This window comes from Daucus carota, chromosome 8 (genome assembly GCF_001625215.2).
Source record: "Daucus carota subsp. sativus chromosome 8, DH1 v3.0, whole genome shotgun sequence".
Taxonomy (NCBI): Eukaryota; Viridiplantae; Streptophyta; class Magnoliopsida; order Apiales; family Apiaceae; genus Daucus; species Daucus carota.
The window spans coordinates 3,424,485-3,496,573 of NC_030388.2; the positions used below are offsets into that span (position 1 = coordinate 3,424,485).

General features: G+C 34.6%; 3 protein-coding genes across 5 annotated transcripts; 2 read left to right on the top strand and 1 right to left on the bottom strand.

Moving 5' to 3' along the window:
- The first annotated feature begins 21,469 nt into the window (after positions 1-21,469).
- On the top strand, positions 21,470-23,291 carry LOC108197878 (protein DETOXIFICATION 51). The gene has a single exon (XM_017365612.2). It carries the CDS (start codon positions 21,631-21,633, stop codon positions 23,149-23,151), a length of 1,521 nt encoding a protein of 506 aa, XP_017221101.1. The 5' UTR covers positions 21,470-21,630; the 3' UTR covers positions 23,152-23,291.
- An 8,317-nt stretch (positions 23,292-31,608) lies between these two features.
- On the top strand, positions 31,609-33,777 carry LOC108197859 (protein IQ-domain 26). Of its 2 annotated transcripts, none has more exons than XM_017365585.2 (3): positions 31,609-32,404; positions 32,519-32,728; positions 32,818-33,777. In XM_017365585.2, exons 1-3 carry the CDS (start codon positions 31,997-31,999, stop codon positions 33,463-33,465), a joined length of 1,266 nt encoding a protein of 421 aa, XP_017221074.1. In that variant the 5' UTR covers positions 31,609-31,996; the 3' UTR covers positions 33,466-33,777. The 2 variants fall into 2 exon arrangements, with proteins under 2 accessions (XP_017221074.1, XP_017221073.1); XM_017365584.2 differs by having other exon boundaries at positions 31,610-32,404; positions 32,815-33,775.
- Positions 33,778-35,062: 1,285 nt separating this feature from the next.
- On the bottom strand, positions 35,063-45,179 carry LOC108199496 (serine/threonine-protein kinase VPS15). Of its 2 annotated transcripts, XM_017367319.2 has the most exons (11): positions 44,664-45,179; positions 43,723-43,845; positions 43,583-43,628; positions 43,339-43,499; positions 42,608-42,687; positions 41,552-41,657; positions 39,972-40,148; positions 36,728-39,886; positions 36,233-36,480; positions 36,050-36,149; positions 35,063-35,364 (listed from the first exon to the last, which is right to left on the bottom strand). In XM_017367319.2, exons 1-11 carry the CDS (start codon positions 44,934-44,936, stop codon positions 35,188-35,190), a joined length of 4,650 nt encoding a protein of 1,549 aa, XP_017222808.1. In that variant the 5' UTR covers positions 44,937-45,179; the 3' UTR covers positions 35,063-35,187. The 2 variants fall into 2 exon arrangements, with proteins under 2 accessions (XP_017222808.1, XP_063939417.1); XM_064083347.1 differs by lacking the exons at positions 43,583-43,628; positions 44,664-45,179 and having other exon boundaries at positions 43,723-43,848.
- Positions 45,180-72,089: the final 26,910 nt, after the last annotated feature.

Here is a 72,089-nt window from a genome sequence, read left to right on the forward strand (position 1 = left end):
GACCCTAATTCGTATTTTTTCGAGTCAGTTTCGAGTCGTGTTTCAGGTCGTGTCGGATTTTGCCAGCCCTAGTGAGAGGAAGAGAGATATTGCTGTTGTTGTTTTGAGAAATCAATAATTTTGATGATAACATAAGACAATGTAACATGTTCAATTTAGATGTTTTATCATTTTATCAGTTGAAATTAATGTTATTATTTTGTTAAGATCCATCAACAGATAGGTAGAATAGGATGGCTGATTGTAAATATCCAATGCCATGTAACTTTATCTAAGTGAAGGATGATCAACGGATGAATCACCAATATGTCAGCGGATGAATGCTGTAAGCTTCTCAAAGGATGAGTCTTCACGAATTCAACGGATGAGTTATGCACACCAGTCAACGGATGAATCTTGTAGATCAATCAACGGATGAGGTATATTTCAACGGATAAGTTCAACCATTGAAAGTGACATGTGCTTAAATCTGACACATCACATGGGTTGATTACACTAAATTGGACATGGTAACCAATTTGGGACAATAAAGAAGAAACATAAACACACTTGTTTTATGCAACGCAACCTAGATTATTTCAAGAATACCAGTGAAAGATTAAGACAATCCAAAAGACTAGCATAAGACAAATGTGAAGTACCAAAGTTTAGAATATAGTGCATCTTTTGTATTCTAGTCAACTTTATAAAGTTAGTAGCAATATTAGATATGTTCGAAACATTAGCTAAGCTAGAGTGTTCATCTGGGATCTAGTGTTGAAAACCAGCAGCTGAGAATTTGTAAAAGTTTTCATATTCTTCTTTATATATATTCATGGGTGGATCAATCAATCCACCCATATTTTTAAATACCTGGTGTTATTGTTCAACTGCTAATTTCTTGTATGTTTGCTTGTGAATCTTTTAATTTTTAAAAGATTGTATTCAACCCCCTCTTCCACAATCTTTATGTTAGTCTTTTGTAAAATAACAATTGGTATCAGAGCCAGGTTTTCAACAAACAGGGAAAAAGATCAACACAGCTAGAGAAGATGGCAAAGAAAGATGCTGGAGAGAAGAAAACTGTCCTTGACAAAGACAATTACTTTTATTAAAAAATAAAAATGCATCTACATTTGTTGTCTCTTGATGAAAGCTATGTCAACTGCATTGAGAAAGGGCCTCATGTTCCCATAAAAGTTTGCACAGGCATAGGAGCTGATGGTGAACAATTGTTAGACAAAATGATTCCCAACCTATTAGTGAGTATTCCCCTGAAGACACTGAGGAAGTGCACAGAGATAAAGACCATGAACATATTGTCTAATGGTCTAAATCAAGAAATGTTTGACAATGTGATTAGCTGCTCATCTTCCAAACAAGTGTGGGATACCATCAAAACAAAATTTGTGAAGTAAATGAGAAAGTAATAGAAAACAGATGCAGTTGTTGATTCAACAATATGAGTCATCTCATTTCAAAGCTGGTGAGAGTTTAAATGACATAATTAACAGATTTCAAAAACTGTTAAATGGCTTTAAAATCTATGGAAGAATCTATCAAGTTAAAGATTCAAATCTGAAGTTTTTACGGGGTTTTTTCTAAGGAATGGAAACCAATGACTGTCTCTCTGAGAAACACTCAAGAATTCCAAGGACTACACCCTAGAGAGATTGTATGGAAGCTTGAAAACTTATAAGTTTGAAATGGAACAAGATTTGGAGACTGAAAGAGGTCAAAAGAAAGAAAACTTGTATGTGGCTCTTGTTGCATCAAATGAAGAGGATGTCAAGGATAAGGGAAAAGCTCATGTTGAAGATTCAAGCAAGTTGGTGAATGATGATAGTTCATAATCAAGGAAAGATAAAGGAAAGAAAACTGAAGAAGATGATTATGATGATGATATGGATGAGATTGATGAGCATTTGGCCTTCTTACCTAGGAAATTCTTATAGCTGAAATTCAAGAAGAATTTCAGTAGAACGAAGCCATTTAAAAGCAATCCCAAACCCGACAGAAGCACATTCTATCGAGTAATAGCAGGATGAGAGTTTCAAAAATTACATGGAGAGGTTTATCATGTTGGCAAGATTTAAAGGACTATTGTAGGGATTATAGCACAACAGATAGAAAAATTTTAATGATGTTCGAAATCGTCTTTCAGGATGTCTGTAATATCTTCTAGATTTCAGAATGTAACATCAATAACTGATGCAGTCAAGAATGTTGAGAAAGAGTGCACAGATTTTTTGACCAATAGATCTGAGAGTTGTCGTAAGAGGGGGACAAATGACTAGTAAATTATTATTCATCAAATATAATTATTATTTTTATTAACTCAACTTACTAATTCTTTCTCTAATCAAATTATTAAATTAATATTATTTGTTTTATTTTAATTCAGATCTATACTATTATTGTTATTGTTGTTGTTATTTTTAAGTGGAGTCAAAAATAAAACTTTAAAATTTTAATATATTAAATTTTGAAAATTTTAAAATTTTAATAGGGTCAATTGCACCGTCTGAACATATATTGCCTACGCCCTTCAGCCGAATCATGTCAAATTGACGTGGTACACTTTATATCTCGATTGAATTCAAAAAGAAAAGGGAAATTATCGAAAATACTATCTTTTTAAAAGTAGTATTAAAATTAATGTCCCTTCGAAATTTATTTTCAAAATTAATACTTTATAAGTTTTATTTTTAAAAATACAGTTTACAACTTTTGCAACCATATTTGCAATTTAAATTTAAAAGTTGTCCAATATATCTCTCTCTCCTCTCTGCTCATCTCATTTCTCCGCTCCACAATCTATGCCCCACGATCACTGTTCATCATCACAACATATTAACGGCAAAGCAAAACAAAGCAACGATGCATTAGGCATTTCACAACTCAGAATTTGAATTTAGCAATCCAAACAAATGTTCTTATCTACAATCAGGGGTGTAATTCGGGCCGAGCGAGCCGTGTTTCGAGCCGGGCGTAATTCGAGCCGAAGTTAATCGAGCCGACTCGTTTAAGTAATCGAGCCTAAATCCCTGTCCGAACTCGGCTCGTTTAATTTCACGAGTCGAGTCGAGACGGCTCGTTTAGCTAAACGAGCCGGTTTTAGCGAGTCGGGCGAGCCGGCTCGTTTAATTCTACACTTTATCGAGCCTAAACCTCTACCCCAACTCGGCTTGTTTAATTTCACGAGTCAAGTCGATCCGGCTCGTTTAATTAAACGAGCTGGAATGTTTCCTCGAGCTCGACTTGTTTAGTTAAACGAGTCGAGTCGAGTCTAGTTAAATGAGTTCGAGCCGTGCGAGCTCGCGAGCCGTCCGACTCGAATAACAGCTCTATCTGCAATGGATGAGAGGCTTATACAAATATTGGAATCTACGATGGAGTGGTCGAAATTGCTCTCAAGTGGCAGTGGCGACTGTAAAGATGCAGCGACGACGGGGAAAGAGGATCCGATGAAAGGGGATAAGAGGATGTTGATAACTCCTAAAATCAAGGAGAACGTCGGGAAGATTGCGGAGGAGGTGGGGGAAGGGTTTGTATATGAAGCTTGTTGTTGGCTTTGCTTGGAGGAAACAGATGTCGTAGAAATTATTTGAGCAAGGGAAGAATGGAAAGGTTGGGTTTGATAATGCCGTACAAGAATGAGAAGGTTGCGATGATAATAATGGATTTTTAATGGCGCACAAAGGCAACTTGTTATGCGACATAATATTTGTGGTTGATATGGTTCAAATAGTTGAAATCATATTAAATTTTTGAAGTTGCGTTTGTGGTTGATTTCAGTTGATCAATTGTAAATATCATTAGTAATGATTGTAACTGTATTTTGATTTTGGTTTATCAGTTGCAAATATGGTTACAACAGTTTCAAACCGTATCTTTGAAAATATCTTTTAAAAATCGGTATTTTTGAAAATATTTTATATAGCTTTGGTATTTTCGAAGAAAAGCCCAAAACAACTACTTTAAACGGAGTCCACATGTTTTCAAAAAACACAATCGTACATTAAATTAATATTTATAAAACAATTTTTTCAATTTGAGAAAAATTAAATTTACAAAACCACTTTCTCAATATATCTTAAAATACTTAAAATTTTGATTAAAAAACCGAGATGGCACATTTAATTCCCGGAAGAAGTGGCATTTCCACTTGTCAGCAGCTTGAATTGCCAACTAGACTTCCATTAGCTCTTACTATATTACTTGCATCCCACAATATGACTGGACACACAGTGGATGAAGCACAAACATTACTATGACCTAGCTAATTGATTCCCACTAATAATAATAATAATCTCTCACACTAAGACTCACTTTTCCAAATTAATTTAGTTTCTTTTCTTCACATGTAAGTGTTTACGTGTCAATAAAGAAGCTGAGCTGGGCCCACGTTGGCCATGTCGAATCCAGTCAGCAAACACTTGGGAATTGAGCATAAGAGGAAGGTAGGCTGGAAGAGGTGTGTTGGCCATACCTAAACGGGAAATGTGTGGAATCAAAAGCATGTGATCTAAATGCTCCTAACATGGGTTGTGTTGTATGGGAGTTGTGGGTCTTAGACAACATGACTATACAGCTTTCCTTCTAATTTTCTCCTCTGTTTTTTAGAACAAACAAAATTTTGGGGGAAAAGAGGAGTTTAGCAATTTTTACTGAAAATGGCGAATTCTTTTTTTTTTTTTAAGGAATGTCAAATACATTTTATAAAAAATGCCAACATAATAATAATGGAACTTCTGGCATGCATGTCAACCACCCAACTAAAACTAACAAACTATCTATTCCGTTATTTAAAAAAATATCTATGAACAAAAATTTGAGATACGTAGAACTACTCGTTAATCATTTCAATTTGAGAAAGACTTTCTATATAAGTTGAGTCGCTGACAAAATCTTAACGACATTTCGATATAATTAAGGAGCCAGCAAAATAATGATAATCATTACCAAAACATTTCACATTAATAAAAATTGTAATTATGTAACTTTTACAACCAGCAAGATATAAATTATTGAAATTTATCAGGTCACGGAGCACTTATTAACTTTACAAATATATTATGATGTAGTCTAATTGAAACTCAATTTAAAATTTTATTGAATCCAAACTTTAATTTAACACGAATATAATAATAATAATTATTACCAAAACATTTCACATTAATAAAAATTGTAATTATGTAACTTTCACCACCAACAAGATATAAAATATCGAAATTTGTCGGGTCACAGAGCACTTATTAACTATACTAGGGCTGAGCAAACGGTCGGTTCGGTCAAAAACCGAACCGAACCGAAATAACCGAAAACCGAAGTTTCGTTTTTCTCAAAACCGAACCGAACCGAAGTTTACCTTTAAACCGAACCGAACCGAACCGAAATACTTCGGTTTTTTCGGTTCGGTTAAGAAAAAACCGAACTTTAAAAGAAGAAAAAGCTGCAGCATGAGAGTGGAGCACATGATCAAGATAATGCTTGCCTCGGATCCCAAACAAAAGCTCCAATTACTCCTCTTACTGACCTTGTGGCTATTCATCCACCAAAAGAGGAAGAAGAACATTGTTAACCTATTGCTACTGTGGTGCTGTTGCTGGCCGTCTGGTGCTGCCGGGCTGGTGTTCGCAGCTCGCAAGCGGCTGGTGGCTTGCTTGATAAATTAGTTAGGTTTAGTCGTTCAGGACTTTAGGCTACTGATCTTGTGACAATAGTAATTAGTAATGTATATGTTTTAATGTATTATTATTATATATAATATAAATATAATTTAAAAATTATTTATATATATATATAATTTCGGTTATTTCGGTTAAACCGAACTTTTGTTTTCAAAAACCGAACCGAACCGAACTTTTAGTTCGGTTATAACCGAAAACCGAACTAACCGGAGTTTTAAAAAATTCCAAACCGAACCGGACCGAATTTGTACGGTTCGGTTCGGTTATTTCGGTTCGGTTCGGTTTTGCTCACCCCTAAACTATACAGATAATATCGCTATGACTTATTAATTAACTATACAAATATATTATGTTAAGTCTAATTTAAACTCAGTTTGAAATTTTATTGAATCGAAACTTTAATTTCACACGAATATATTTATATCAGTTTTGAGTCGAACTCAGTGTTGTATAACTGGCCTTAATCAGTGAAAACAAGACAAAAATTAATCTGAGATTAATTAGATTGATCGAAATTTAATCGGATAACAAATTCAATAACGAAAGATTTAATCAGTTTGATTAGCTGCGGAACATGTGTTAATTTGTAATTAATCACAATTAATCACCGAATTAAATCCATGTTTCTAAGTGAAAATTATTAAGCTCCTCTAACAAAAATTCTTATACTAAGAATATCTCTAATAAGGTTACCTGTAATGATCGGCTAAATTAGATCGATAATCATTATGTAAAATTTGTCAGTGAAACATTTTGTTTCAATGATAATGAATATATATTGATTGACTGTATTTTAAATATAATATTTTATTATTTATTTTAAGTTTTTATAAATAAAATATATTAATTGATGACGTGACATTCGCTACATGTGCGATAAATATAATCATACATAGGAGTTTGACTAAAATAATTATAGATAAGGAGGAGAATCGATTGAAGTGTGATATTCTCACTACATAATTTGTATTTTTTATTTTTGATATTGCCAAATCAATTTTTAGTTAAAGGATTTTTCATGTTTGGAGCTTTTAAAAATAATAATAATTATTCATATAAATATCACTCGTCAAATACTCATATATGATACATTTGAAATTCCAATACAGCTATAATATGTGTCCTGAGAGAGAAAGTGTAACGTAATGTCCCAAAGTTGACGGAAAACACATATAAATTAAACCAGTGCAACCTATATATATTCTTTCCGTGTTAATCTCGAGTTCAAAATTGCAGAGGTTAAGGCTTTGCTTTTTGTCAAAAGAAAACCCCATGTTTGTAAAGAACACATTATATATTTAGTTGCTAGCAGATTAATGCATTTTTAAACAGCTAGTCGGTTCTTTAGTGACCGCACAATGTTGTTCCTTATTTGCCTTTTGATTTTAGATGCAACACATTAAATTAAAGTAGAAAGTTTGAGAGAGGGAAGTAATTTTATTTTATTCTTTCTCACTTTCGATGATAAAGTTCGGAAAGTAGCTGCCTTCTCGAATTACTGAAGGCTGTTAAGTGATTGGGGTAAAATATAACGGAAAATGCTAGGGACCCCAAATATTTATCCCAAAAATTTTTCCCAAATGACGTGGCAAAATCTCATTGGTTGCATTCATTCCCATAATAATGAGGCTCCCCTTCAGATTCATCAATCACCCAATCAAATTTCGCCACTTGTTAGCCACGTCATTTGGTAACAAATTTTGGGGAAAAAATTTGGGGTCTCTAGCATTGCCCATAACGGAAAATGCTAGGGACCCCAAATATTTATCAAATAAATATTTGATAAAAATTACAAATATAACAGTAACTTATCTTGGAATCAAATAAAAATTACTCCCCGTGTCCCCGACATTTCTTTACCATCTCATTTCTGAATATTTCGTTTAATTCTTTACATTTCAAAACTTATCGAACACATTCAATAGGTTCCGTCATTTTCCCATTTTTTCCCCTCATTTTTACACTTTTACATATATTTCTTAAGCTCCGTGCTCAAATCATATGTAAACAAATAGATGGGACAAGAGAGTAATTAATTTTTTCGCAAAATAGTTTTATAGTCTTCCAGTTAATTTCTTATAAAACTTTCACCAGTTAAACTCTCATTTGACTAAAAATCTTTGATTTGTACAAAAAATTTCGATAAATTCTATATAAATCTTGAATCGGTTGGTCTACCGATTAGTTTCAAATCCTGATTTCTACAACCATACATTAAAATCTTAAACCATACTTCCTCCTGTCCCCTTTTGCACATCTTTTTTGAGAAAAAAAATTTGTATCAAAATACTTGTCTATTACTCTTTTCAAAATAACTTTTTCAAATCTCATTTTGAATTATACTCTTAAAAATAATTTTTAATATTTGACTAACATACATATACGTATAATATATAAATAAATTTAAATGATCGTATTTATTAGGAATAAGCAAGAAATCAAGACATTTAATTGACATTTCTCTCTTTTTATTTTTTTTCTCATATTTATTTGAATAAAGATTAAGTATAAATTGGAGCATTGAAATTTTCATCTTTTCAATATCTTAACTAACTAATAATCATGTATTCCAATTCTAAAAAAAATATATATTATATTATATTTTAAAAAGTAATTTAAAAATCCGGTTGTAGATGTTGAAGGAGAACGAAGTAGATCCTTTAATAACCAGTGACAGGACATCAATATAACTAGAAAGTTTAGTACGATTCACTTTACTACTTGAGCAAAACTTAAAACTTAGGACATCAATATAAGTAGAAACTTAAGTCTGGCATGCCCAATCTGGCATGCTCGTGCCACTGTGACATGAACCATACTTAAGAGGGTAGATCTATGCATCAGATGTCATTGCCCGTAAACCCGTCGGGATGACAGTTTTACCGATCCGTTTTAATCCGATTGGATCTATCTGAATCTATTTTTTTTATTTCGATCTTGTTTTTACACCGAAAAAATTTGGATCTGGGTCTCAGGTGTTCCGAACCGAGACCCGACCCGAAACCCGAAACTCGATTTAAACCCAATAAAACCCTCAAACAAAATATTATATATACATGTGTGTGTTATATGTTAAATGTAAAGTATATAATTGAAATATTATGAATTATTATGTATGAATATTAAAATTTTATTTAATTTTATATGCGCAATATACAAAATTTATATTCATTTTCATCAATATTTTATTTTTCTCAATTATTGTGCATTTAAAAATATCTAAATATAATAAAAATAATTAAATATAAATGATAAGTTGAATGATTGTATACAAATATGTTAACATGTTTCACGTGTTTATTGTACTTAATGAAACCTGTAAAACCCCTTTTTATATTTCTAAATTTAAAAAAAAAAAATAAAGCATCACATTTTTCATAGATATATAATTCTTATTTAATATATTTTTTAAGTAAGCAAATTAGATACGAACCCGAACCGAAATCCGAAAAAACCCAACGGATCGGATTTGGATTTTCATTTTCCAGACTCGGACCCGAACCGAATCAAAATATAATGAATTGGGTCTGGATCTCAAGAAACCCGACCCGTTGCCATCCCTACCTTGGATATATGTCCATGCATGTTTACTTTAAAGAAACAAATCGACTTCTTATTTCCTGTTAAGTATATCATGCATATAAAAAAATTTAGGCTGAGGAAGCTTTAACAAGATATATTTACAAGTTAGGAGTATATTTGGCCGAATTTATGATTTATACATAACTCATGTGATTATTTTGGAATTTAAAATGTCTGTTTGAGTAATTTGACTTATTAATAACTTTTAAGTTATTAAAATATAATAACAAAAATGAAAGCGATTTGTTATGATTATTTTTTATCAAAAAAAATTATAAAAATTAATTAACTGAAAAAAGTATCTCAAACTAACTTCTATGGCTGTAAGTCAGTTCCCGACTTATATATAATTTTAAACTGACTTCTCGTTTATTACACGATTGACATTTTTCAGCTGAAAGTCGGAAATGACCTAAAATCGTGATTTTATGTCCTCACAAAAAAACTCTAGGTTGCATTTTTAAATTAACTAGCTAGCATGCATATTGTCATACGGGACTCGGGAGCTGGTTGGAGCGATTAATATAGGAGAGCCGGACCTAAACTGTAATAGCACACGAGCTAACTTGACAAGAGCTGATGAAAGCACCTAAACAAGAGATCCAAGTAGAGAGTGACGTGGGTAAAGCAGTTACACACATACACACACTCGAAGAACCATCCCAGTCCATATAAAATTGTAGCAAAGTTGGTGAAGTGTTAATTTATCTCTGTTGTAATAACTAGCTAGTTTGAGGGGGAGTTGGGGAGTGGAGAGATGAGCTGTGCCTGCGAGGGACGTAGCTGGAATTTACAACACAACTACACCAACAACATCTCATAATTCACGTGCTCATACTCCCTTCGTTCCATTTTAGTTGTCACATTTGGTTTTGTCCGGTCAAATTGACCAAAGTTTGACTGAAATTTATTAATTAACTATACAAATATATTATGTTAAGTCTAATTTAAACTCAGTTTGAAATTTTATTGAATCGAAACTTTAATTTCACACGAATATATTTATATCAGTTTTGAGTCGAACTCAGTGTTGTATAACTGGCCTTAATCAGTGAAAACAAGACAAAAATTAATCTGAGATTAATTAGATTGATCGAAATTTAATCGGATAACAAATTCAATAACGAAAGATTTAATCAGTTTGATTAGCTGCGGAACATGTGTTAATTTGTAATTAATCACAATTAATCACCGAATTAAATCCATGTTTCTAAGTGAAAATTATTAAGCTCCTCTAACAAAAATTCTTATACTAAGAATATCTCTAATAAGGTTACCTGTAATGATCGGCTAAATTAGATCGATAATCATTATGTAAAATTTGTCAGTGAAACATTTTGTTTCAATGATAATGAATATATATTGATTGACTGTATTTTAAATATAATATTTTATTATTTATTTTAAGTTTTTATAAATAAAATATATTAATTGATGACGTGACATTCGCTACATGTGCGATAAATATAATCATACATAGGAGTTTGACTAAAATAATTATAGATAAGGAGGAGAATCGATTGAAGTGTGATATTCTCACTACATAATTTGTATTTTTTATTTTTGATATTGCCAAATCAATTTTTAGTTAAAGGATTTTTCATGTTTGGAGCTTTTAAAAATAATAATAATTATTCATATAAATATCACTCGTCAAATACTCATATATGATACATTTGAAATTCCAATACAGCTATAATATGTGTCCTGAGAGAGAAAGTGTAACGTAATGTCCCAAAGTTGACGGAAAACACATATAAATTAAACCAGTGCAACCTATATATATTCTTTCCGTGTTAATCTCGAGTTCAAAATTGCAGAGGTTAAGGCTTTGCTTTTTGTCAAAAGAAAACCCCATGTTTGTAAAGAACACATTATATATTTAGTTGCTAGCAGATTAATGCATTTTTAAACAGCTAGTCGGTTCTTTAGTGACCGCACAATGTTGTTCCTTATTTGCCTTTTGATTTTAGATGCAACACATTAAATTAAAGTAGAAAGTTTGAGAGAGGGAAGTAATTTTATTTTATTCTTTCTCACTTTCGATGATAAAGTTCGGAAAGTAGCTGCCTTCTCGAATTACTGAAGGCTGTTAAGTGATTGGGGTAAAATATAACGGAAAATGCTAGGGACCCCAAATATTTATCCCAAAAATTTTTCCCAAATGACGTGGCAAAATCTCATTGGTTGCATTCATTCCCATAATAATGAGGCTCCCCTTCAGATTCATCAATCACCCAATCAAATTTCGCCACTTGTTAGCCACGTCATTTGGTAACAAATTTTGGGGAAAAAATTTGGGGTCTCTAGCATTGCCCATAACGGAAAATGCTAGGGACCCCAAATATTTATCAAATAAATATTTGATAAAAATTACAAATATAACAGTAACTTATCTTGGAATCAAATAAAAATTACTCCCCGTGTCCCCGACATTTCTTTACCATCTCATTTCTGAATATTTCGTTTAATTCTTTACATTTCAAAACTTATCGAACACATTCAATAGGTTCCGTCATTTTCCCATTTTTTCCCCTCATTTTTACACTTTTACATATATTTCTTAAGCTCCGTGCTCAAATCATATGTAAACAAATAGATGGGACAAGAGAGTAATTAATTTTTTCGCAAAATAGTTTTATAGTCTTCCAGTTAATTTCTTATAAAACTTTCACCAGTTAAACTCTCATTTGACTAAAAATCTTTGATTTGTACAAAAAATTTCGATAAATTCTATATAAATCTTGAATCGGTTGGTCTACCGATTAGTTTCAAATCCTGATTTCTACAACCATACATTAAAATCTTAAACCATACTTCCTCCTGTCCCCTTTTGCACATCTTTTTTGAGAAAAAAAATTTGTATCAAAATACTTGTCTATTACTCTTTTCAAAATAACTTTTTCAAATCTCATTTTGAATTATACTCTTAAAAATAATTTTTAATATTTGACTAACATACATATACGTATAATATATAAATAAATTTAAATGATCGTATTTATTAGGAATAAGCAAGAAATCAAGACATTTAATTGACATTTCTCTCTTTTTATTTTTTTTCTCATATTTATTTGAATAAAGATTAAGTATAAATTGGAGCATTGAAATTTTCATCTTTTCAATATCTTAACTAACTAATAATCATGTATTCCAATTCTAAAAAAAATATATATTATATTATATTTTAAAAAGTAATTTAAAAATCCGGTTGTAGATGTTGAAGGAGAACGAAGTAGATCCTTTAATAACCAGTGACAGGACATCAATATAACTAGAAAGTTTAGTACGATTCACTTTACTACTTGAGCAAAACTTAAAACTTAGGACATCAATATAAGTAGAAACTTAAGTCTGGCATGCCCAATCTGGCATGCTCGTGCCACTGTGACATGAACCATACTTAAGAGGGTAGATCTATGCATCAGATGTCATTGCCCGTAAACCCGTCGGGATGACAGTTTTACCGATCCGTTTTAATCCGATTGGATCTATCTGAATCTATTTTTTTTATTTCGATCTTGTTTTTACACCGAAAAAATTTGGATCTGGGTCTCAGGTGTTCCGAACCGAGACCCGACCCGAAACCCGAAACTCGATTTAAACCCAATAAAACCCTCAAACAAAATATTATATATACATGTGTGTGTTATATGTTAAATGTAAAGTATATAATTGAAATATTATGAATTATTATGTATGAATATTAAAATTTTATTTAATTTTATATGCGCAATATACAAAATTTATATTCATTTTCATCAATATTTTATTTTTCTCAATTATTGTGCATTTAAAAATATCTAAATATAATAAAAATAATTAAATATAAATGATAAGTTGAATGATTGTATACAAATATGTTAACATGTTTCACGTGTTTATTGTACTTAATGAAACCTGTAAAACCCCTTTTTATATTTCTAAATTTAAAAAAAAAAAATAAAGCATCACATTTTTCATAGATATATAATTCTTATTTAATATATTTTTTAAGTAAGCAAATTAGATACGAACCCGAACCGAAATCCGAAAAAACCCAACGGATCGGATTTGGATTTTCATTTTCCAGACTCGGACCCGAACCGAATCAAAATATAATGAATTGGGTCTGGATCTCAAGAAACCCGACCCGTTGCCATCCCTACCTTGGATATATGTCCATGCATGTTTACTTTAAAGAAACAAATCGACTTCTTATTTCCTGTTAAGTATATCATGCATATAAAAAAATTTAGGCTGAGGAAGCTTTAACAAGATATATTTACAAGTTAGGAGTATATTTGGCCGAATTTATGATTTATACATAACTCATGTGATTATTTTGGAATTTAAAATGTCTGTTTGAGTAATTTGACTTATTAATAACTTTTAAGTTATTAAAATATAATAACAAAAATGAAAGCGATTTGTTATGATTATTTTTTATCAAAAAAAATTATAAAAATTAATTAACTGAAAAAAGTATCTCAAACTAACTTCTATGGCTGTAAGTCAGTTCCCGACTTATATATAATTTTAAACTGACTTCTCGTTTATTACACGATTGACATTTTTCAGCTGAAAGTCGGAAATGACCTAAAATCGTGATTTTATGTCCTCACAAAAAAACTCTAGGTTGCATTTTTAAATTAACTAGCTAGCATGCATATTGTCATACGGGACTCGGGAGCTGGTTGGAGCGATTAATATAGGAGAGCCGGACCTAAACTGTAATAGCACACGAGCTAACTTGACAAGAGCTGATGAAAGCACCTAAACAAGAGATCCAAGTAGAGAGTGACGTGGGTAAAGCAGTTACACACATACACACACTCGAAGAACCATCCCAGTCCATATAAAATTGTAGCAAAGTTGGTGAAGTGTTAATTTATCTCTGTTGTAATAACTAGCTAGTTTGAGGGGGAGTTGGGGAGTGGAGAGATGAGCTGTGCCTGCGAGGGACGTAGCTGGAATTTACAACACAACTACACCACCATCATCTCATAATTCACGTGCTTAGTACTTCCTCATTTGCTCCCAGACTTTCCTTATTTATTCAAAGTGACTAGATTCTGATATATATGGCCAGACAGCCACTTCTTTACTTTATTTCAAACATATGCATGCATATACAAGGCAAACAGTTTTGGTAATGTGTGTGTGTGTGATGATACCACAAAAGGAAATGTCTGAGGTTCCTTGGTAGCTTCATCTTCACACATGCATGCACACATGCTTTCACTCAACCTGAATCTATACTTGCATGTATGTATTAATTAGTAGACCCTCCATCTCAAAATCTTAAAATATACTCCCTCCGTCGTCCGAGTAAACTTTGACTAGGATTTACGTATATAAATTAATTGGAAAAAATTATGAAAAATATATTACTAGAATGTGCATCTATTCTATTTTAAAATGTATTTTTTTCAATTTTCAAGATCATATAAGAATAATTACTAATTATCACTCAAAGTTTGGTCAATTTGACCATAAAAAGTCAAACAAGACAGATAAATTGGGCAGAGGGAGTAATTAGTAGATGACGGACTAAAAAACCGAGATATACATTTACGATATATGCTCTCATATCATGTTAAGTAATACGTTTACGACATATGCTCTCATATCATGTTAAGTAATACGTTTACGACATATGCTCTCATATCATGTTAAGTAATTGGTCTATATCTAAAATCTCCAAAATTTAGAAAAATATATAACAAGATCTTATATAATTCAGCCGTACATGAGTCCATGATTAAAGTTAGGGTAGAAATTATATATGCCTAGTTGCTCACAAAGCAGGTTTTTGCATTCTGTGCAGCACTTTGTTGTTCTCTTTAAATTATGATTCCTCACCAAGTATGCTATAAAAGATGGAGATTCGTACTTGACAGAAGAAGAAAAAAAGTAGCAACAACGATTAGTGTATTAAAAATGCAATGAATATATTCTTCACAATGTATTAGGGTGGCCCCTCTTGCTGCACCTCAGGACTCGAAATTTTGGAATCATATATGTATAAAATCCTGAAATATAGAGCACTAGTACATGAATCAGGGTTGAGGGCTCTGTGAAGTAAAGGGAATACATATGAATCATGGTTAAGGGTTCGATGGAGTGAACTGAGCGTTGGGTGTTGGCTACACGTTAATGTTCCGCCCGATCTGAAAGATGGTCGTCAATATCACTTTATTAACGTTATATCATGTAGCATTTTCAATTATATTCAAACGCCGCTTCATGTGTAGTGTTTATTGGCATTAAAAAAACAGAAAGCAACTTTGTGTAGCGTTTTTGTTGGAGTTAAAAGAATAAAACGTTACATATTATGCTCGGTTAAAAAAACTGATCGAACGCTATATCGTGTAGCTTTTTGTTAGGATTAAAAGAACAAACAGTACAAGGTTAGCATACTTTTTTTTTTTCAAAATTGAAAACGCTAGCTAGATTATCCGCCTATAAATGATATTTAAAGTCACTTTTTTCAATCATGTTATTTGGGGCATTACCTCTGCCTTTTGCAACATTCTGAATTCCCAAGCGAACTATGATGTGTGTTTGATTAATCCTTTCTTCAGAAATAAAGACTTATTTTTGTGAAAAATGAAATTAATATGTATTTTGTCTTGAAAAACTTAATTAATTTTATCAAATAAAGAATATGAACTATTTTCTTAATATTTATTTCTAAAAAAAGTATAAAAATAAATACTTTATTAATAATAAACCCTTATTTTCATAAGAATTATTGCGTCTCATTATATTTCAAACTATTTTTAATAAATCGGCAAATGGGATGTATAACAAATCGGAACGACTTGAGATAAGTATTGTATATGTTCTTTACTTATAACTGTAGTATATAACTTGGTTAAATCAACTCATTCTAGAAAAATTTAACAATCTATGCAAGTGTTGAAATTCAAAATCCTATCCTTGTAAGTTGTAATGCCAATTCTTGGACGATTGCTCGTTTATCAAATTTTATTCACAAGTTGCGGCCTGGTTTTTAAACTGAAGAAGGTTTATTATCGATGGGACGCCGTTGATTCGTTGTAATAATATAATAATGAGTTTAGTCCAAGGTCGATGTTTGTTGGCAGAGGTATTGAAGTCCATTTCAGCGATTCAAGTATAGAGCCTACCACATAAATGTTAGTACCAGCTGTCTTTTCACGATATAGGAGCCGTTTGAGTAATTTTAAAAGAAGTGATTTCTTACTTAAACTTGGGAAGTAGAATAGAAATGAGAAGTAAATAAGTGAATAAAATGTTTGGAAAAGAAGCAGAAGCTGTGAGAGAGAAGGCAGGATTCTCAGCTTCATAAAATTACTTTTGCTTCTTTACACAAATAGGTCAAGAAAAACAGAAGGCAGAAGCAGCTTCTGCTTAGAGTAAACAAACAGGCCATACATTTCTTTCGAAGAGAAAGTCAAATATATATATAATTAAAAAATAATAAAAACGCATTGTTTATGTTATCATAGTAATTATTACTTATGTATTACATGGATGATGGATCCCATTAAAACATGCAAAGCTGTTGGAAGACGATGCTTACATTGAGTTCCATCCTCATGTGTGCATATATGTGTGTCTGTTTATAGACATAATCTTCATTTTGGTATGTCCAAAAAAGGACATTGTGGAATCAATTTACAATCAATCACAACCATCACCATGTGTATATTTTACTAATACACATGCAATATGTTTAGTATTCATACTAACGAGTGGATTAACCGACCAAATCGAATTTATAAGTTTGTTATCAAGTTCGAGTTTGTATTCGTTTGATTACATTTGATTTGCTTTTTAGATTATATATATCATCCGGCTTTCCGGTTTATTTTTTTCTATGATTCAACAGTAGCATATCGGATTTGAGAGTTAATCACCTATCTCGTAATTTAAAATATCAAATCTCAATTTTTAATTTTCATTTATTTTCAGTTTATTTTTATTTCCGTTATTAGCTTAAATTTTCAGGTTGTTTTCTCTCGCTCATTGATGAGATGTTTGTTTACGCTTGTTGATTGTAATAGGGTCTTGATTTGATGATGAAAGTTTTTATGAAATCACAATTCTGATCGATCTTAGACGATAGCTATATCGAAACATGATGAGGAAGATAACAGTAATTCAACGACAATGTATACTGAGTATTTGTATCTGTATATACATTATCATAAAAAATCATTTAACTTTCTCTTAATGAGAACATGTTTGTTAAATTTTTATATTAATTGTAAAATCCTTGATTAGAATTCACAATACTACATACTAGGTACATCCATATATCAAAGGAAGGGAACAAGTGTAGTTTGTCAAAAGATATGTGAAGTGTAAAAGTTAGGCACTGAAATGGGGAGCAAATGAGAAATGAAGATGCATCATGTATGTGTGGATGAAGAGACAGACACACTTATCGACAGACAGGTCTCAGTTTCACCAACTCATGCATGCACACAGACATATGCAGGGAGATTGATCGATCATGTGATCCTAGCTATATCCCTGAGCTTCAAGAATGCTCCACAGATCCTCGATCACAATATATTTTACTTCTGCCCACTGTACCAATAATAAAAAAAGGATAAGATACTTGCTGCATGCAGCGAGATTTATAGTGGGTCCCCATCCACTAGCTTGCAAAGCCAGTACTTATAAGTATGAATTAAGTCTGAAGATATTCCCTAGGGGAACACTGTGCAGTTGTTTCAATTCTCCAGCAAAGAAATATACCTAGAAACTAGTAATGTACATTATCACTTCCACCTTTCTTTCCCAAATGGCAGTAATTATTTTAACTTATTTTTCCTTCTTTCGGTTTGCACTGTGAGAGCTATTCGGGTATATTTAAAAAAAATGTTTCTTATTTAAATTGAAAAGTTGACAGAGAAATGAAAGTAAATTAAAATTTATAAGTGATGAAACACTACCTGAAAAAAGGTGTTAGACATCGACTAAAATCCGATGTCTGTCTAAAATTCGATCGATGTCTTCATGTTAAAGGTACCCGTGCAAAGACATCGACTTTATCGGTGTTTCTTTGACTTTTTATAAAAACGAGTCAAAAGAAAAGTAAAGACGGGCTTCTTGCTAAAAAAATACTCCCTCTATCCCAGTTAATTCTATACGTTTTTAAATTATTTTTTTTCTGAATAAAAATATAACATTTGAACTTTTATACAAGAAAAAAAAAATCTTAAGAGTAAGTTATAGAACTATACTTTAGAGAAACATTAAAGTTCGTGCCGCGTTCTTGTCCCTGTCCCTGCCCCCGGTATATAGTTAGGCGTTGCCAAACGGGCACTCGAGGACTGCACGTAAGTAATCGGTGGTGCTACTCCCTCCGTCCCAATCAATTCTATACAGTTTCTTTTTTGGGATGTCCCATCATTTCTATACATTCCCAAAATAGCAATTTTTAATAATATAAAACACTACTACACCCACTACATTCTCTCCTATCTCCATTTTATAATAATAAAAACACTATTACACCACTTTACTCACTTTCCATTTAATTTTACTCATTTCTTACATTTTTTCTTGGTCTCTGTGTCCAATCCCAACGTATATAACTCACTGGGACGGAGGGAGTACATTTTTTAAAAAATTTAAAGAAAGAGAGACCACAGTGCTAATAAATACTCTACCACGTACAATTAGTTGATGAAAAAGTTGCACATGTGTTAATAGTAAGAAATAGTGATGGTCGGTTCTCATTCATACACACACTGACCCTCCTCTTTCAATTGCTCAAACAGATCCACCAATATTACAGCCGAATCCAGCAATTTAAATGGACGGGTTATAGGTTGGGGCACAAAGGCTCCCTTGGATAGATATGTTAGCTTAAATCTTCCGTTTCAAATTAGTGATTTGTTTTGATTTTATGTGCACCATGTAATCGAGCAAATACAAATTATATAGTTACAATTTATAATTTATTCAGATATTCGGAATTATAGATTTTTTAAAATAAGACTATAATTTGATAAGAAAAAAGTGTACACTAAATTTAAAATAATTAAATGATTTATTAATATTCTTGATATTAAATCAGGATATTTTAATATTATATTACAATGGACATGTAGGGATTGTTCATTAATAATAATGGAATTATTAAAGTAAGCAGGTATCACATAATTGTAATTAGGTGTCACATTAAGTCATCTCCTTCAAAGGAAAATATGCATAAACAAAATAATAGTGACAAAATATAATGATTTAGATCACATGATAATTAAACATTATTTTATCAATTATTCTCAAACTTTGAGACTCTTTAAAGTTTTTCGGGGATATTATAATTTATATATGAAAACGTTTCTACCAAATCCATATTTTTGAAATATATATCATCAAATTACATGTACGTAGTTGTTGAATTACAATTACAATATATATGTCTGGATATCTACTCCATTCCACCACTAATTTACCAATTTATTTATATTATAAGCTTAAAAGTGTATTGAAAATGATTGTTTTATTCTAATTTGATAAAAACATGAATATTAGTATATATTTTTTTCCTTAATACACTTCTAAATTAACTTATAACTATTTGATATTATATTAACATACATAATGTAATGTAAAGACATTTAAATGCCTAATATGAGAATTTGAATTTTAAATTATCAAACTAAATATTCATTAACATACATGGGACATATATTTCAAAAATATATTCAAAACATAATATTACCTTGATTTCAAACTTTTTTGTTTTGTAACGTAATAATTTGAAGTCACGTACGTTGTTCTGTTCTGGTCAGCTCCGTCTCAAATTTAGATAGACACAAACTGTAGTTACAAAATTTAACTGAATATAGCAAAAGATATCATCATATGAATCAGCTAAGGCGGTGATATATAATTGATTTGGTGTGTCCTTTCGATTTATAGACAGCCGTAGTTGTGCTTTATTTTCTAGATTTATACGTTACAATGCATAAATGCAGGGGTGATACGTGGTCGTTTGTTGTAAAGAAAAATAAATTATTATAGTGCTAATCAAAAATATAATTCAATAAAATTTGAATTATTTTGTTGTAAAATATGGTTTTATAACGATTTTTCTTAAGTTTTTTTTTAATAAAAAATTAAACTTCAAATTTTAATTCAGAGAAAAAGAAATTTAAAATATAATATTAAAATATATTTTATATGAGTGTCAAAATACGTGTCAAAATGTAACGTAAACTGATAAGGCACAAGGGGCATGTACCTTTCTTAACAAGTTCTATAATTTTTATGATAATTCTATCATGACAAATGCCTGTTATGTTATTTGTCTAAAATAAAGTGTACATGTTGAAATTTCAAAACTAAATTTTGTCAATTACACTACATTGTTTTGTTCAAATTCTTGGTATAATCACTACAAAATAGCCATGCTAAGGCATGTTTTCCACTTTCCAATTTGAATGTCAAGACTCTCTTATCATACTGCAAATAATAACTTTGGTAACTGTAAATGAGTGTTTGGACCATGAGAAGTGCTCCCACAGACTGCTGGAAACTGTACAATAACAACTCCTAGGACCCAAAACTCATTTAATTACAGGACACAACTAATCAAATTACTAACACAAGTATGCAATTCCTAAATACTCCCGTTATTAAATATTTCTTTGAAGTGACTATGCATATAGTAGTATGATACACGTATATAACACCGCACATCTTTATCTGTGTGTAATAACTAGACCAAAGAGGTGCGTGTCGGAGTCAAAGAAGAAACTCAAGACTCTTGTAATTAATCTTTATTGTCGGAAATTGAATTGAATTCTAACATAAAATCAATCTCTCTCATCTCTCTCCAAACATTTTTGACGTCTCCTTATTTGAACCACACAAAGTCATCAGTTTCATACGCTGCTTTTTCTAAAGAAACGCCTCCATGCAAAGTAATTCGAAATTCAAAACACCGTGACAATAAATAAATAAATAAATAAAGAACGGCGTATGCTAAATGATATACCAGCTTATTTTGACTAGGAGAGCTTTTGTATATGCAGAGGGATCCACCATAATCAATTAATGTAATAGTTAATCAAAATGAGCTAAATATATATAATTTAGTGCTTAATGTGTATCGTAAAAAATCCGATAAATAAATAATAGTGTGTTATAAAAAGTAGACAAAAGAGATAGGAATAAAATAAATAAACAACCCACCTCCATCTCCACCTCCTATTTATAAGCTAGAAGCTATCTTAGTTCTGTTACGCTTGAGGAGTCAATCTACATCTCTCTATCTTCATTTACACACATATTGAGTGCTCTTCATTAGAGTATCTCCCACCACTCCTTTAGACTCATCAAAAATATCTCAATCTTCTCAAAACCTCTTCATTTCTTACCAGATATGTGTAATCCAAACAAAACCCGCGCAATCACTGTCAGCGATCGCTACTATCTCAATCTCTTAGCCTCTAAACCCTTCGAGCCAACCCCCAAAGACGAAACCCCGTCGCATATATTCTCCGAGGCGAAAGCGTTGATCAAGCTTTCGTTTCCTATAGCCCTCACCGCGCTGATACTCTATGCTCGCTCGATAATATCCATGATCTTTCTGGGCCATCTTGGTGACACTGAGCTGGCCGCGGGCTCGCTGGCTATGGCGTTCGCGAATATTACGGGCTATTCGGTGCTCTCGGGCTTGGCGCTCGGCATGGAGCCGATATGTACCCAGGCTTTCGGGGCTCAGCGGCCGAAATTATTGTCATTGACGTTACAGCGAACGGTTTTATTTCTGATGGTTTTTTCAATACCGATAACATATTTGTGGATCAATATTTCACATGTGCTGATATTTCTGCACCAAGAGCCGAATATCACGGCCTTGGCGCGGACTTATCTGATTTTCGCGATTCCGGATTTGGTGACCAACTCGTTTATTCATCCGATTCGGATTTACCTTCGGGCTCAAGGCATCACGCACCCGCTCACGCTGGCTTCATTAGTGGGAACAGTTTTACATTTGCCCATAAATATTTTGCTCGTGTCACACTTCCGGCTCGGCGTGGCTGGCGTGGCGGCTGCATCAGCCGCGTCCAACTTGGTGGTTCTCGTGACAGTGGTTTGTTACGTGTGGGCCTCGGGTATCCACGTGCCAACTTGGGCTGCCCCGACCCGGGAATGTCTAACCGGGTGGATGCCACTCATCCGACTAGCCGCGCCTAGTTGTGTGTCTGTTTGTCTCGAGTGGTGGTGGTATGAGATTATGATTGTTTTGTGTGGCCTTCTTGTGGACCCCAAGGCCACCGTGGCATCGATGGGGGTTTTGATCCAAACGACGTCGTTGATTTATGTTTTTCCTTCGTCGCTCAGCTTCGCGGTCTCGACTCGGGTCGGTAACGAGCTCGGGGCGAACCGGCCGGATAAGGCTCGGGTTTCGGCTTTGGTTTCGATTTTTTTGGCAGGCTTGATGGGCTTCTGTGCTATGTCATTTGCTGTACTAGTGAGAGATGTATGGGCTCATATGTTCACTAGTGATGTTAATATTTTACATTTGACATCCACTGTTTTACCGATTCTTGGCTTGTGTGAGCTCGGAAACTGTCCGCAAACCATCGGTTGCGGAGTGGTGCGGGGCACGGCCCGTCCATCCACCGCGGCTAATGTCAATCTCGGGGCGTTTTATCTCGTGGGCATGCCCGTCGCAATTGGGCTCGGGTTCTGGTTCGAGTTGGGTTTCTCGGGGCTCTGGCTAGGCATGCTTGCGGCCCAATTTTGTTGTGCTGGGCTAATGTTGTGTGTTGTGGGGTCCACGGACTGGGAGGACCAAGCTAGTAAAGCACAAGCTCTAACATGTCCCCAAAGCAAAGAGACAAAGCTGCCTAGTGGAGAGGGGAAGGAGACAGTGATATGCATAACTGTGACTTGAACAAAAACAGGGAACTAGTAGTAGATCAGTTTAGGTTCCGAGATGTAATTTTTGAAATGGTGATTTTTCTCTATTTTTTATCCAACTTTTTCATGTCAAATAAATAACTTTTTTGCTAGAAATGCGGAATTTTGTTCCAATTTCTGTCTGCAAATAGCTTAAAATGCCAATCACCTCTCTGTGGTTGGGAGCAAAACTAACAGTTCCTTATCAAACAACTTGAAACATCAATGCATTCGTATCACCATGTAAGACTAAGGTACACAAAGTACCTCAGATTTGTAGATTTGTGTCTACAATGTTACAAGGATCTTATACATGAACCAACTTATCAACTTGATTTCTACCTTTACCAAATTGTTATCAACACAAAGGCCCTCTTCATGCATGATGTGGGATTCAATAAATTACGGCTATTACAGCAAGTCACGAGCCTAATCCTAAAGAGTAACATGGGTGACCAAGTCACTTGGGTTACAAATACAACATGTTGTTTGATTTATGTCCTCATGATATGGATATAGAAACAGTGGCTTGCCATGAGCTGGGTTACATTTACGAAAAATACAAATGGTGAATAAATGAAATTTACAATATATTTGCTTGGAAATTAATAAGGATAAGTTTTTATTAAAAGGCGGGGGAAAAAAAAATCTTTTAAATTTCGAAGAAACAATGTTGGCACCAGGGAAGTAGTGTGAACTGTAGCTGATAGAGGAGTTTTTGTATACATTTGCAGTCATATCAGTCATCAATTACAATTATTGTTTATCGGTTGTTTTTTATGATGTACTGTCTGTGGTCATGTCAAAACTTGCTGCTCCGGAAAACCTGTTATTCTGTCAATTTTCTAAGATCAGAGTAAGAGTAAACTTAGACAAGTGACCTCAACCATCTTATACAAGGAACTCTGAACACATGCTTAATTTAACATGTTAGCGGGTGTTAGGCGGGGTTTTCGAGCCCGGCTTCCAGAATTATAAGTTATAATTACTTATTTATATCACTTGTATAAAAAATAAAGAAGAACTTATATAAAGTTAAAAATACTAACTTTTGCTTCATAACTTTTCTTTTTTCCTCGACACTTTAATCACTTATAAGTCTTAATTTGTTTCTAACTTCTACTTCACTTTTTTTACTTTAAACAAGAAGCACTTATTTTAAACTCATTCAAACGGTCCAAATAAGTTTTAAATCATTAGTATATACATATATATTTGTTATTTTTCTAATGACTTTCTCCAAATATAAAATTAACTCATAAAAATTGTTTAGTGGTGAGATAGTATATCATAGGCAACATAAAGGAGTATTTTAAATTATCTTTGTTTTAGTAAAGAAAATATATTATAATATTATATATATAATTTGTACAACTAATATTCAGAAGACAAAGACAGCAGAAAGTATTAATACAGATAATGACATAATCCTCTTAGAACTTTATATGAGTACTATTTTACATAATATATTACCCTTTTTTCATTTTAAAAAGAAGACAACATAATTTTAGTCCATGATTAGAAGATAACATTTGGTTCTCAACCCCAAACAAAGCCGAACTAATACTGTGTGTGATGTCCCTTATTCTCACTCCCTTTTTCATGAATTTGAGCCATCCTCTTTGTCATGCAGCCATCTAACAACCCCATCATCACCCCAAACCACCTCCATCTTTCCTGTCCTCCTCTCCTCTCTACCTAGCCTAGCTGGACCTAAGACTTCACTTTAGCAGTGTCTAAAATTATTTAATATTTGACAATTTCAAATACTTTGCGCCCGTTTGTTTAAGAGAAGTAGAAGCTGCTTCTACCTTATGCTTTTTCCTGACCCTTTGTATAAATAAGTAGAAGCACTTTTAAAAATTTGAGAATGCTAGTTTTTTCTTAAAGTTTCTACTTCTTTTCCAAATACTTTTATTAACTTATTTACTCCTCACTCTTAATCTACTTTTTTACTTTAAACAAGAAGTCACTTCTTTAACCGGCCCAAATCGGCCTCTCTATATAACAAGGTAAAGGACTGCTCTAACTTGCTATTTACCCTCTAGCTTACATGATTATATACCCTCTTGCTGCAGACTGCATAGGCTCTCATCACCTCATGCTTATGCATGTGTGTGATACAATGATTCTCCTATTTAGGTAGCTAGCTAGTTGGCCTATAAAAAAGGAAAGTAAATCCAGATGAGGATTAAGGATTAAGGATTAATGCATATATATAGCCATATAATTAGCTTTTGTCCACCTTACAACCAACATGGCAACAACAGGCAACACCACGAGCTAACTCTAAATGCACCACTCCCAATGTTTCCTAGCTAGCTTCCCATTAGAAGTGGCATTAACGAGCACTTGATCAGATGGTATCACCCTCGTTTCGCTCATGAAAGGTCGAATCCAATTATCTTTTTAACTTCTCATTATAAGTGGTAGCTCAGCCCAGACAAATGACATCTTGATCAGGTAGCATCATCCTCGTTTCGCTCATCAGAGGTCGAATTCAATTATCTTTCTCGCTTCTCATCACAAGTGGTAGCTCAGCCCAAGACAAATGACATCTTGATCAGATAATATTATATTTGTTTTTCTGATCAAAGGTCTCGAGTTCCAAAGACAAGACTGCGTGACTGTGTTTAATTATATATAAAAAACGAGTAGCCAGGGCTTTCGACTTGCTGGTGTAACTGATATTTCACACAATGATTAAAAAAAACCCCATAAATAATAATACAATCGCTGTCTGTGTGCAAGTTTACTGTATTTTTTCTCCAAATAAGTTTGACATGTTCCTTAAAGAGGATATACATTTTCCTGCACACATGATTGTGTGTGGCATCTTCATTTCACTACCATGTTAGGACTCACTCCTCCATCATCTTCTTTCCCTTTTGGGCGCACACTGGATGCCCCACTGCTATAGTTCCTCCTTCGACTTCTTATACCATACGTTCAACTTATTAACATGCATGCAAACACAAACACACCCTGTTTCTTTTGTTTGCTCATAAATTTAAACCACTTGTGTTTGTTGCTTCGTAAACTCGTTCTATCGTTGGAACCCGGATTAGAAAACAGCCGGAACTAATGATAGATCATGTGGCAGTGACAATTTCGGGTAACAGTTCATGTTCGTGTCAGCAATCGGGTCGATTTCGAGTCAAGCTAAAATCACTTAAAATTGAATAAAACTGAAAATTGAAGTTTTTAGAAATGAAATTCTAATTTCGGATCGTCTCGGGTCAATTGGGGTTTCAGGTCACTTTCGGATATTGTCTCAGTAATCGGGTTACGGATTGGGTCGGGTTCAGATCAGATCTGATATTGCCACCTTTAGATAGATATTATTATTCTTTTTAGTACCAGCTAAGGTTTTTTAGAAGATTTAAGAAAAAAATCTTTTAAATTTTAGAGTTTAATCGGGATCCGGGACTGGAGTCTTGGCTAGCCCGGTCTGGGTTCCGCCCACCCGGGTCCTGCTACTACTGGTGTTGATGCCAAACACAAACAGTATGGCTGTATGGGCACAATTTGTCTCCTTGCCCTCGCTATGAATCTCTCAACATCGGTTGTTGGTTAAAAAAATATTGTCTAGAGCCACTATGACTACTACTGTTAGATGCGATATATAAATCCTTAATAATTGAATAGGTTTCTCAGACCAACTTATTTTGCATTAGGACAAATAACATAGTGGATTGTTGAGGAAAGAAGATAAAGTTACAGTGGGCCAAAGTTGAGGATTTAAATTGATTTTATTACTATGATAATTTAAAATGTAATTGTAACATGGAGAAGAGCATTGGTTTTTGATGGAGTCTGATTGAATTGAGCCCAATATTAAGATGTAGATGATCCATATCTTATGTGTTGGACGTCCAATAGAATGAAGTAACATTTGGGCCTGGGCCAAGTGCTGCAAACGTAATATCAATCAAAAGAAATAGGCTACTTGCGCATTGTTTGTTATGATCTCACTTCTCAGTCTTGTTTACCGCCCATTTCACAACCACTTTGCATGTCAAATTATCAATCAGTTAAACTGCGTTCTCAGCCTCTCACAATTTTTTTTTTTACCAACACAATATTTGAATGCGGGTTATGACAAAAAAAATACTCCCTCCGTTTCAAATTAGATGTCCACTTTGAAAGAATCACACAGTTTAAGAAAAGTTGATGTTCACATATTAATTGTACTAGCCTTTAACCCGTGCAAAGCACGAGCGGGTATATAATTCGTAAATTATTAATTATAATTTAAATTTAACACCATTTTATTAGTATTTTAGTATTAATGAATTGGATTTTAATTAAACTATATTAACCAACTTAGAAATTTAGCTTTCACAATTTATTATCTATCTATAAATATTTTTCTGATATTAATATGTGACAGTTTATTATTCAATTAATTTTAAATTAAAATTTTCATATTTCATATATCTTCATATGTTATGTAATGGTTCGTATTTGTAATGAAATATAACATGTTAGAGTTAAATTTCGAGTAGAATACGTTATAATTAAAAAGTAGCGTTTCCAATTATTTATATGTATTTTAGACAAAAGATACTCAAAATTGTATATTTATAAGTAGTTATACATTTATTTATAAATATTTTTTAATATTAATATATGTTATTAACAATAGTTTCACCTTTTTTCAACTAATTATAAATTATATTTAAAAGATATTAATATACATCAGGAGTGTTTTTAGTATATGAAACTGTTTAATAGATATCTACATGTTGCAGACTTTTAGTTTTACAGGAGTGTACCAAACCAAAATTTTGTACGACTACAAATTATACCCATGTTGGCTTTTTATAGTATAGTATAGATTAAATGAGCATAATATGTGGTGTGTGATTGATCTAGGAAATATAAATAAGAGATATGTGGAGTAGAATTGACTTTGAAAATATAATTTTGCATTGAAAGTTGAAGTGGACAAGTAATTTGAAATAAAAAAAATTCTTTAAAGTGAACATGTAAATTGAAACGGAAGCAGTATTTGTATGCGGGTGTTTAAGACTTTTAAAAAGAAATTATTGCGGGAAGTGGTTGTGATGGAGGATTTGCGAGGATCAAATCCCCACAAGAAATAATAGCTAGGTCTACTTATGTGGTATCTTGAACGTTAAAAGATAATTCTACTCCCACTGTTTTGAAATATAGGTCGTTTGACTTTTTTTCACGCATTTTAAGTATTTTGACCGCATGCTTAAAATTATTATTTTTGAAATTTTCTTTTTTTAAATAATAATATCAATCATATATTTGTATTCACGAAAAGAAAATTTCAGAAATAATAATATTCAGTATGCGGTCAAAGGACTTAAAAATGGGTGTAAAAAAGTCAAACGACTCATATTTCAAAACAGAGAGAGTATTTGTTAACAGACGGGAATTAAATTGTTTACATGTTAATCTCCAACTCGGTTCGTTTAGCATATGATCAGCTCGAGTTCGACTCGAACTCGTCTAACTCAGCTTGACTCGAATAAAATTTGTGTTTCAAATTTTAAAATGTTAATGAAATGTTATATATGACACAAGAAAAGAACAAGTATATATTTTAGTTATTAGTTGATTGCAAGTTTATGATTATTATGATAGTTAGATACTGATAAACAAGTATATTATTTAGTTATTAGTTTATTGCAAATGTATGATTATACGATAGTTAGATAGTGATTTGATTTGTAAAGATATAGATTATATTTTATAAATTTGGTTGAATAATAATTAAGTGAGAATTGTTTATGTATTTGATTGTTAAGATAATGTTATATTGATATAGATATAAGTTTACGGGGATTGGTTACGTAAAAATTATATACGATTTTTTGTGAGCAACTTGATTCAGTTAGAATTCGACTTGAGTTCATCTCGACTCAAATTGTTCATGAATGAATTCGAGTTCGACACGTTTATTAACATGATTTTTTATTAAATCAGAATTCCCAGATCGGCTAGACTCATTTCAGAAAACTGTTAAACTCGACTCAATTCCGGTAAAATTCGACTCAATTCTATACAGACTTAACTGTAACTATAACTATAGAACTGAAAGAGAATAGCTCAAATAATATTTTCTTCCAAACTCTTAAATTTTTAATTACAAGCTTAATTGAAAAAGCAGTGAGAGGATTGATTATGTTTACATATAAAGGTTCCGGTTATTTTTAAAATACACATCCAATTAATTCTCCTCAAACTTTTTCAGGTCCCGAACATTTCCTATAACAAAAATTTCATCCTACGCAGAAGCAAAATGTTTCCGTTCTGGTATAACAACACAGTAACATAGAGAATCTTGACAAGATTGGAGAAATAAATCATAAAAGTAAATGTAAGAGAAAAAAAACAAAAACAACAAAGAATGTTACTCCCTCTGTCCCATTTAATTGTATACGTTTCTTTTCAACTGCTCGACACGCATTTCAATGCTCTTATAAGACATAGTTCCGTAACTTATTTTTGAGATTTTCTTTTTTCTGAATAAAAATATAACATCCAAATTTTAATTCAGAAAAAGAAAATTTTAAAAATAAATTACACAACTACACTTTACAGGAGCATTAAAGTCCGTGCCGCGTCCCCGTCCCCCAATGTATACTACTCAGGGGGACGGAGGGAGTAGCATTCACGAGATGGACAGAATGTTAAGGACACGTCGCTCCAGAAAGCAGAAGTGTACGACTAGTGTGGTCTCGTTTTCAATTTTGTTGAGAAAAGAGAAAGGTTGCTACGTACATAAACTCTTCTCATTTCTCATTGGATCTCTCCATTACTGTAATTTTATTGTAATGTTTCGCTTTCTCTTAAAACCACTTTGTTTTTTTTTCAACTTTTTCATACTTTGCTCTGATTCTTCGTAACTTTATTCTGTTCTGTATAGTACACAAAAGAGCATACGAGTGTCTAGAAAATATCTGACATGATCGGAATTATGTTCGTCAAGTATAAATCAAAAATGACGATACATGAATTAATGATTCAATAAATGACGACGAGATTAATGATTTGATAAATGATGACGAGTTGTCAATGTCATTTGTCTATTTTACTTTTAATTTTTATTTTTGGTCAAATCTGAAAACGGAGTATAGTCTTTTTTCTTGAGAAGGAGATAATTCGATAAATAACAATCATGCGGCATCTATAAGAATGATTGACTCAAACAAACATAGAATAGATTAACATGCATGTCTTCATATCCAAAATGAGACAAATAAGCGATATTAAAATTGACGATGGTATATTCGTAGATCTTGTTCTGTGTTCATCATTTTTTTCAAAAAAAACCGTTCGAGCTATCAACTAGTACAAATACAATTCTCGAAAACCAAATTAGAAACCATTCTCGCGGTCATTGTTATAATTATTTAAATCACACGTTTATACTCTACTAATTACTATTCTATACAGTAAAATTATCAATTTATTTAATAATTGAAAAATTTTATTTAAATTTATTGATGGTCAATTATTTTTGATCAATTATAGTGTAAAAAATGCATGACAGTAGTAATTGACAATACAAGGTGTCTGGTGGTATATAGTTATTAGTAATGATAGTGATGATAGTCAACGGCGATAGACCAAAAATCGTGATGGTAGATGACCGTGATATACGTCGCATATATATATGAGAATTTTTATATAAAAAATAATAATTTGTTATATATACATAAATAATTTTTATAGTAAAAACTAATGAATAAAAATTGAGGAATTGATTTCCAGTTTCTAAACTAATTTGAATTCCAAAACTGGTTACAACTCACTTTGTATGTAACCCATTCAATATCACTACTACTATATAACAACACATGCTTTCTGAATATCTTGGCCGCACCTTGTTGTCATCTAGTATTGTGCCATACTCACGAGGTCATGATAGTACAGAATCAGTTTGAAACTACAATAATGTAATCTTGTGAGATCTTCATTTTCTTCCATACATAAAAAATTATTACCAAAATAATATTATTTTAACAACTTTTGAGCAACAGAAACTTTCTCGATCTTTTTGATATATAGCAACTTTTGTATAGTACTTGTCAGCTGTAACAAGAATATTGACCGCAAAAACTCAACTAAGGTTTATAAGAGCAACTCCAATGCAATGCTATACTTGGTTCTATTGCTATATTATAGCATCAAAACTAAAAAAACTCAACTCCAAAGGGGTGTTATATTTGGATGCATCCATGCATAGATGCATCCTTGGTTCTATATTTGAAACCAAGGATGGATCCATCCATGTTGCCACATCATCAATAACTAGAAATTGGAGTGCAAGTTTTATTTTAGCACCAAAGAACACTTTTTGGTGCAAGTTTGAAACTAGTTATAGAACTTAGCATTGGAGTGCAAGTTTTATTTTAGCAACAAAACACACTTTTCGGTGCTATATTATAGCAATAGCAATAGATATATAGCATCTAGCATTGGACTTGCTCTAAGGAGGCTCTTCCCTCCCACTCTTTTGGTTACATCATTCCCATAGATATCTATTTTCTCCAATATCCAAATAATTTCATTTGAAATCTTCAAGTTTTTCAACTTGTTTGAATCATGCACTGTTTCTTTTCTGTGGATTTGTAACTGTCCCTTTAAAACTGCAACTCTTAGTCTCATTAAATTCAGTGAGTTTGAATTTATCTGTTTTTTCACCTTGATTATATGGATAACATCATAAAATTGAGCTGTAGCAGTTTTTTATTTTTAGCGTAAACTCTATCTGGTATTTCAAAACATCCCCCCACACATTTTTTTCTCCTATTCTTTGTCTATACATTCTGTCTGTGTTTCTCATATCTCTTTCAAAGATGGGGAAAGCAACAAGGTGGTTGAAGGGCTTGTTTGGGATGAAAAAAGATAAAGACCCGGCAGAAAACTCGACTTCCGGTGACCGGAAAAACAAGAACGGCCAGAATGTTGGCCACTCGGGCAGAGGCTCAACTGGGCTACTTCACAATCATGCTACTATACCTCCTAATATCACTCCGGCTGAGGTTTCATGGTTGAAGTCTAATTTCTTTAATGACTCAGATAGTGAGCAAACTAAGCATGCAATTGCGGTGGCTGCTGCAACAGCTGCCGCAGCAGATGCTGCTGTAGCTGCTGCACAGGCGGCAGCGGAAGTCGTTCGCCTGACTAGCCGGGCCAACATGCTGGGTGGTGGCCGGGAGAGGACCGCTGCAATCAAGATTCAAAGTCTTTTCCGGGGATATTTGGTAATGTATTATTGCAGCAGATTTGATACATATATTTGAAACTATATTACCTTTTTTGTTTTGTTTTATATAGTTTTCAAGATTTTATATTTATCGAAATTGAAATGTTAACAGTCAAGAAAAGCACTCAGGGCATTGAGAGGACTGGTGAAGCTACAAGCACTTGTGAGAGGTTTTCTTGTACGAAAACAAGCAACAGCAACGCTTCATAGCATGCAAGCTTTAATAAGAGCACAAGCTACTGTCCGTGCCCAAAGAGGTAGTGCATTTATCAGGAAGGATAGTGAAAGATTTCAATCCCTTTTTAGAGCTCGAAAATCCATAGTAAGTCTCAATTTCATAGTCGTGTGTTGTGGTATAGTATATAGTTTGTTGCAAGTAATTTAGTAGAACTGTTTCTTTATTTGAAGGAGAAATGTGATGAAACAAGGAGTGAACACGCAACATCAGTTCACAGCAGGAGACTTTCAGGAACATTTGATAACACAATTGATGAAAGTCCGAAAATTGTAGAGGTAGACACAGGAAGGCCTAAATCAAGATCCAGAAGAAGCAACACATGGGTTTCAGATTGCATCGATGACCCGCATAGCCAAACACTCTCCTCACCACTCCCATGTCGGGTTCCATCACGTATATGGATACCCGATTGCCGGAATTGTCAAGAATCTGACTGGGGACTCACGGGTGATGAATGTCGGTTCTCGACAGCCCAAAGCACTCCTAGGTTTGCTAATTCAGCAGGGTCCAACGCACCGCTTACACCGTCTAAGAGTGTCTTTTTAGATGGTTTCTTTAGGCAATGTACTAATTCTCCGAGTTATATGGCAAGTACACAGTCATTTAAGGCCAAATCGAGGTCTCAAAGTGCTCCAAAACAGAGGCCAGAGGCAGGGCAAGGGTCAAGAAAGAAGCTTTCACTTCATGACATGATGGAGTCGAGAAGTAGTTTAAGCGGGGTTAAAATGCAAAGATCATGTTCTCAAGTCCAGGATGTGGTTACTTTTAAGAATGCTATTATGGGCAAGTTGGATAAGTCTGCAGACTTATCCAAGTTTTAAGAGAAGTACTTTTAAGGATGTGATTACCAAGTTTCTTAAGGCATGAAGCAGGAGTAGGATTGTGTTTGTGTTTTCTTCTGGGGTATGTAACAAAAAATGGGACTAGATTGTGATAGATGAGAGTTGGATCGTGTGTAAAAAGCTATAGCCAGGATGTGATTTAGGATGTGGCAGAATTGGTAGCCTAGATGTCTTGCGAATTATGTAAAAGTTGTGAAATTATTTTACTGCTAAATCAAATAGGATACAATATAGTGTCATTTGGTAATTTCGATTATTAGTTTGATCTTAAGGGTAGGTCTTTGCTAATCATTATTATTTCATTTTGTTTTAACTACTTCCCGGACACATTTATTTCATTTTGTTTTAACACTGGAAGTAGATTACAATAGTAAAAATTTAAAGTAGATTACAATAGTAAAAATTTAAGACAAACTATATTTTCGTACTTCCTGTCTCAAATTAAGGATCATCTTTAAGAATCATAATGTATGCACTAAATCTATTGTCCCCTTCTTTATGTATCATCATATTAATTGGTCAGGTGGGTTGGCACACTATTAAATAATTTACACTTAGTCTGCTCTATCAAACCTAGAGAGTTTGTACTGTCTATTTATATATCCGTTCTATCTATTCAAAAAAATACCATACTCAACAACTTCAGTCACCGCAATGCATATAAATATAAATTTTTATAATTTAATATAAGCATGGTAGAGTTTGTATTGTGTGTAAAATTAGGATTCCATGGCTAGGTGATGCAGAACATGTGAACAATGAAGGCGATAGTATATATTTATGTGAGTTGATAACATATCAACTGTATTAGATTATACTATGATACATAATAAAATGAAAATGCTCGGTGTTCATACTTCATTGTCACATACATAAAGTTCAGATATGTCACACAAATATAGAGCAAAAGTAAAATATTCTGTACCAGAATTGATGTAGACGTACTCGTTCGATTCAAATTAGCTACAAGGCCAAATTGTATTGTCACAAGCACTGTATTGTCTTCATACTACAACAGGTCAGAAGTACTGATTCCTCTAGCTGGCAGGTAGTTATCTTCGAATCCTAGTGTTTGTTCTTTGCATCTTGCTCATGTCAGATATTTTACCTCAACTATTAAGGTAGGAATGAATCCTATTACTATACCCCTTGTTAGATACTAATAGTTATAGTATTTAGGTCTATGATGGAAGAATTGAAGAGAGATTTAAAATATATAACAATTTACAAAAAAACTCTTATTTCGATTTGGCATTTTCCTCGAGAATGGAAGCATAACAGACAACTCAAGAAAGAACTATAATCCCGTTCCGATCTCTGTATAAAAATGATATAAAGGCTATATATCCTGTCTTAAGGGTACTAAATATTTATTCTTAATTTAAAAATCTGGAAATAAACCTCTGGTTCAGTCAAAGGTTATCTCTCCTTTTCTTTATCAAATTGACTCTGTACCGGGCATAATCATAAGAAAAAAAAGTTTAAGTGCTTGAACTTCTAATTTTAATAGCTTCGAAGTGAATATACTGTTTTTGTACTTGTAAATTTGTGGATGTCACTTAGTAGGTATACTAGCTTTACGAGGAAGCTTATCTTCTCATTTAAATACAAAATGTACACTTGTTTTGGGGATAATTAAAAATGTACAGCTTTGATCATTACTAACCTGTTATGTACATTTCATTGGGATGCATAACATTCTTACTTCCAAACCTTAATGGCTCCATCTCTGCCGCTTGATATCAGAAGTCTCTGGTTCAATTTGACTGTAGCCAGAGAAAGTATAGAGTCACGGTGACAACCAGCGGAATCAGTAGCAGCAGCTGCAAGGATTGCCTTCCCAGTCAACCTAGTAGCTAAAGGCCGTCTCTTCGCCTCCTGTTTGCCAAAATATAATGGCAAAGATAAGTTTAGATTGCGTTTGGAAACATGTATTTCATTTCAAATTTTGGGTTTCATATTACATGAATTGATGTGTCATTTCAAATTCTCAGTTTTATACTAGTATTTGAATGTCCTGGATTTCAAATGAAATTCAAATCCCATGATTTTTGTGTATCCAAACATGTCATTGATCAAATCCAGAATTTCACATGAAATTCAAGTTCCCAAACAGGCCATTAGGGAATTTACAAGGGTGTTGAAGCAGAAAAAGAAGATAGGCGAGCTGATATTCACTTGAATTAAAACTTTATGGAATATTAGAGTGGTAATTGGACTCAACAACAATATGTTTGTTTACGCCTAAAACGGAAAAGGAATCTAGACCAGTTGAAGTATGAAGTATGAATTACAGGTTTTCCTTACTGCAATATATAAAACTGGAGCCTCTTTCCACCCAAAGATAAAATTGAAGTCATGAACATCAAGTAACGATACAACAGGTTATTATGAACTTGTCATAAAATTATACTATAAGCTATTAGACCTAAAACATAATAAAATTAAACAATAAGTTACTAAACCTTAAACACTCGTAACGGTTTTAATCTTTTCAACTTCTGATACAAACTATCTACAACTTAACAACTCCACCTAAAGCAGAGAGAGTGTTCTGACATACCTGGACAACTTGCACCCCGAAACTAGATTTTGTTTCGTAAAAATCATCATTAGCAACTCCCTTTATAGTTGGTCCACAAATGCAATAACTTCGATCAGGGCTGCAAGTAGGGAAGATTGAGGCCAATTGGATACAAGATTATGGGAACAAAAAATGAGCAGACTACAAACAACAAACACAAACCTGTAATGTTCCCATCTGCGGATCTTCAAATCTGTACCCCCTGTTAACAAGTCCCCACCTGGTAATGGGAGTAATGCGCGGATACCAGGCAACCGAGGAGGTGGTTCATTCAGCTCATCTACTTTATACTTGGGATTAACATTCCTTCTCAAATCTGCTTTAGAGTTTGACTTACTGGAAGGTCTAGTCAAGGCCCAAGGTAAATCAGAAGTTTCGCTATCATGGTCGTTACTAGCCACCCTCAAGATCTGCAGAAAATAAGAATGACAATGAGAGAACTAATATTGTATATGCATGTTAGACAACAGAATAACAGCCCAGCCCAGATACATTCAACTGGTACTCTAAACTCTAGTCTATAACACCAAGTGGAAACAGTGTAAAAAACAAATTGATAATTTTACAAACAATAATCTAATTTATATAGAAGTTTCAAACAGAAAGATATCAATATACAACTTCACCCTAAGACCAACAGACACTTTAACCATGTACCTGATGACAGCTCCCATTTTCTGCATTCCAGAGAGAAACTTCATTACAACCTGCTGCAACATATACAAGGGGCCTGGCTATAGTGGATATTGAAGAATTTACAGAAGGCACAAAGAGACACATGTTCTCTACAGGGCAAGCTGTAGAAAACTGCCATGAGTTAACAGGTATACAAAACCGAAGATCCCAAAGAGTAAGCACGCCCCTGGAAGACCCGGAAACAAACCAATTCCCGCAAGGGGATGTTATTAAAGATGACACGTAGCCTTCTTTAGGAAAAACTTTATAAGTCCACATGTCCTTATTTGTCCTAGTGTCCCAGAGATGGATCCCACAATTTTGAGTACTATAAAGAATCATTTTAGAAGCACTCTCATCTGCAGAGTAGTTAACTAGGCTAGTTATGGCACCTTCTCCAACCCTCTTCTTTTTAACATCAACAATGCCTGAATACTTCTCAACCACATTTCCAAGCCCCCTGGAAATGTGATCAACAGAGAACATGTGAATTATGCCATCAGAAGCTCCAACAATGACTTGAGCTGAACCTTGGAGCATTGCGGTACATACTGCACGGCTTCCATCTAGAGAATAAGTAAGCCTCGACCTGAATGAGATGTCTTTCTCCAACTTTCTAGAATCCCACACCTTCACAGTGGAATCATCCGACGCACTCACAAAGAAGTTCTGGTCGGTTGAGATGGCAATGTCATTGACGGCCGAACGGTGTTCCTGTAGGTGGGCAACCAACACACCACGGGGCCTCCACCCTGCATCTTGAGTTGCTGGTGTTCTTGCAAAGGGAGGTACTCCTGTCACCTCAGCTGCAGCTGAGATATCATTGGCAACAGTAGAACCTCCTTTAGGACCAGACACCCGCATATCTTGAAATTTACTAACATAGGCTGCTTGATCTGTTTCCCTGTCTTCTACCTCATGCACCACTCTGTGAAGTTGTGGAGAACTATTACCTATACTAATTGAACCTGAAACAAGCTTAGGAGGTGGAAATGAGCTACCCAAAGTAAAAGACTTATTTCCTACGTCCATCCAGGGCACTGATGATGAACCAAAACCCAAGGAACTCAATGGTGAAGGAGAATCAGAGGCTGGAGCATTTCCAGTTGCTCGATTACTGTCATATTTAAAATAGTACAAAGGTATGCCTTCTGATGGTTTATCGAAACTAAGGCTGTTAGCTTCATTCATTTGTGGAGACATGAAACCAGAAAACTGTAATTTTTCTGAAAATAAGGGATCCCGCGTATCAACGGTGCCAGATGTATTGTGAATAAAACTTCCAATAGGTCTCAACCTAGATTTACTACTTTCTTCACTATGATCCAAGTTTTGTACAGCATTGCCAACGGATTTAGAACCCTGACCATCATGTTGCTTGTCTGACCAGTACTTCATTGAATCTAATTCTCTTGTTCCGCTATGAAACAAATCAAGAGTATCCCATTCTTTAGATTGTGCAGATGAACTATACCATATCTTTCTCTGCCTCTCTAACATGTCAGAACTCCTTGATTTTTCTAAGAGTTGGTAAAATACTTGTCTCGAGACAGGAGGGTTAAGACATGAAAGAAAAGCCTTCTCTGAAACTAAAGATGCTGGTTGTCTTCGAAGAAAAGGGCGTATTACTGGGACCAGGAAAACATAGGAATCGACAGCACCCAAGTAATCACTACTAGCAGCAATGAAAGCTACTGCAGACCTCCTCACCCATTGACTAGGATAACACAACAATGGAAAAGCATGTTCTATCATCTCAAGGAGTATCCTTTTCCGCAGAAATTTGCTTTTACATAAGATTGCCAAGCAATCCAAAGCATTGACGATAACAGCCTCAGTTGCATCACCTAAGGCCTGCTCAATGTACGGCAACAGATATTCCTCAACACTTCTTTGCCCTACAAAGAAGCAGACGTAAATGATCTGTCCATAGAATACCGATCTAAGCAGCTCATCTCGATCATTTAAAAAAGCCGGGAGGATAGGTAACAAAACGTCATTACTCTGTCTCTGTCCAAAGAACCAGCAAAGGTTGCCTATATCCTGCAAGAGCGCTCTCCTGATATTTGGGGTTTGCTTTGGACCCATTACTAGTTCTTGAATGACCTCGGCTATGGATTTTCTCAAATGTGCAAGCTGCGTATCTCTATTTTTACTCTGCAATCTTCCAGATGTATCAGAAGACCGCATTTGTGACTTGGAGCCCAAAGCTGACTCATTAAGGACCCCTGCCTCACTTAAGCTTATTGAGTGAATTAAAAACCCATAAGCTGTTAGTGCCAGCTTGGATATATTACTAGAGTAACATATCCGTACACTTTCCTCTGGATCATCAGGAAGCATGGAAAGCATTGGCAGAATATACTCTGGAAAGATTTTAGCATCACTGGGGGGGAAATCTCGTATTAAAGGAAGAATGTCACAAACAGTCTCCAAGGCAGCAGAACGTACGATTGCAGCTGGATCAGAAAGCATTGCAATTACATACGGAAGAACGCGTTGTAACCTATCTTCGTCGTCGATATATAAAGAGCATGACTTCAGTAAGAGTATAGCACCCCTCCTCATATGAGGCAACTTGACATTGCGAATACAGGAACAGAGCAGTGAAGCAATTAAAACCATACCTTCACAACTCATGCTATCTTGAGGTAATGGTAAGAAAGGCATTCCAAAGGTATCTGACTGGTTATCATAGTCAGACAAAAGAGAGTTCATGTCATTCATCGTGATCTTTCTAAGGAAAGGATGGTGATTTCTTTTAAAAACGTTTGATATATTTTGTAGGAGATTATCAGGAACTGGCATGCTACACTTTTCTTGCTTCTGAAAACTTGTTGAATTAGAAAAATCCTCCTGCACCGTATTTGCACCAGAAGAACTGCCAGTTTGTTTTACATCCCTAAGAAGTGTAGTGATATCTCCAGGAAGCTCAAATCGACCATGAATCGACCCCTTTTCCAGTTCTGTTTTCCTGGAGGAGATCGTCGAGTCCACAATATGTTTTGCCTCTATATTATTAGAGGATTCGACATTTAATGGGTTTGAGGCTAATGCGAGATCAATACCAGTCTCCTCGCCTGCTTTATTGCCCATCATTTGCTTGAGTATCTCATGAAAGGAGAGCTGGCATATTAGAACCTGCAGCATACCAAAAGTTGCCATCAACCATTAAACAAGTAAAAGATTTCTTTATTGAAAATTAGACGTTTAAACAGCTCCTTACCCTAGAATCAGAATTGTATGGATTCAGCAGCGAATAGAACTTGTGTAAAAAAGGTGAAAAGTAGCGCGGGAAGACAACACCAGCATAGCTCTGCAAGTAGCTCTCAGCTGAACATCGAGAGTCTGGATCCAACTGAATCATGTGAAGAATCATCTTGCGTAATCCTGAATCTGGGATCTGCTTCAACAGTTAATTTGATGTAAACAACTGAGTAAAAAATTTGTTTTACCCTTTTTAGATTAACTTAACATTAAATTTGGCTGAAAATTTTAATATATAAGTTTGTTGATAATAATTAAGCCATATAATATATTTAGTAAGACCTTATGTAATGTATAAGACGTAGTACTAATGTAAACCCATGCATGGGTATGTGTGCCTTTGTTGGTTAAGTTACATAAGTTTTGGTTAATGAATATAAGTCTGTTTATTTGATCTAATGAACATTATATACAATCCTATTAACTTAAATCATTACTTAATAGGTTAATATATGACTATAATAATAACAATGATAATAGTGACATGAGAAAAATATGGAGCTAAAGGAGACTTGCATAATATACTTGCTAATCTTTTACATTTATGGCTCCCAAGTTCACAACACGTGAAAGCCCAAAATATTTTCAAATGCATCGTCCATCTCTCAGCTACATGTGCGTCAGTTCACCTCAAAATACCGAAGGTTCATTTTCAAAAAAATATCTAATATTATTCTAAACACATTTTGTGGATTTCAGAAACATGTCTCAGTGCCTCGCATGTTCTTGTATTCCTTCTTGTATACTGTAATATACTAATATGTATATATATGTATGCAAATCTGTGGACTGTGGCTAATTGAGAAGTGTTGTATATTTAAGTGTGTATATTATTGACTGCTTTGATTTGCTTTTACTTTGTTGACTTCTAATTTCTTTGACCTAATCGTAGATATTATCTTATTTTACTTCTATTTTATAACATAGTTTATAGTAAGGAATTATTTGACTTTGAAATTTAATTGAATGCTAATCCCTGGTATAGTTAATCAATTAGATATAAAAAAATTGCTAAATAGATAACCAATATATATATATATATATATATATATATATATATATATATATATATAATATTTATTCACTGTATCCTCCCGCACCCGTGCATCATAGCTCATAGCTCTTTAATTTATGTGCAATCAGACTTCAGCTTGCACTATATACATTTGTAGCAACAAAAGAAGAGAGCTCAGACATACACAACACACATAACAGTGTTTTAAACAGTGACCTATGTGATAAGCGAAGGAGTAAACTCCCAGATCTGAAATCGGGCAATCAAGCCTTTTTGTTTATAATATTGGATTAGGTGTAAAAATTTAGGGTTAGGAAGCATTGGGAGGAAAATATTTACTATGCCAATTATCTCCTCCTAGATAATCGATTAATAACTGGAAGGCACCTTCACTGTTTAATAACTGGAAGGCACCTTCACTGTTCTGACCCACCTAGCAACTTCCAGAACACTATAATGTAGACGGGTAGATAGCTAATAGATGAAAACAGGAAATTGACAGAATTAATCAAACTCCAGGTTACCTTCTCCAGATGTTGGCTTGGATCATATTGCCCTCTGCGATAAGCAAGTAGTTGGGAGAGTTCAAACAGTGGCTGTCCCTCAAGGAAAAGCTCAGCAATAACACAACTGAAAAGGCAAATAAATTTTTTTTAAAAGGCATACTAAATTGAAAAACTCAAATGCCTAATACTAGCACATTATGTAATTCCTGTAACAGAAAAAACAAAGAGCGTAAATGTAAATGTCTAATATCATAAACAACTAAACAGCATGCATTAGTATATAGCCAAAATGTCCCACACTACGTAGTCAAGGTGTAGCAGATAGATAATTAAAAGACTTTACATGGTAAGTGAGCACTTGGTTGAACGGCTGATATATTATTTACTGAAAATTTAGGGGCACAACTGTTAAGTTCCTTTTCAATTGTGGGAACAACTACATAAAAGAAGCTGGATAGCTACTAGCTCCACTTATTATCATGATTATTATTTATTATATAACATAAGAATACAATGAACATAAATTCTTTATAACCAATCCTGTTAAAGTTGGAAGGATGACGAACATGTCTAAACGTGCATCAATAACTTAATGGGTAACTTAACATTATACCAAAACTTAGTAACACAACTATAGCAGCAACTTGTTAACTGGAGGCAGCAATCTAAGAAGTAAAATCACATGTGGCCATAGAATGATAAAAATGTGTTGTAATAATGACAATGTTTGACATCATTAGAGAATTATACTTTGTTGGCAAACTATGATCAATTGTCACTATATGTTTTAAGTTCTTATGCCGTACAGTACTTTTGATAATGGAACTGATTAGGCTACAGTAAAATCCGTACTTCTGTAAATATTTAAGAGAAATTTAAAATTAAAAAAAGATCCATAATATGTGGTTTTACTACATGCAATTAAGCATATACTACAGATCGAATAGTTGCGGGCATATGTACATATCTTACCCTGGAACAGCTCAAATTTTCATTCAAAATACACTGTGTAAATCAGCAGTTCATTCAATAGATTTTATGCAATATAGAGGTTGCTATGCCATAAGTTCTCACCCTGCAGCAAAGATGTCCATGGATGGCCTCAAAGGTGCATCATGTGCAACTTGCATCTCACCTCCATGCTCATAAAATCTCTGAAAGTAAGATCAGAGTTACTAGTTACTATATTAGTAGAATTACTCGGACAAAAGCTATTTAGTGTCCTGATAACAGAAGGAAAGAATGTGACTTCAAACCAAAATCAGAGCATTAACACTTGAATAAGGCACTCCAGAAAACATTGGCAATGCCAATTACCAGAAAATAATATGACAATCAAACATATACGACTGCTATTTGCAGCAATTAAGCTTGCTGTGCAAAAAACTTGCAATTTAGCTGGCTTAATACTAAAAAATATGTCACAGTAGCAATATGTTTAGTCTCCTATAACAGATTTACCAAAGCATATGAAACTGATTACACAGGGCGTTATATTGGAGAGAACTGAATTAGCACCTCTAGTCAAAAAGAATGCACTCCATATCTGATAATACACATGAGATGTTACTTACAAAAGCAAAATCCAAATGACTTCCTTGTCTACAATTACGACTCTAAATCCTCTATAATGTCATCCTAAAATGTGTCTCTAGTAGCCTTAATTTATAAACTTATAACACAAGACATAGGTGCACTCCCTTCTATTAACTTGGAGCCAAGTATTAACAAATTTTCTAGAACTGAAATATGCTTACAGCATCACAGTACAGTTATTCAAACAATAGAGAGAACTAGGGGCCAACCTCTGGTGCTAGATAACAACGCCTTCTTCCTCCAGTGTCAAAGAAGAAAGAAAAATCTGACGGGTCATCATGTGGAATATATGTAGGTTTGAAAGATGCAAAGTCGGCAAGGTAAAGCCAATTCCAAGAAGTGACCAACACATTCTCACACTTAATATCCCCTGCAAATATATTACACATATTAGACATCATATCACATTTCAACTGAATCAAATACTCTGAACACTCGTGCTCAGCATCTCACCATGACAAATTCCATTCTCGTGGCTCTGCTTCACTGCATAGAGCAACTACATAAACAAAATAAGCTTCTAAGTCCAAGTCTATCAATATGAACTATTAAAATTTGTAGATTATATACGCAGCGGGAGGGTATTATTTTACCTGATAAGCCAGCCACTTTTTCTCAACTAGACTCAAGAAAGGTCTTGTGCTCAGACGATCATGAAGGTTATTAAAGAAGTATTGTCTCAACAGATAAGCAGCTTTATCCGTTTCAAGCCAAAACTGCATCACATATCATCTATAAAGATTAATATCTTTTACCTAGCACCTAAACAACTCTATCGACTCCTCAGTATAAGACCTAAATCCTTCTGTTGTAAATATATCCAAATCAGATTCATCTCTTCTCATACTCAAATATCAAGAAAGGAAACAGTAACCTTAATTTACATCCACACAAATAATTGATAGCTTAAGTCCACCATTATAAAAGATCAAAATAGGCCTCGAGAATCATTAAGACAGCCTAATAAAAGCAAAATTTTACTTTTCCAGTACCAGAAAATGTAATCTTCATTTTAATCTGACTTAATTAATATCAAATTGCTTTAACATATAATATATTTTTTATATTCAAAAGTATCGAATCATATTCCTAAACTGACTTAGCTAACAAACAACGGATAATTACATAACATTACATATATATATCGACACACAAACTCTAGTGAGACAATTTTAGCACGAAAATATTCGTTTTTGCAGTTTTAACGACCAATACTTCTCGCGCTAACTGCTCTCTGAGAGCAATAGCAATTCTAAAAAACTATTTTCAAAACCCAATCAACAGAATTCACGAATATCAACCAAATCACACTCGTGGTAGTGTGTTTAACAGTATCAGATTAAGCAATTCTAGCAATCTACCATCACTATACAGCGAGAACAGTTCTAGCACGAGAACAATCATTCCACAGTAGTTCTCACGTGTTCTCCCGATAAGAGCTCTCAATTCAAGCAATTCACTTTTGAAACCTAATTAACACCTCGCCAACACAATTAATCGTAAAAATTATCAACTTTCTTACAGCAACTAGTACCTGAAAAGGCCAAACATGAGGCTGATCAAGACCGTTAAACACTTCGCGAATACGAGACAGATGACGCTCGTATTCGCGAAGATCAATAGAATCACCGCGCTTGAAATAGACTTTAACTAACACGAGACCTTCGTCGTGTTTACACAATATCGATTTCAGGAATCGGCCGCGGCCGAGCACTTCTTTGAGCACTAAATTGTACGAAGAAGGCAAGTCGTGGAGATAGTACTCTGTTGCCGATGCTTGTGTTGTGCGTGCGATCTTGTTCCCCATCACTTGTTTGAAATTAAGCGAGAGAGAGAGAGAGAGACGTGTGAGAGAGAGGGAGAGAAACGTGTGAGAGAGAGGGAATTAGAGATGTTTTGCGGAGTTCTACGCCGGGAAGTAAACTCCGGTGGTTTAACGTCGGAAAAGAGATGAAACCATGAGGTGTTTTAGTTTTAACTTATTTTGAATTAAAATTACTTATAAGTTGTATAACTTGTATTGCGGGCACTTCAACTTTGCCGTGTCACTGCGGGATAAATTATTAAGTTTACTGGCCTTTTAACCGGTGCTTCGCCCCAAAATTATATAATTGGTAATTTATTTTTTATAATTTAAATTTTAATATTATTTTATTATTATTTTAATATTAATATTAATGAACTGAATTTTAATTAAATTATTTTAACCAACGAATTATACTTTCTTAAGGAAATTTAGTTTTTACATTTTATTATCTATTTAAAATTATTTTTTTGTTATTAATATGAGATAATTTATTATTCAATTAATTATAAAAATATTGAAATAGAATATTATACGAAGGTTCTTGTTAAAAAAATATTCAAAAATATATATTTATAATTTTATTTTAATGTCATTGAAATTTTTTAATGAAATAATAAAGTAAGCCCAAGGATCGAAAGTTATATGCGTGTGGTATTTTGGATCGGTTTAAAACTTGTATTTATTATGAGATAGATTTTTAGTGTTGTAATTTATTTAAAACCTAGTGAAAAAAACCGCGCTTCGCGGCGGCGTTATAAATTTTATTTTGATACAAATTAATATTATAATGGTATAAAAATTATTTTGAGTCATATTCCCGTTAAACATATCACTAATAAAAAAATATTATAATTAGTATAAAAATTTGTTTGGGTGGCCATACTGTTAAACACAATACTAATAATAAAATTAGTTCGAACCGTCGTCCTGTCAAAAACAATATTAATCCATAATTATAATTTTTATGATAGAATTAAATATTATAATTTAGATCAAAATTAGTTTGAGCTGCTATCTTGTCAAACATAATACTCATGACAAAACATTATAATTTAGATATTAGTTTGAGTTGCCTTACTGTCAAACACAATACTAATGAAAATTATTCTAATTATGATAAAATTAAAGATTATAATTGGATAAAAATTATTTTGAACCGTGGTCCCATTTTAACAAAAAAAAATATTATAACATAGACAAAAATTTAGTTTAGCCACTTTCCCGTCAAACATAATACTAATAAAAAAATTATTATTATTTAGATAAAAATTAGTTTGAGCCGCCTCCGGTACCCGTCAAACACAATACTAATCAAGAATAATTTACATTATCATAAAATCAATATATGATTCCTATTTTATATATCCTATTTTATTTATTAATTATTTTTATTTTATGATTCCTATTTATTAGTTAAAAATTATTATTATTTTATGGTTCTAATTTTTTTGCTATTACTTTTTTTAATGATTGATATCTTTACAATCCTTTATTTTTTTTATTCGAAATTTAATAAAATTATAAGACTAAATCGAAGATAAAAATTGTACATACTACCTTACAAATCTTAAATATAAATTGTATTTTATCTATGATTGTTAGTTTAAATAAATATAATCTCAACCTTTTTAGGATTCCTAAATAAGAAACTAATTGTATTACCTTTAAAGTTCAAAAAGAAAATATTGTATTAATTTTTGGAATCCTTGAACCTGATTTTTTGAATTATAAATATATTTTCTATCTGAAGTTTAAGAAAAGTATAAGAATTTTTTTTTTATTATTTTTACAATCCAATAAGAAAAATTGTATTACCTTTAAGATCAATAAAATTTGTTCGAACCACGTCAAAGACAATATTAATCCATGATTATTATTTTTATGATAAAATTAAATATTATAATTTAGATCAAAATTAGTTTGAGCCGCTCTCTTGTCAAACACAATACTAATAACAAAACATTATAATTTAGATATTAGTTTGAGTCGCCTTCCTGTCAAGCACAATACTAACAAAAATTATTCTCATTATGATAAAATTAAAGATTATAATTAGATAAAAATTATTTTTAACCGAGGTCCCGTTTTGACAAAAATATATATTATAACATAGATGAAAAAATAATTTTAGCCACTTTCCCGTCAAATATAATACTAATAAATATATTATTATTATTATTTAGATTAAAATTAGTTTGGACCGCCTCCTGTACCCGTCAAACACAATACTACTCGAGAATCATTTACATTATCATAAAATCAATATATGATTCGGATTATATATGCGTTTTTGTAACCGACAAATCGACAATTATGAAAGAAAAATATATTTGAGTCCTCCTGCTTCGACTTAAGACTTTCTTGCTGTTAAAAGAACTGATGGCAAATTACCGTGAATTGTAATAGTCATAGTCAAATTAAGAAGAAATAAAATAAATATTAACATATTCTTTATAGGAATAATTAGATTATTAGAGTCGTATCATTTTTAGAATTCAATAAAAAAAGAATTATATTATTTTTAGAATTCTTGAACCTGATTTTTTGGATTATAATTATAATTTCTACCCGAAATTTAAGAAAAATCATTAAAGACAATATTAAAGAAATTTAAGAAAAGAAATTAAAAAAAATGTTTGCCCCACTCCCATAAAAGACAATATTAATCAATAATTATTATAATTATGATAAAATTAAATATAATAATATAGATAAAAATTAGTTTGAGCCACTCTTTTGTCAAACACAATACTAATAACAAAATATTATAATATAGATATTAGTTTGAGTCGTCCTATCATCAAAAACAATACTAATAAAAAATTATTATAATTATGATAAAGTTAAAAAATATAATTGGATAAAAATTATTTTGAGCTATGGTCCCATTTTAATAAAAAAATATATATTATAACTTAAAATTATTTTAACTATTTTCCCGTCAAACATAATACTCATAGAAAAATTATTATTATTTAGATAAAAACTAATTTGGGCCGCCCTCGCTCAAACACAATACTAATCAAGAATCATTTACATTATGATAAAATTATAATCATAATTTGATAAATATATTCAATTTATACATTTTAGCTATTATATTTTTCTTTAAGATTCCTATTTTTTAATTGTTGAGAATTATCGATTTTAGCTATTATATTTTTCTTTAAGATTCCTATTTTTTAATTGTTGAGAATTATCTTTTTTTTAAGATTCCTTTTTCTTAACTACTTAGAATTTCATAGATTTTAGCTATTATATTGTTACATATTTGATGATGTCACAGGTATCTAACTTGTTTAGTGTGCAGAAGCAAATATCAGAGTTTAGCTGGAAATCAGAGTTTAACGACTGACAGCTGGATCAGAGTTTAAGCGATGATCAGAGTTTGCAAGCGGCTGATTTTCAGGAGCATATCTGACTAAATAAGGAAGATAAAGATCAAGAGAGATTGTGCAGATCAGGACAGCAGAAGGATAGCTACTGATTAGATTATTTTAGGAAGCAGATAATTATAAATCAATCAGTAGATATCATGTAACTGTGTATATAAACACAGCTTAGGGTTTACTCTAGATGAGTTATCAATTGAATATCATTCGTGTAACCTAGCAGCTCTTAGTGATAAGATATAAATCACTAAGAGATTATTTGTAAGCTACTGTGATTTGTGAATAAGAGTTTATTGAGTTATTCTCTTATACTTGTGTTTGTCTTGGATTGTGTTCACTATATTATCATATATAGTGAGTTTATTCGGCCTAACAAGTGGTATCAGAGCCAGCTCTGTTGATATACCTACAGTGAGATCTTAATCACACAATCATGTCTGAGAAATCACAAAACAGTAGATATGAGTCTCTTAGGGTTCCGGTCCTCAGGGCATCTGAATATTCTGTCTGGAAAGTAAGAATGATCATGTTTCTGGAATCTACAGATCCAGAATATCTGGATAGAATTTATGATGGTCCACACATGCCAACAAAGCTCTCTGTTGCAGTGGGAGATGAACCCCAGAAGATGATTCCTAAAGAAAAGAAGGACTATACTCCAGAGGACATCTCATCTATCAGTAAAGATGCAAAGGTGAAGCATCTGTTGCATAGTGCTCTGGACAATGCTATGTCCAATAGAGTAATTGGGTGCAAAACTGCAAAGGAGATATGGGATGCTTTGGAAGTCAGATGTCAAGGAACCAAAGCCATCAAAAAGAACAGAAGAACCATACTTACTCAAGAGTATGAACACTTTGATTCAAAATCTGGTGAATCACTGACTGATCTTTATGATAGGTTTGTCAAGCTGCTGAATGACTTGTCTCTTGTGGACAAAGAATATGATTTAGAAGATTCAAATCTCAAATTTCTGCTTGCTCTTCCTGAAAAGTGGGATTTGAAAGTAACCACTATAAGAGACAATCATGATCTTGAAGAGATGTCTCTGGATGAAATCTTTGGAAGGTTGAAAACTCATGAACTTGAAATGGAGCAAAGGAGCAAACGACATGGTGGGAAACCCAAACCAGTTGCTCTAAAAGTTCAAGAAGATTCAACTGTGAAAAACAAAGGAAAAGCTCATGTCAAAAAGTCTGATACTGAGTCATCAAACTCTGATGTTGACTCAGACTCTGATATGCCTTCAGACTCTGATGACAGTGATACTGAGATGATGCAGCTGGCAGCACTGATGGTGAAAAGCTTCAAGAAGATGGCTTATAAGAACTTCAACAAAGGGAAGAAGTTCTCAAAGAAAGACAGAAACTCTGATAGGAAGATCTTCAAAAAGAATGAAGGCAAAGAAGAAAAATCTGGAAAATCTGATAAGTCTAAATACACCTGCTTCAATTGTGGAGAGAAAGACCATTTTGCAACTGAGTGCAAGAAAGCTAAGAAAGAAAAGGAACAGGCCTTTATCACAAAGAAGGGGAGTTGGGCAGACTCATCAGAATCAGAGGAAGAAGTCAACTATGCCTTGATGGCAAACATGGACAACAACACTGAGACTATTGAAACCAAGGTACCTCATTCCACTCTTGCTTTTGATACTGAGGATATAACTGAGTTAAGACTGTTTCTTAAAACTCTGCATGTTAGTTATAGAGATCAGACTTTAGAAAATGACAGACTAAAATCTGAGATCTTGGATGTTAAGAAAAGGAATGATTATCTTGAAAAGGAACTAGTTCAAATGCTAGAAGTTCAGAAGGAAAGAGATGACTCTATCTTTGTTAGAAATGAACTCTTAAAGAAAAATGCTTCTCTTGAATCAGAACTTGTAAAGGAAAGAGAGATAATCAGAACTTGGACTAACTCAGGGAAGACTACTCAGAATATCTTAGAAAGTGGAAACTGGAAGAAAGGGTTAGGTTACTCTGATAAAAATGAAGCTGAGTCTTATAAACAAGAAACCATTAAAATTGAAAAACCTAAGGTAGTTCCAGTAAGATTTGTTGCAGAATCAAAGACTCAGGACAAATCAAAGACTGATACACCTAAACAAGTTAATATTGGTTTGATGACTCAGAAACAGCTTAAGCATAAACTCAAGGAGGTTAAGAAAGAAAACAGGATTAAGGAACCTAGGAAAAATAGGAATGGAAAGGTTGGAATAAACAAAAGCAACAATTACATGCCTGTTCCAAATGCTCCTAGGAAAACTTGTCATAATTGTGGTAATCCTAATCATCTTGCTTCTTTTTGCAGGAAAAATAAGGACATAAATGCTATATCTCCAAAATCAGAAGTTAAGACTAGGAATACTAGATTTAGACCAGAGAATCCCTGTTTTCATTGTGGTAGTTTATGGCATTCCATTTACACTTGTAAGGAATACCATAGTTTATATTATGATTATTATGAATTAAAACCTTCTTTGAGGAAAAAGATTGATTCTCCTAGTTCAGCATCTGTTAAAAAGTCTGTTAACACAAACTCTGATATAAACTCTGATAAATCTTCCGCTGCTAGTGTTAACAAACTTAACAAGAACAAAGGATCCAAGCAAGTCTGGGTCCTTAAAACTAATCATTAGTTGTGTATGTGATTGCAGGGCAACAGGAAAAACATCCTAGTTCTGGACAGTGGATGCTCAGGACATATGACAGGAAATAAAGCCCTGCTATCAGACTTTGTGGAGAAGGCTGGCCCAAATGTTTCTTATGGAGATGGCAACATAGGGAAAACTTTGGGATATGGCAATATCAATCTTGGAAATGTCATCATTCAATCTGTAGCTCTTGTCTCAGGACTTAAGCACAATCTGCTGAGCATAAGTCAAATCTGTGACAGAGGATATCATGTCAATTTCCTAGAAGAACACTGTGAGATCATTAGCAAAAGAACTGGAAAAATTGTTCTGAGAGGATACAGACATGGAAACATCTATGAAGCTAAGCTATCTTTAAACTCTGAAAGCTCTGCAATCTGTCTACTTGGCAGAGCTAGTATTGAAGAAAGCTGGAACTGGCACAAGAAATTATCTCACCTAAACTTCAATAATATAAATGAGCTTGTGAAGAAAGATCTTGTGAAAGGACTTCCAAAATCAGTTTTTACTCCAGATGGACTCTGTGATTCCTGTCAGAAAGCAAAACAGAGGAAATCTTCCTTCGAAAGTAAAACTGAGTCCTCAATTCTTGAGCCATATCATCTGCTGCATGTTGATCTTTTTGGACCAGTAAATATAATGTCCATTGCAAAGAAGAGATATACTCTGGTTATTGTTGATGAATTTACCAGATATACATGGGTATATTTTCTACACAGCAAGGATGAGACACCATCTTTATTGATTGAGCATGTCAGACAGTTGAACAAAATCTCTAAAGATGCAGTAAAGATCATCAGAAGTGATAATGACACTGAGTTCAAGAATTTTAAAATGGAGGAGTTCTGTAAAGCAAATGGCATTAAACAGGAATTTTCAGCACCTGGAACACCTCAACAAAATGGTGTTGTTGAAAGAAAGAACAGAACTCTGATTGAAGCTGCTAGAACCATGTTGGAGGAAGCAAAGTTACCAACCTACTTCTGGGCTGAGGCTGTGCAGTCTTCCTGTTTCACACAGAATGCAACTCTGATTAACAAACATGGGAAAACTCCATTTGAAATGGTTAAAGGCAGAAAACCAAATCTCAAATACTTCCATATTTTTGGATGTAAATGTTTTGTTCTGAAAAATCATCCTGAACAGCTAACCAAATTTGATTTAAAAGCTGATGAAGGAATTTTTGTTGGTTATCCTTTATCAACAAAAGCCTTCAGAGTTTACAATCTGAGAACAAGGGTAATCATGGAATCCATTCATGTGTCCTTTGATGATAAGAAAATTACTGGAATGGAAGATTTTGAAGATCATGAGCAACTGAGATTTGAAGATGAAGATGCATTCTCTGATTCCATAAACTCTGACTCTGAGACAATATCAGAGCATGTCACTTCTACTCACCAACCTCAAGCACATGTTGAGGGGGAGCACCTTCAAGATGAAAATCTGGATGAAAATGTTGCAGACTCGGCAGAAAACACAAACTCTGATTCTGACTCCTCAAACTCTGATCACTCTGCATCAGAAAATCAGGAGAACACATCTTCAGGGGGAGCATCAGAAACTCAGAATGCTCATGGAGATAGCATGAATAATGGGGGAGAGGCATCAGAGAACCACAATGATACTGGCATGGATTATGGGGGAGGGTCTAGTTCCAGGAATCAACTGCCACATGAAAGAAAATGGACAAAGTCTCATACACTAGATCTGATTATTGGAGATCCAGATGCTGGAGTACAAACCAGAACTGCAACAGCAAATGAGTGTTTATTCCATTCATTTTTATCTCAGACAGAACCAAAGAAAGTGGAAGAAGCTTTAAAGGATGCAGACTGGGTAACATCAATGCAGGAGGAGTTAAATGAATTTGAGAGAAATAAAGTCTGGACACTTGTACCAAGACCAAAGAACAGATCAATAGTTGGTACTAAGTGGGTTTTTAGGAACAAAACAGACAGTGATGGTGTAATTACAAGAAATAAAGCCAGACTGGTAGCTAAGGGATATTCTCAACAAGAAGGAATTGACTATGATGAGACCTTTGCCCCGGTTGCCAGATTGGAAGCAATCAGAATTTTCTTGGCTTATGCAGCACACAAGAAATTCAAAGTGTTTCAGATGGATGTAAAGAGTGCTTTTCTCAATGGGGAGCTGGATGAAGAGGTATATGTTGAACAACCTCCAGGATTTGTGGACACAAAATTTCCAGATCATGTCTACAGATTGGATAAAGCACTGTATGGACTAAAGCAAGCACCAAGAGCATGGTATGAAACTCTGGCTCAATTTCTTTTGGACAGTGGTTTCAACAGAGGTACAATTGATAAAACTCTATTTTATCTCAACCATGGTAATGATCTGCTATTAGTTCAAGTCTATGTAGATGATATCATTTTTGGGTCTACTAATTCTAAACTCTGTGAGAGATTCTCAAAGCTTATGCAGTCCAGATATCAGATGAGCATGATGGGAGAAATGAGCTATTTTTTGGGACTTCAAGTCAAACAGACTGATGAGGGTATTTTCATTAATCAGTCTAAATATACCAGGAACCTGCTAAAGAAATTTGGCATGCAGGATAGCTCAGCTGCTACCACTCCAATGGCAACTGCCACTAAGTTAGATAAAGACACTGGTTCACCAGTAGAGATTACTAACTATAGAGGTATGATAGGTTCACTACTGTATCTGACTGCTAGTAGACCTGATATCATGTTTGCAACCTGTCTCTGTGCAAGATTTCAAGCAGATTCAAGAGAGCCACACCTTGTAGCAGTCAAAAGGATCTTCAAATATCTCAAAGGAACAGTTGAGATGGGACTCTGGTATCCCAGAGAATCAGACTTTACACTGATTGGTTACTCTGATGCAGATTTTGCAGGATGCAAAATAGACAGAAAAAGTACAAGTGGGAGCTGTCAATTTCTAGGAGGAAGATTAGTTTCTTGGTTCAGTAAGAAACAAAAATCTATCTCCACATCCACTGCAGAAGCAGAGTATATTGCTGCAGGAAGCTGCTGTGCTCAGATTTTATGGATGAAGAATCAACTACTGGACTATGGGTTAACTCTGACTCAAATTCCTATTTATTGTGATAACCAAAGTGCTATTGCTATGACAGGAAATCCAGTACAGCATTCCATGACCAAGCATATCAGCATAAGGTATCATTTTATCAGAGAACATGTGATGGAAGGAACAGTAGAGCTTCACTTTGTTCCAACAGATCAGCAGTTGGCAGATATCTTCACCAAACCTCTGGCTGAAGCAACATTTACAAGGCTTGTAAACGAATTAGGGATGATCTCTGGTCCTCTCTAAACTCTGATACATTGCATGATACTATATCTGTTAGTATTTGTTATTATGAACATGATCTACAACTGCATCTGTTATTCTCTGATCTAGACTCTGATGATTATACTCTGATTTGATAAACTCTGATATTTAAACTCTGACCCGACAAACTCTGATGACTTGAATTTTTCATGATGAAAGATACTCCTGTGAAGAATATGTTGCACTTAACTGAATTTAGTCATTAGCCTCTCTAAAGTCTGAATTTTGTGATATTACAGCTGTGGAAATCTTTAGCACACAACACATGAGTTAATTTTGTCACCTAGACTGTCTTACTTCTTAAATATTAGATATGTACTCAGAAAAGAATCTGCTTTCCTCCTCTTATGAGCTAAGAGTTAATAAACTTCAGTTATGGATCCTCAAGATATTTCTTCTCGGAAAAGAAAATCAAAAGAAAAGAAAAACAGAAGAAATAATCTCAGGTACTCCTTTGAGATCTTAGAAAATTTGTGAAAGGAAAGATCCAAGTGCACTGCTGGTATTAAGCAAATGCATCGAAAATTAAGTTAATTTTTGGGGACTTTTCACATTCTCTGATTACTGGAGAAATACTCTGAGCAAACAAAAGTCTGATAAAGGTTATGACTCACTTACCATGAGAAGTTCCCTTTCAAAAGACAAATGTTGTTCAAAAGAGAAGAAATTGTATACTCTGATCCGTTTTGTAAGAAACTCGGCTTATGAGATGATTAAAACAGTTTCTAAATATCTGATTCTTTCTAATATTATTTGAGAAATTTGACAATCTCTGTGACATTAGAATATTCATGTTAACACTCACCTCACTCCACTTCTGTGATTAACAATTTTTCTTGGCTTCGAGTAATTTTTGACTAGAGTTCAATAAATATTTGCAAACTCTGAGGAGCAAGTGTCATTTAGATCTTGAATATTTATCTCTCATCATTACAAGATTCTATGATCACTCTTTGATTTGTCATTTTATAAGTCATTTATTTAAACTCTGGTCAATGGTCAGCTTCTGATCGAAGTCCGAGTTAAAATAAATATTTTGGTCAAGATAATATTAGTTTTTATTATCAAACGGTAGAAAAACCATTTGTATTCCTGAGTGGAGAAAAACACGGTAAATAATTGTGTTTTATTGGTAAATGGTGCACAGTTGTTCAGATTCACACGCCACTCATCATTACTTCTCCACTACCAAGTTTTTTTACCGTTCAGAACCTGCCACGTGCCCCACTAACGCAGAAATCAGATTTTCGTATATACACTCGTATATATATCGATTTTGAATTTTTAACTCTTCACTTTTCACACACGATTTTTACTCTCTCTCTCTCAAACCCTCTTCTCATTTTCTCTCAAACATTTTGTCAAACAACATACCTGCATAACCTCAAACTCTCATTTTCTTTTCAGAAATCATGTCGACAACTGCTTTCGAGTTCAATGGAGCAAAGTTTGTCACCAACAACTACTCAGCCATTCTGGACAACGATGAAGCACCCAAGGAGTTTCATCTTATTCAAGATTTCTTGGCTCACAGTGAGCTGATGTATGCTCTGACTCAGCCAGAGCTAATCTCTCCTTCTCAAGTTCTCACCCTCTGGAGATCAGCAAATTACGATGATGGAGGTGAAAATGGTTCTCCATCTCTCACCTGCAATTATGAAGGCCAAGAGTATGCTATCTCACCAGCAACCATTAGGAAGGCTCTTCATCTTCCTGAAGAAAAGAAATATGATGCTTCAGTACCCACTCAGACTTTGCGTGACATGATGATCTTTCTTGGGTATTCTGCAAGCACAGACAAAATGGGGGAACTTAAGCGTCCACACCTCTGCAAGGAGTGGAGCTTCTTCTATGACTGCATAACCAGGGCTTTTGGTAACAAATGCAGCAACTTTGATGCCATTCCCACCTTCAGTCAGCAGATCGGGTATTTTCTAATCCACAATCTCAAATTTGATATTGCCACATCTATATTGAGATTTATTGGTGATAGGAGAAAAGAAAATATGAATATTGTCTATTATTCAAGATTTTGTCAGCTCATATTTTCTTACTGCTTCCCTGATGTGCCCCTTCCTGAAAATGGAAATGAACTCCCATTTAAGATCACCAAAAGAGCTTTTACTGATCTGATTAAGAAGGATAGTAAGAAGAACACTGTACCTGTATTTGCTATTCCTGTGACTGTACAGGATAAACTGAAAATAGCTTTACCTGACAAGTATGAAGCCTTATTCTCTGATGAAAATATCCCACAGCCTCCATCTCCTGCTCATGAACCAATAGCAAAATCTGATCCCAAACCAACCTCTGGTTCTTCTCAACAAGGACCAGTTGAAAAATCTTCACCAAAAAGGATACTCAGATCCACCAAATCCCCAACCAAACCCTCCCCTCCTCCCAGAAAAAGAAGATTTCTACAGAAAATTTCAGATTCTGAATCAGAAGAAGACATTCCTCCTCCTCCTCCACCAGCAAAGAGACTGAGAAAGAAACTAAAGCCCACCTCTATTACTGATCTGACTGTGGAACCACCACAGTCAGAAGATCCTGAACAAGCTTTGATTCCATTCTCTGATCAATCTACAAAGCCACTATTGATTGAACCTATTTCTGCAATACCAATTGATACTGCTGCAGCTGACAAACAAATGTCAGAGTCAACCTCTGATCACAATGCTCAGACAGAAGGAACCAAGTCTGTTGAAGAGAAAGTTGCAGCTGATACTGATATATCAGCAAAACCCTCTGATGCACCTAGTAAATCAGAGGATGCACAAATAGAAATGGTCCTCCAGCTAATCCAAGATTCTCTGGTTCAACCTGATGATATTGTTGCAGCTCCTGCTCAGGAGATTCCCATGGCAGAAAACTCTGAGGCAGCTACTGAAGCTATAGAGTCACATACTTTGAGTATTTTTCTTGCAGACATTGATGATGATGAAGGCACAGAAGTCACATCAACCCCCATTCAAGCTCCTGGTCTACACTCAATAATCTCTGAGCCAGTCAGAGAAACTACACCAGAAAGGGTTGATTCCCCAATTAAGGCACTGTCACCAGTCAGGGAATCCATTCCTTTTATAGCTCCTGCAGTTCCAAGTTCTCCAATTCCATTCTCTGAGCCTGTCAGAAGGAAAATTTGCCACTTGTCTTATAATAACAGGATGTGCAGAACCACATCACCTTCTGTTGAAGACAGACTTACCTCTATTGAAGAAACTCAGGCTTCAATGAATTATACTCTGGCAGATTTGAGTGCTTCTGTGGCACAGCTGGTACAGGTTCTCACCTCTGCTGATGTCAAAAAGGGGGAGAAAACATCCAAAGACAAATGCAAACCTGATCAGCAAATAAAAAGGAAAAAGCCAGATGATGATAAGGAAGAAAAAGGGGAGATGAACAAACAGCAAAAGCTGCTGCAGATTAAAGAAACAAAGAAGAACAGTAGAGAAGCAGCAAGCTCTGAGAGACCACCCAGAGAATCTCAAAAACACAAATCTATGGAATTGACTGTTGTAACTCAAGCTCAGAGTATAAGTAAAGCAGTCAGAGATTCAGATGCTATATCTAAAGAGATAGATCTTGTGAACTCTGAAGTGGAAAAGAAGAAAGAAAAATTGGTTGCTGAAGCTGAAAAGCTGATTGAAGCTGGAGACCCTGAGTCTCAGAAATTTTGTCAAACTCTGAAGTTCAGAGGCAAAGAAACCACTCTCTTCTATAAATCTCCTTCCTTGCAAGCAATTGATGAAGCCATGGCAAGGAAAATCTTTGAAAAAGAAAATCCAGGAGTAGATATTGAGGCCATCAAACTTGAAGAAGAAAGATTGGCTGCTGAGAAGAAGAAGATCAGCAAAACAAAATCTGATGAGCAAAGACAGATTACTGATTCCTCTCAGAAACAGAAGATTCCAAAGCAAAAGGGAATAGTAATAAGTGAGGTGAATTACACTGACATCAATAGACCAAGAACCAGATCTCAAACTCAAACTCTGCCTGAGTCTGACTCAAAAGACAAAGGTAAGAAACCAGTTGATATAGTTCCTTCAGTTCCTACTATGCCAAAGAAATCAGTAATTACATTAGCACCAGAGAATCCTACAAAGAGGATGGTCAAACTGAGCAAGAGTGTGCATGTAATGACAAATGTATCTGAGCAACCAGAAGAAAAGGAAGTTGGATTGGTCAGAAGAAGAAAAGGTGAATCCAAATCAATTCCTGAGATAACTTTAACCTCTGACAATGCTCAAGTTAAAGCTCCAATAACTGAAGAAAAGATTGAAGATACTAAAGCTTCTTGGTTGAAGTTAAGCTCTGAGAAGACTCAAGATGATCAGAAGAAAAAGAGTTTATTTGGGAGTCTTGGTACAAATTTATACAAGGAAAGCCCAATGCTCACCAGAGTAAGAACTCATGGAACCAGAGGGAAAGAAGCTTATGACACAACTGGTCTTGGTCACAGAAAAGAAAAGATTCAAACAGGCTCAGCAACTACTTTCAGAGATCCTTATCCTCTGACTGAAAAAGTAGGAGAAGCTGTTACACAGAAGGATCTTGACAAAGTTGAGTCAGTACAGGTTTTGATGGACACTCATGATGGGCCAGAAGATAAAGAAAAGATTGCTATATTTCTGGAATCTGGCAGAGTGTATAGAATATCAGAAGCTGATTTATTGCTGAAATCTCTGAGAGAGCTGGAACATTTTCACTATATGTTGGAGATCAAGAATGAAGCTACTCAGAGGTGGTCAGATCTGATGAAGAAAACAATTAGTGAAAAGAGAAGATTCTATGGAATAAAGTCTGATGATGAATATATTCCACAAATAGCTCAAGATGATGGTTCTGAAATTAGCAATGGAAAGAATAGTTCTGTGATGGAGACTATTGCAAACACCAGAATCTTGGGTTATAATAATGAAGCAGACAGGCCTAGAGTCATTCAGCTTGGAGAAGCAATGAAGAGAAGCAAGGCTAATGCCTTGAGATCAGCTATATACCAGACAGGAGATGAAGATGAAGAGTTAAAGACTGTCAAAGCTCAAATGATACAAACTCTGAAACAAATTGAAGAAGATCTGATTACCAAGTTTGTTAAAGAGAGCTATGGATATAGACTGATTGGATAATTATTTCTGCTATGTTCTGTAAGTTGTAATTAGTTCTGCTTGTTCTGTAAGTAATGATTAATTTATGCAGATTAGTTAATTCATGCATTTGTCCTTGATTGTTTTTGACATCATCAGTAAATATATAGAACTTGTTCATTCTGTCTAATGCACAAGTTGGGGGAGATTGTTACATATTTGATGATGTCACAGGTATCTAACTTGTTTAGTGTGCAGAAGCAAATATCAGAGTTTAGCTGGAAATCAGAGTTTAACGACTGACAGCTGGATCAGAGTTTAAGCGATGATCAGAGTTTGCAAGCGGCTGATTTTCAAGAGCATATCTGACTAAATAAGGAAGATAAAGATCAAGAGAGATTGTGCAGATCAGGACAGCAGAAGGATAGCTACTGATTAGATTATTTTAGGAAGCAGATAATTATAAATCAATCAGTAGATATCATGTAACTGTGTATATAAACACAGCTTAGGGTTTACTCTAGATGAGTTATCAATTGAATATCATTCGTGTAACCTAGCAGCTCTTAGTGATAAGATATAAATCACTAAGAGATTATTTGTAAGCTACTGTGATTTGTGAATAAGAGTTTGAAAGGCATATGTTAAGCCTATTTGTATTTAAGAGTATCAACTCAACTCTGATAAGAAAGAAAGTAAATTAGCAAGCACTATTGAAGGAATCCGTACGAAGAACGTCAAGTGATTTATTAAAATCATATGTCTGAAGAATTTCAGGATGCTGCTGCACACCACTGAAAGAAGTTCATTAATATGTTCAAGCCTCAGTGTACAAATAATATTTTGTAGCACGTCCAGAAGTCCAGAAGGTATAAAGTTTTAATACTTTATTTATTCAGAAGATTCCAAACTATTTCTACTTATGAAGAAGAACTACGAAGACAAAGACTCGATGAACAAGCCACTTCACAAATGTTTAATTGATAAAGAATATTTGATTCAGCTAGATACAGATGAACCAGACAGTACATTTGTGTGTCAGCTACTCAGATTAAATATTCTGCATCAACAATAGGTGGTCGTTCAATCAAGACAAAGAATCAGATCTTTTAAAAGAAGTCAGAAGGCCTGCTGCTGAAGAAGTGCTCAATATAATTATTCTTTTAATTAATTCACATCTCAAAATAATTATATAAGTTATGTAATTTATTTATTAAATTAATTCACACTCGAATTAATTTAATTTATGAATTTATATAATTAATATAATTAAGTGGATAATTATTGAATTAATTATATAGGAAAAATCAATTGTTAAATGGTTTTTGAGCACGGTATGACAATCTAATTGATTGTCATACCGCACTTTGCCAACTGCCATAGTCAGGAGGCATGACAAACCTTTGGTTTGTCATACCGTTTGTCATACGGTCTGTCATACGGTTTGTCATACCGTTTGTCATACCGCTTGTCATACTACTTCAAGCCTTAGCCTCCAAGTTTAGATTGTCATACCGTTTGTCATACGGATGTCATACCTATTCAAAATCAGCATGACAATGCTTGTAATTGTCATACCTTCCCACTGATTGTCATTCTGATTGTCATACCTTCCCTTAGATTGTCATACCTTCTCATTTGTGCCATGACAATGCTTGTAATTGTCATACCTTTTGTCATAGCACTTGTGTAATTGTCATAGGGCTTCCTAAGGGTTGTCATGCCTAGCTTTGTCATACAAGTTCAATGGTTTGCCTATATATATGGCTTCACCACTTCATTTGTTCAATGTTCATTGCCTTGTAAACTTTCAAGTTGTTTGTAACTTGCTATTCGTTAAATCCACAGTTTCCTGTGCTTTGATCATTCGGTTGTTTTAATCACTAAACTAGAATACATCCTGTCGAATTTATTCTACGAACTAGTGGACATTAAAACGAACCATATTAATTATATAACGACTTAAAAATTGTTATATTAATTAATTTAAATCTGATTAACAAGTTAAACTCCGATCAGATTATTCCGCCGCGATTATTTTGTGACGATTGTATTCAACCCCCCCTTCTACAATCGTATCTGGACCTAACAATTGGCATCAGAGCAGTTGATACCATTTTCAGTATCAGATCCTATACACACTCTGTAACGTCCAAATATTTTTTATTCGAATTAATTTTATTCCAAAAATTAATTTTGATTTAAAATATTTTTTCTTTCAAAAATCCAAATCTCTCCAAACACTATTCACTTCAATTTCAAATATTTTTTAATTCGAATTAATTTTTTTTTTTAAAAAAAATTAATTTTGATTTAAAATATTTTTCTTTCAGTAATCCAAATCTCATCCAAACACTATTCATTTTAATCTTTAAAAAATGAGTACGCAAAAGATCAGTAGCATTAAAATCCCACCGTTCAGCCAGGAACACTTTGGCCTATGGAAGAGGCACATGTTCCTATTCCTCCGCACTGCGAACAGAAAATACATCGGGATTTTGGACAAAGGTGTTACTACTCCGATGAAGGTCATTTTAGCACACGAAGAGGATGGTGTGTTGATACCTCATCAGGTCATTCCGAAAGAACTTTCTGAGTACACCGATGAAGAGAGTGATCAAATGAACTTAGATGATGCTCTTCAACTAATCTTGGTTGAATCTCTAAATCCAGTGATGTACAATGCTGTTGTAAATTGTACGAACGCCAAGCAAATCTGGGATACATTAGAGATTATCAATGAAGGCTCAGAGGAAGTTAGGGAAAACAAGAAAGAGATACTGATGGCTCAGTATGAACAGTTTGGTTCCCATCCCGGTGAAGGGATTTCAGAAGTATTTATCAGACTTAATAATTTGATAAATAATTTAAATCTGAATGGGAAATTCTACGACAAGAAAGAAGTCAACTTGAAGTTTCTCTTGACCCTTCCCGAACATCTGGAACACAGAATCACTGCCATCAGGGAAAGCAGAGATCTGCATGAGATTTCTCTGGAAAGACTCTACGGAGTTTTGAAAACTTATGAACTGGAGCAAGTTCAGAGTAAACAGAGATATGGCTGGGGTAAAACACAGAACCATTCGAGAGCTCTAGTTGTTGAGTCACCTGTACTGGAAGAAAAGAAGAAGGATGTTGTTGTTCCTTCTAAGACTACTCAGGAGCTTGTTGTACCTGAGATGGGTCAGACTGCTTCTTCCAGTGGTGACGAAGAGTTCTATACAATGGAAGAGCTTGAACTGTTAGAAGATCAATCTCTATCCCTGTTTGCCAAGAAGTTTGGAAACATGAGATTCAGGAAGAACCCCTCCTACAAGTACAAACCTACTGTCAACAAGTTTCAAAAAGGAGGTTATTCATCTTCTACAAGCAAAGGAGGATACAAGACTGGGATGGTGGACAGAAGCAAGTTCAAATGCTTCAATTGTGGTGAACCTGGACATTTTGCAACTGAATGCAAACAGCCCAAGGTTCAAGGAAAAAGAAAAGATTCGTATGATGAGCTGAAGCAGAAGTATGATGCACTGGTTAGAAAGCATCATGGTACTTCTGGAAGTCAAAGCTTCAAGAGCAAATCATATCTAGCAGAAGGGAAAAGCTGGGATGATACAGATAGTGATGAAGAAGAGCAGATTGGGAATGTTGCTCTCATGGCTAATGCTGGATCATCTTCACCTCCTCCTGCTGGAAGCTTTCAGGTAGATCCTACATGCCCTAAACTGTTTATGCAATTAGGACTCGAAAGAGATGATGCTATTAAAAGGTTGAAAGCTGCCAATCTTAAAATTGATACTTTAGTCTTGGATATTCATGCTTATAAAATGAATGAGATGAAAGTATTAAAACCTAAAATAGAACAATTGACTATGGATTTAGGATTACAATGTGCTAAAGTCAAAGTTCTAGAGAAAGGTGAGATTGCTTTAAGACTTCAGCTAGACGAAGAGAAAGTGAAATGTAAAGCCTTTAAAGATGCCTCCATGATAGTCAAAGAACTTAATGATAAACAAGAGATCAAGAGAACTGTTGGAATAGGCTTTGACTATAACAAATCTGTAGGTAAGGCTAGTAACATTACTCCCTTTAAGAAGAGTGCAAAGGAGAGAGGAATTCCTTTTGTTTTGAAAGATTCCCCTCAACCTTTGTTTAAGGCCTCAGAAGCTGAACCTCTGTTAGAAACTCCTGTTGTCATTAAATATGAACTCAAACAGGAAGACCTTAAAATGAAAGAGAGTAATGAGAAGAAAGATGAGATCCCGACATCACTAAAACCAATCAAAGTGAAAGGCAATGTTAGGTTGCCTAAAGCTGGTTTAGGTGTCAACTCTGAAAGAACCAAATTCAACAAGCCTAATAGTTTTGTGAATAGTAAGAACAAGAACAATAGATGTCATTCTACTGAGAACTTTAAATCTGATAATAAGGTTAGAGTAGAATCTATTGATGTTCCTACTACTATGACTGATACTCCTGTTGTTCCTGCTTTTGATGCATGTCATAAATACTGTGGTGTTGATAATTGTATGACTTGTGCTTTCAACTTGATGTCTGCTTATTTTAAAAATTTGCATGCGAAAAATGAAAACACATCACCTAGACAACACACAAACAACAAGCATGCTAGATCAAAGACTGCTAGTCCTTCTCACAAGAGAAAGGAAACTTATGTTCCAAAGCCTAAAACCAAGGTTTATAAGGCTGTTGTTAAGGAAGTAAGTTCAGTCAAATCTGAACCAAGTATCAGTCCAAGGGGCTCTGTTGTTACACCTGATAGAAATCAGTTTTTTAAGTTTGCTGGACCCAATCAAGTGTGGGTCCCAAAGAATGTCTAATCAAGTTGTCTTTTGCAGGGTGCCAGTGGAATTGTTCGTGTTACCTGGGTGCTTGACAGTGGAGCGTCAATGCACATGACTGGCAACAAATCCCTGCTGGAGGACATAAGAGAAGGAGCTGGCCCTACAGTCAGTTTTGCTGATAATAGCAAAGGTCGTACTGTGGGATATGGCAAGTACAAAATTGGAAGGATCATCATAGAAGATATTGCAATAGTTGAAGGACTTCAACATAATCTCCTGAGTGTCAGTCAATTCTGTGACAAAGGATATTATGTTCATTTTGAAAAGGAGATATGTATCATTAAACATATCAAGGATAAGCGTCCTTCGCTATGTGGCATAAGGAAAGGCAATATATTCGTAGCTGATTTATCTTCAGGACCAGGAAACGAAGTTCACTGTTTCTACGCCAAAGCATCTGCTGAAGATAGTTGGTTATGGCATAAGAAGCTCTCACACCTCAACTTCAAAACCATGAACTCTCTAGTCAAGAGAGATCTAGTGAGAGGTTTGCCTTCCCTGGAATTCTCATCTGATGATCTTTGTGAAGCTTGTCAGAAAGGAAAAGCGAAGAGAGCATCTCACAAAGGCAAAACCATCAATACCATTACAGATCCACTTCATTTGTTACATATGGATCTGTTTGGCCCTGTAAATGTTGCATCCATTGATGGAGGAAGATATGCCTTGGTTATTGTGGATGACTTCTCAAAATTTACTTGGGTTTACTTCCTGGCTTCTAAGGATGAAACCCCGTTGACAGTGATTGATCATATAAAGTTAGTTGAATTGGATAAAGGTGTGCCAGTCAAAGCTGTAAGGTCAGACAATGGCACAGAATTCAAGAATCAAACTCTAATCAACTTTTACTCTGAAAAGGGAATTAGAAGGCAGTATTCAGCACCAAGGACTCCACAACAGAATGGAGTCGTCGAAAGAAAAAATCGTACATTGATTGAAGCTGCAAGGACTATGATTGCTGAAGCGAAGCTTCCTCTGTACTTTTGGGCTGAAGCTGTGTCTACTGCCTGCTATACCCAGAATAGAACTTTGATCAATAAGGATCATATGAAAACTCCATTTCATCTGTATAACAACAAGAAACCTTATGTCAAACATCTTCATGTCTTTGGATCCAAGTGTTATGTTCTCAAGGATGGTGAAGAGAACTTGAACAAGTTTGAACCAAAGGCATCTGAAGCAATTTTTGTTGGTTATACAAACAATGCTTATAGAGTTTTTGTAATTGATACTCTGTCAGTGAAAGTTAGTGTCAATGTCACATTTGATGACACTAAACTACCAAGTTTACAATCTGCTGATCCATCTGAATCTCTGAAGTTTGATAACTATCCAGATTCTGATTCAGATGATGATGTGACACCTGAGGTTGCAACAGGTGATGACAACAATGATAATGATCCAGGCAATGGTGGAGGAAATGGCAATAATGCTGGAGATTCCACTAATGCTAGTGGTGGATCATCAAGTCAACCTGGCAACAGCTCAGGGGGAGCTGGTGGATCAACTAGTCATACACATCAGCCTAATGATGATACTGCTAAATCATCAAGGACACAACTTCCAAGGGAAAGGATTTGGAGCAGAGATCATCCCTTTGATCTGATTATTGGTGATCCTGATGTTGGTGTAAGAACTAGAAGTGCTACGACAAATGAATGTCTATTCTCTGGTTTTCTTTCACAATTAGAACCAAAGAAAATAGATGAAGCACTTGCTGATCCTGATTGGGTTCTTGCCATGCAAGAAGAACTCAATCAATTTGAGAGACAAGAAGTCTGGGCCCTGGTTCCAAGACCAAAAGGAAAATCTACTATTGGAGCTAGATGGGTCTTCCGTAACAAGTTAGATGGTGATGGCATTGTTGTGAGAAACAAAGCCAGACTGGTTGCAAAAGGTTATTCTCAGGAAGAAGGAATTGATTACGATGAAACCTATGCTCCAGTTGCTCGTCTTGAAGCCATCAGAATATTTCTTGCATTTGCTGCACACTCCAACTTTCGAGTTTATCAGATGGATGTGAAAAGTGCATTTCTGAATGGAAAGCTGGAAGAAGAAGTATATCTGGAACAGCCCCCTGGCTTTGAAAATCCAGAATTTGCTGATTTTGTGTACTTCCTATTCAAAGCTGTCTATGGGCTTAAGCAGTCACCAAGAACATGGTATGACACCCTCTCTGAATTTTTGATTGAAAATAAATTTACTAGAGGTGTCATAGACAAAACTCTCTTTTACAAATTGCATGATAATGATATGATATTTGTTCAAATATATGTTGATGATATTATATTTGGTTCTACTAACGATAACTTGTGCAAGAGGTTTGCTAAGTTAATGCAGAGTAATTATGAGATGAGTATGATGGGTGAACTATCCTACTTCCTTGGTCTTCAAGTAAGCCAAAAGGAAGATGGAATATTCATTTGCCAGTCAAAGTATGTCAGAGATCTTCTAAGAAAGTTCAATCTAGAAGACTCTTCTCCGGCAAAGACACCCATGGCCACTGCCACAAAGCTTGACCAGGATAAATCTGGTAAGAAAGTTGATATCACAAGCTATCGAGGTATGATTGGCTCATTACTTTATCTTACTGCAAGTAGACCAGATATCATGTTTGCAACATGTTTATGTGCTAGGTTTCAGGCTGATCCTAAGGAATCACATCTTATAGCCGTCAAAAGAATCTTTAGATATCTTAAGGGTACACCTGGTTTAGGTATTTGGTACCCTAAGAATACTGGTTTTGACTTAACCGGCTATACAGATTCTGATTATGCAGGTTGCAGGATTGATAGAAAGAGTACGTCTGGAAGCTGTCAATTTCTAGGACGTCGGTTGGTTTCCTGGTACAGCAAGAAGCAACACTCTGTGTCCACTTCTACTGCTGAAGCTGAGTACATTGCTGCTGGCAGTTGCTGTGCTCAGATTCTCTGGATCAGGAATCAATTAAATGATTATGGTATTTCTGTCAACAAAATTCCAATATTTTGTGACAATACCAGTGCCATAGCCATTTCAAACAATCCAGTGCAACACTCCCGGACCAAGCACATAGATATCAGGTATCATTTTATTCGAGAACATGTCATGAATGGAACTGTGGTGTTACATTTTGTACCCACAGCTGATCAAATTGCTGACATCTTCACTAAACCACTTGATGAATCCACTTTCTCTAAGTTGGTTTGTGAGCTAGGGATGTTAAATATGCCATGATTCTCTTTGTATATTTTATATATTTGTTTTATATATTATTATATATTTTTGTGAATTTTCAGTGTAATTATATGTATTTTATTAGATTTTATATAATTGTTTGTAAATTATCTGATAATTTTCTGTGTAATTATGCATGTTCATATATGTCTCTTTTAATTTTCTAAGTGCTGCACACTCCCCTGTATTATTTATCAAGCATTTAGATGATTATTTGTGTCTATCTTGTATTTTTCAAAATTAATTAAGCATAAATATTAGTTTTTAAGTTAATTCATTTTAATGAATTAAAGTTAAATTCATAAATATTTATATTTAATTAAAGTTGAATTTTACAGAATATTTGTGTAATATTTTAGATATTATTTGTATTAGATTTTTGATTTTATGTGTAAAAGGGTTTTATTTCAAAAGAAAGTCAAAAATCATAATATTTGTATTTATTTTTTCGTTTTTATTCTTTTAAAACTCGGTATGACATTGTTCAAAATGTCATACCGTGTGCTTATTTCTGTTAATTTCCGTCGGTATGACAATTATCGATTGTCATACGAGTTCTGTGTTACTTCGGTATGACAAACTTTGCTTTGTCATATTAACGTTTCAGTGGTGTATCCTATACGCTTCAAAACCTCGGCATGACAATCGTAAGGATTGTCATACCGAGTCTTTTATTCACCTACCACACGACGTATCAAAACCTCGGTATGACAATCTTAAGCATTGTCATACCGAAGTCAAAATCCCCTATGACAATGCTTATCATTGTCATACCCGCTGTTTAATTCATATATATACACACTGCCGAAATACACACAACTCCATTGTTTCTTCGCCGAGTTTTTCAAGTTTTCTCGTTATAAACTTGCTGGTTACTCTCTTTTCAAGCTTAAATCGCTTGCTGGTTACTGATTTATCAAGTTCTAAGCCGTTATAATGCCAAATTTTTCTTAAAAATCAAACCCTCGTTCACGATTTCGAGGCTGTAATACGCGACTCTTGCTCGAATTTGGGACTTCAAATCTTTACTGTGATCTTCTCCTGGGATTTCCATCTGCATTGCGAAGAGTTTGACAGATTTGGAGTTTGTATCTTTTCGAATTCTTTGAGGTGTGAAGTTTCGAATTTTGAAGGGTTCGTGTGGATTTTGGGACTTGTTTGGCTAAGTAAGATTATTTGGGACTTAATTGAGTTATTGAGAATTTGAATTGGCCATTTACAATTTAATTAATTTTTAATTCGAGTTTAATCAATTAATTCGAATTATTAATTAATTGGTTAATTGTTAATTAATTATTAATTGAAATTTGCGAGAAATTTGAGAATTAACATTTTATTTGAAAAATTCTCGTTTAATTCAATTTTTAATTATAAAATGGCTGGCCAATTTGTTATCGGTGAGACAAACTACAACGGATATTTGGACCCTGATTCCAGCTTAGAGAGATTCCGACCTTGGGTGAGGTTTCTGAATAGTCAAAGCTTAGTCAGCACGGCCATCACTGCTCATGCTGATTTACAGATTCGTCCACTCCAAGACTTCTACTCCTCTGCACTTAATACCACTCTCTTGGACAGCTACAGGGTTTCGGGAAATATTACTGGAGGTCGGAGCATTACCATTTCAGTAGATGATGTCAACAGAATTCTTGGGTTTCCACGAAACAACTTTGCTGAGATTCCGACAGATGCTGAAATTACTCAATTCTTTCAGACCATTCTTTATCAGGGAGAGATACATCTACCAAGAATGCTGAAAGGGAACTTGAAACCTGAGTGGGATTTATTCTTCGATACTCTGGCAAAGGTCTTTTCCCCAACCACTCGAAGTAACTTCAATATCATATCCTCCCTTCTTCAAATCATTGGATTCTGCATTGTTCACAATCGACGAATCAACTTTGGCAAGTTGATTCTTCAGTCGATTCTAAAGAAGTTGGGACCACTCAGTAGTCGATCCGTTGCACAGAATCCCAGGGTTGTCTGTTTTTACCCTCGGTTCTTAATGCTGTTTTTGAATGATAAGATGACGGACGCTGAGAAGAATTCATACTTCAACTCTCCAATTGCACCAACTCAGCGTGTCTGTACGAAGTTGATGAAAGCTCTGACAAACAAAAGAAAATATGAGAATCTTCCACTAATAGTGACTCCATACCTGATGGAGCAGATCAATGCTCAGCCACAACAACTTCATCAATTCCAAGTGGCTCAACCTCAACAGCAACAACCTCAACAGCAACAGCTTCAACAAGCTCAACCACAACAACAGCAACCACAAGAACCAGAACCACTTCAAATGCAACAACTACAACAACATCAATCACCACACCAATCACCACACCAATCACCATACCAATCACCACATCAATCTCCATACCAATCACCACACCATTCCCCTCTACATCAATCACAATCATTTGAAGACGAACCTCAGGAATACAACTTCTTCGAAGCTCAACCGTCTTCATCTGAACCACTACCACAACAACAATACACCCACTATATACCACAAACACAATCAACCTCCCAACCTTTACCTGCTGACTCAACATCAAATCCAGAGTTGCAGTCCTTTCGACAGGACCTACAGGTAGCTCAGGTACTTTCTGACTTCTCCTCTAATTTTAATGTTGATGTATCTGATTTTGTTGGTGACATTGATTTTGTTTTCCAGACTACCAGCAATGAACCTGACAACACACAGGTTCATAACCTAGCTGAAGATTCTCTTCAACAAATATTCGATTCTCCAAACACATCAACCAACACTTCAATGCAACCTGTTCGTAAAGTTGCAAGGAAACGGAGTTCGAGTAGTTTAACAAGTCAACCCGCAGCTCTGTCTTCCATTAAGAAGCCAAGGTTGGAAGCCCTGGAGACATCTGCAGCCTCATCCTTGCCTTCCCAAAAAGGCTTGGACTTGGAACAGGCAATGAAACAGTCTCTGGACTCATTCTCTCAACAGAATGAAGCCATTGAAGTTGACCGCTCTGCCACGGTACCCTGTACAGAGTCAAGCACTGCGCTAGCACTCACGCTAGTGCAAGACCAAACAAATACACAGGTTCCAATGTTTACTGATTGCACAGATTTTCAAAACCAGTTTATCATGTATGAAAACTTTTCTGATCAAACTTTCTTTTCTGATCAGGCGGTACTTGGCAATGTGCAAGTAAACTTGCCCTCACAGGCTTCCGGAGGACAGTTTGTTCCTCCACTACCTTTGAACCCATCTCAGGGGGCATTGGTAGTTTATACAGGTACAGCTGGAAGAGTGCAAACAATGAGTGATGAAAGGCAAACACCGAGCGATACACATGCACGTGAGGCTAGTGAAACAGCTATGAGTGTACGTGAGGTGAGTGCACACACTGACCCGGCTCCGTTTGAGGAACAAATGTCTAAGCTTAGAGCTGAATTAGCCCGGATGATAGCTGAAAATGAGAGGCTAAAGGGTGCACAGTTGGTGACCCTAGAGAAGAAAGCTGACGAAAGGCCATCCAGTTCTTCCAGGGATGAGCTTAAAGGAGAAATTCAAGTGTTGACTGTCGAGATGAGATCAAATCATGCACTGTATATGTCCAAATTTGATGATATCGACAGAAAGCTGGATCAACTCCTCAAGAACTCAAAGTCAGATGCTGATACCTCCAGAGAGGATCCCTCAACTAAGGGGGAGAATAGAAGAGGAGATAGAGGAGGAGATGGAGACAAAGGTGACAGGGGCAATAGTTCGAATCAAAGTAACAAAGGGAATACTTCTGAATCTGCTCCTGACAATTCTGGAAAGTCTAAGGGCAAAGAGCCGGCACATCAATCTGAGAATGTCTTTGATTCTGATAACTATGATGATTTTCCACAAGACATGGATGATGATGACGTCTTCGATGCTACCTACCGTCAGGCAGAGGAAGAAGGCAAATTTGAGGAGAGCTATCTGTTTCAGGATGAAGAACCTGTTGACCCTGAACATGAAGAGAATGTCCGGAAGTTTAAAGCTGAGAATGAAGCGAGGAAGCGTAAGCTTCGTGATTACCAGAAACTTCTAGAGGACAAGTTGATAACTGAAGAGCAAATCAAGATAGAAAAGCAGAAAATCTATGATGCTGCGTGCAAGCAGGAGAATCTTGATATAAGAAGGAAAGTTGGAAAAAGCTGGGACATCGCAAAGAGGATTTTCAATGGACCTCAAAGGGAGTCTTTCAATGACAGAAAGTTCTTATCTCTGATCTACGATCTTCGAGAGGTAAACCCTGACGAGGATATCTTTATGCATGCCTTCGCTTTAGAAATTGATTACTTGACTGTTGGAGTCAATAACTTGCTAGAACAGTGGGAGCTGATTGTATATACACGGAGAAATGGTTCATTCAGATTATCTGTTGAATTTCTTAAATCATTCTCTGTGTCTGAGCTCTGGGTACTTCGCAATAAGGTAAAGCGATGCTCCAACCTGAACGAACTCCTTCGTGATAAGCTGTTGGATTGTGCTGTCTTCAATAGTCCACAGGTTGTCAAGAATCCATATTGTGTAAAGTTCGTTCACAAGGAGCTCTTAAGCACTGTCTATCTGAATGAAGAGGCTTTATCAAAGTATCCTGCTA

What these genes read in the sequence shown, in the direction of transcription:
- LOC108197878 (XM_017365612.2), top strand. Translation starts at nt 21,631, where the DNA reads ATGTGTAATCCAAACAAAACCCGCGCAATCACTGTCAGCGATCGCTAC.
- LOC108197859 (XM_017365584.2), top strand. Translation starts at nt 31,997, where the DNA reads ATGGGGAAAGCAACAAGGTGGTTGAAGGGCTTGTTTGGGATGAAAAAA. An exon ending in GTCTTTTCCGGGGATATTTG is followed by an intron (nt 32,405 to 32,518) that starts GTAATGTATTAT and finishes AAATGTTAACAG; the next exon opens with TCAAGAAAAGCACTCAGGGC. An exon ending in TTAGAGCTCGAAAATCCATA is followed by an intron (nt 32,729 to 32,814) that starts GTAAGTCTCAAT and finishes CTTTATTTGAAG; the next exon opens with GAGAAATGTGATGAAACAAG.
- LOC108199496 (XM_017367319.2), bottom strand. Translation starts at nt 44,936, where the DNA reads ATGGGGAACAAGATCGCACGCACAACACAAGCATCGGCAACAGAGTAC. An exon ending in AAAAGTGGCTGGCTTATCAG is followed by an intron (nt 43,629 to 43,722) that starts GTAAAATAATAC and finishes TTGTTTATGTAG; the next exon opens with TTGCTCTATGCAGTGAAGCA. An exon ending in CGAGAATGGAATTTGTCATG is followed by an intron (nt 43,500 to 43,582) that starts GTGAGATGCTGA and finishes ATATATTTGCAG; the next exon opens with GGGATATTAAGTGTGAGAAT.